The sequence below is a fragment of the Platalea leucorodia genome, assembly GCF_965183815.1.
Source record: "Platalea leucorodia genome assembly, chromosome: 5".
Classification (NCBI taxonomy): domain Eukaryota; kingdom Metazoa; phylum Chordata; class Aves; order Pelecaniformes; family Threskiornithidae; genus Platalea; species Platalea leucorodia.
The window spans coordinates 335426-396373 of record NC_138827.1 but is presented as its reverse complement, the minus strand read 5'-3'; the positions used below and the strand labels follow the sequence as shown (position 1 = coordinate 396373).

General features: G+C 47.5%; 3 protein-coding genes across 13 annotated transcripts; 2 read left to right on the top strand and 1 right to left on the bottom strand.

The window, feature by feature from the left end:
* Positions 1-1285: 1285 nt before the first annotated feature.
* Positions 1286-3380, bottom strand: MRPS34 (mitochondrial ribosomal protein S34). 3 transcript variants are annotated; one of them, XM_082314229.1, is made up of 3 exons: positions 2968-3380; positions 2849-2891; positions 1286-2008 (listed from the first exon to the last, which is right to left on the bottom strand). In XM_082314229.1, exons 1-3 carry the CDS (start codon positions 3283-3285, stop codon positions 1731-1733), a joined length of 639 nt encoding a protein of 212 aa, XP_082170355.1. In that variant the 5' UTR covers positions 3286-3380; the 3' UTR covers positions 1286-1730. The 3 variants fall into 3 exon arrangements, 2 of the variants coding, with proteins under 2 accessions (XP_082170355.1, XP_082170356.1); XM_082314230.1 differs by having other exon boundaries at positions 1929-2008; positions 2603-2891; XR_014228394.1 differs by having other exon boundaries at positions 1938-2008; positions 2536-2891.
* Positions 3381-5463: 2083 nt separating this feature from the next.
* On the top strand, positions 5464-34145 carry GLYR1 (glyoxylate reductase 1 homolog). Of its 8 annotated transcripts, none has more exons than XM_082314221.1 (17): positions 5490-5577; positions 6493-6585; positions 7735-7771; positions 8981-9060; positions 17614-17752; positions 18347-18589; positions 21623-21709; positions 22772-22828; positions 23925-23975; positions 24098-24171; positions 26031-26130; positions 27338-27448; positions 27756-27857; positions 28952-29114; positions 29566-29745; positions 30246-30370; positions 30740-34144. In XM_082314221.1, exons 5-17 carry the CDS (start codon positions 17666-17668, stop codon positions 30812-30814), a joined length of 1455 nt encoding a protein of 484 aa, XP_082170347.1. In that variant the 5' UTR covers positions 5490-5577; positions 6493-6585; positions 7735-7771; positions 8981-9060; positions 17614-17665; the 3' UTR covers positions 30815-34144. The 8 variants fall into 8 exon arrangements, with proteins under 8 accessions (XP_082170346.1, XP_082170345.1, XP_082170352.1 ...); XM_082314222.1 differs by having other exon boundaries at positions 8981-9106; XM_082314220.1 differs by lacking the exon at positions 6493-6585 and having other exon boundaries at positions 5464-5577; positions 27356-27448.
* A 773-nt stretch (positions 34146-34918) lies between these two features.
* ROGDI (rogdi atypical leucine zipper) lies at positions 34919-48515 on the top strand (the record flags this gene model as incomplete). 2 transcript variants are annotated; one of them, XM_082314228.1, is made up of 11 exons in its annotated part: positions 34919-34953; positions 37629-37700; positions 39068-39150; positions 40541-40595; positions 41139-41219; positions 43601-43696; positions 44988-45086; positions 45571-45684; positions 46455-46504; positions 47023-47149; positions 47713-48515. In XM_082314228.1, 11 exons carry the CDS (start codon positions 34948-34950, stop codon positions 47752-47754), a joined length of 825 nt encoding a protein of 274 aa, XP_082170354.1. In that variant the 3' UTR covers positions 47755-48515. The 2 variants fall into 2 exon arrangements, with proteins under 2 accessions (XP_082170354.1, XP_082170353.1); XM_082314227.1 differs by lacking the exon at positions 34919-34953 and adding an exon at positions 35309-35350.
* Between the last annotated feature and the right edge of the window lie 12433 nt (positions 48516-60948).

The following is a 60948-nucleotide window of genomic DNA, read 5'->3' as shown; positions in this document are numbered from 1 at the left end:
GCACTGTGGTCAGCCTCTGTGGGCCTGCGCCCCGTCGGGGAGGGCACTGCCTGTGCTGGGGTTGTCTTCAGCTCTGGGCTGTGCAGGACAGAGGACTGGACTGTTCTGCTTGTCCCATCTAAGTCAAAGCTACACCTCCTTTCCCACCTCGCTCGTCCTCGGTCTGCATGCTGCTTCCGTAGCACCTCAGTCACAGTAAGGATAATAAGGCACCAGCTCAGCCCAGCACCTGGCAGCAGAGGCTATGGAAACCAGAGCTGTTTCCTATCCGCTGCAGTGGGAAGTCTCACAGCCTCAAACTGTTTGTGCCTTTAGCAACACTCCAGATTTTCCCTCCCCTGGTCTCCCCCATCGCTTCTGAAGCCGGAGAACCAGCCCTGGCACGTGCCCGGCGGCGCTCCTGCCACAACGGAGGGACAAGAGCCCCGCTCTTCCCAGCCTTCGCGCCTTGTCACAGGACCAGCTTTCAACTCGTGAGAAAAACCTTCCCTCTTATCCCATAGGAGCCTCCAGTGAGGAACCCCATGGAAGTCCCGGCAGCTGATGTCGATCCATTTGCTCCTGCTTGGTGATAGCCTTTTTCCTGGTGGCCAGGGCCACGTGTTCCCCTGTCCCATCCAGGCCTGCCATGCACACTGGGCAGGGCAGAGATTGCAGTTTTTTGCTTTCCCTCAGTAAATCCCTTCAGGCTACTTGTGATTTCAGGATGCTGCAGTAAACGGAACACCACCTCTTGACTACCTACTACAGCAGACGAAAGAACTAATGAGCTGTTTCTGCAGGGAGCTGACCTGTAGGGTTACAGACCAGAACAGCTCCTGTGCCCCCTCCTCCCAGACTAGACCCTCCGACAGTTCCTGACACAGCAGCAGAACCTGCAGCCACCGCAAGAGAAAATGAAATGCTAAGAACTGCGCTAAGGAGTTGCATTTTTGTAATGTTCACCACACGCTGCACTGGGAACAGGTGGTAATTTGCGATTGGCTTCAAACAGTAAAAGCCAATCCTGTATGCTTTGCATCACCAGAATGAAAATGATTTCTCCTATCTCCTGACAGCCATCTCTGGGAATGAGAGATGGATAGCTCTGGGAAAGCTTAGGATCCACAGTCAAGTCGTGTTCCTCCCATGGTGTTCGTTGCCATCATATGTAAGTAACCCAGATGACTCTGCAGTGGTTAAGAGGAACCCAATGCTGTGCCTGTACTGGGTAAGCTAAGGACTCTGCGTTTGGACCTCATGATGATCTTCATGCACTGAACAAAATACCAAATTTTCTTAGAACTCTGCTGCAGAAATAAGAAAACATTTATTTTCGTTAGTAGATACATTTGTACACAGCTCTGTGAAATAGCGTGATATTCTCAGTCATTTTTTCTGTGATTTATGTAGGACCCAAATTATCTGAAAAAATGTTCTCAACAACCTAATTTTCAGGCTGCAGAGGAAATCGTGCTCCAAAGAATTGCAGCTGGATGACAGGAGCTATGCATTCAGAGACTATACAGGGAACCAAGAAGGTTCCTCTGCTGACTGAGACCAAAGTTATGGAAAAAAAATCTGAATGTATCTATCTGCCTCTTTCCTTTCAGACGAGGTGACTATACAGGGCTGGGGAGAAAGCTAGGAAACCTGGATACACCACAGTGGACAAAGGGGTCTTCTGTAAAATGGTGTGCTTCTAACACACAGTGAGGGCACATGGGAAGCTCAGGACACCGAACAGGTCTTTACACTGGTGTCCCTCTAGCTTTTTTCTTTGCACCCTGAGCGGAAGAGGCCATGACCTTCTGCAGATCGATCATTGGCTCCTCTGTGATTGGTTTTCCCTCTTTCTGCCACTGTGCAAGGATCATGGCTCGGAGGAGAGGTGGGTACGGAAGGTACCGAATGGACTCCTCTGGCACTGGGGTGAATTTCTTGAAGGCTTCCTCCTCATGCTTGGGCACCATACGCCAGTCATGGTACATGGCCTTGTCGATCTCTCGCACTTCTTCCTCAGTTTTGCCTGAGAAAAGAAAGATGATGAACACCAGTGGACAACGCTACCGACAACAACCTCCCTCCGGGAAATGCAGCAAGCGTTGACTCTCCTGTATCAAAGATGGTACAACAGGCAATAGTAAAGGAAGTTTTCAAAGGATCAGACAGTGTCTTCCCTGCTATGCTATAGGATCCCACTTCTGTTCTTGGAAATCAAAACAGAAACAGGCTGAAAGGACTACAGGCAAGTTGTTCCAATTCTCCTGACTTAAAATGTCACTTCATCTCTCTCTGATTCAGTTTCCATGGCTAAGGAACGAGAGTAATTTCTCTCTACACCGATGAAAGTTCCCTGGGAAATTCAACGTTAAAAATACCTAACACTCTTTGAATGAGAAATGTTTCAGAAACTCTAGTAAGTGACAATCATATACCTAACATAAAGCAGCTTTAAAAAGGGAAATTCACTCACTCAACTCCAAGCGTTAATTTAAAGATCCCAGTAATGTAAGTTTACCTGCCGTCACTCCTGTTTTTTACTGGTGATTTTACCTGGCCTCCCCTCACGCGTTCATTCTGTGTCTTGCTTTCCAAGTCTCAGAACTGTCTGCCACCTCACCTCGTCCCCGTCAGCGCGCTGTCCTTCCCCACCGGCAGCCGACACTGGCTCTCCCACAGCGTGCCTTAGAAACGCGTTCTGTGAGGGCCAGGTCCCGGCATTTGAAACTAAACCACGGGGAACTTCTTTTCTCATTAGCAGCAAGCCCGATTTCCCAGGGGGGAAGGCTGCGGTTCTGCAGCTCTCCCGCCCTGCCCACGGGTGCTCCCCCCAGACCTCGGGCGCCGGGACGCGAGCCGCTGTTACCTCTGAAGGTCAGGCAGCCCCAGGCTCTGCCGTGATCCATGTTCTGCAAGGAAAACAAGAACCTGCTGAGGGCGGCAAGCGGGGGGCGGCGGCGGGGAGCGGGGCGGGCGCGGCGTTACCTCGGCCGTGTGGTCCGCCTTCACCTTGGTGATGACCCAGTAGCAGGGCTCGTCGTGCGCCCACAGCCAGGACTTGCGGGTGACGGTGCGGCCCACGCCGAAGCGCGGCAGGCGGCAGAGCAGCGCGAAGAGCCGGTTCTCGCTCCGCGCGTCCTCCCAGGCCCGCACCGGCAGCCGCTTCTGCGTCAGGGGCCGCCGCATGGTCTCGTAGTCCAGGGCGAAGCGCTGCGACTCCCGCGGCCGGTTCTTCAGCGCCCGGTACTCGCGGATCTTCTTGGCCATGGCGGCGATGGGCCGGTGCAGCTTCTTGCGGGCCATGGCGCCGGCCGACGGCGCCGAGCCGAGCGCCCGCCGGGACCGCGCCGCCGCTTCCCCTGCCGCCGCCCGCCGCTTCCCCTGCCGCCGCCCGCCGCTTCCCCTGCCGCCCGGAAGCCGCCCCGCCCGGCGCCGGTGCCGCGGCGGAACGCTGGTGCCGCGGCGGAACGCTGGTGCCGCGGCCCCGCCGCCCGGGGGGCCCCCGCCGCGGGCGGCCGAGGCGGCTCCTCCCCCCGCCGCCCTCCGGCCGGGCCGCGCCGCCGCCCACCGTCAGCAGCGGCTCGGTCGCTGCCACAACAGCTCCGACAGGGAACGGCCCGAGGCGCGGCCCGGCGCGGAGCCGGCCGGGAAAACCCCTCCGGGGGTGCGGGCGGCCGCTCGCTGCCCGCGGCGGGCCCGACTCGGGGCGCAAAGGCCCGGGTGCCGGCGGGCCCGGCCCGGCAGCGGCCTGGCGCTGCGCAGCCCCTCGGGACCAGCCCGCGGCGGTTGCTGAGATGGCCCGTAACACCTGAAAGCCTGGGGCAGCGAGATCTGTTCGGACAGATTCCCCCATCTTAGGCCCCGGGGAAGGGAGCGTTCCGCGCCAGAGAGCAAATCGCTCGGGTGGGTTTTAGGAAGATGAAGGCAATGTCGGAGGCCTGCCCGCGGTTAGAGTCGGAAGCTGAGCCGGGAGCAGAAGCTGGGTCTCGTAACTCCGTTCCCCGGGACGAGACGAACTCCCCCTTGCACGAACTGCCACAGCCGCGGAGCGCCAACACAACACGGCCGCGCGGGCCAGAGCCGCTGCCTGCAGCAGAGGTGCAAGGGGTAGGAAACTGTGTAGATCTGGCTATGTTAGCCCCTGGATTTTGGCTACAGACTGGTAAATTAAACCTGTCAGAGAAAGTTTGTTTTTCTTTTTAAACCCATATCTTATATTGAAGGAAACACACCCATTCTAGTGTTGCTGTAGAGTCCTTTACTGAAGGCATTCAGGCACGCGGAGACTGGTTTTTGTCAGCAGCGAAGATCAATGCGTGGAGGAAAAGCGGGGGGCAGGAGGCGTGTGCTACACAACAAAACAAGTAAAACACCCATTTTAAAGGCTGTTAATGCTCTTAAAATAGGACATTTTCTCCTAATATGGTGCATCTCTCTTCAAAAAGGACAGGAGAGTTATAACAGGGAGGGCATACCTGATTAAGTTGACAAACACCAATTTAGAATAAGATACTCGACCTCAATCCACCCAAATTTGGGAGAAAAAGCAGAGCAATTAAACAACTTATTACAGGGTGCAGAGTGGGTATCTCCTACCTAGGGCTATGCAGCACAGGTATTGAGCTCCTGCCCTTCCCAGCACCTACATTCAGGTTTCTGAGAGCGCACAGAGCGGAAGAGGACACAAGAACGCTTGAAAATTTGTGAAACTGGCTTAGTCAGACACAGAGAGGAAGGGCAACACAAGACACAGCAAGTCGTCAGGAAAAACTGTTGCAACTCTACAACAGTTGGCTAGAGACAGCATCTCCTGGCTACTACAGCAGGAGAGCGAGTGCAAACCGTGCTCTAAAACCTACCACCTCCTAACCTGGCCGAACGGGGGTCACTCGGAGATACGAGTGCAGGTCGCAAATGTCTCCCGGTATCCAGACGCCCCGAGGAGCCGGCAGCCTGGCAGCGAGGCGTCTTGGGCAGCAACAGGATCCTTCGTTTGTTTTTCCTTCAGGCGAAATCTCACATTAAAGCAAACCCCCTTACTGCGGGGGTGCCCTAGAGACCTTTGCCGCCGCGGCTCAAGGCACGGCGCCCTCGGCTGCAGAGGAAGCCCCGGCACAAACACAGGCACCGCAGGCGGCAGGGGCGGCGGCCCCCACCGGAGCGGCCTGGCAGAGCAGCGGCGACCCCCTGACCGCCACGACCGCTTACCCCGATGTGCTCAGCACAAAGTTCTCCTGCTTGACGGCTCCTCCCGAGCCGCTGCGGGCAGGGCGAACCGGTGACAGGCGCCCGGCTTGGGGCCGGGGCGGGCCCCGCCGCCGCCGCCGCCCCCGCCCCCGGCCGGCCCCCGCCCCGCGCCGGCCCGGCGTCATCACGGCACGGCGCGTCCAATCGGCGCCGCAGCCGCAGTCACGCCTCGGGGGAGCGGCCGGTGACAGCCCGCCCGCCCACGTGACGGGGGCTGCCCAATCCCCGCTGCCGCTGCCCTCCCCCCGCGGCGGGTGCCGTCCTGTCCCGGCAGACCTTGCGCGGTGCGGCTGGTGGCTCTGTCGGTAAGATGGCGGCCGTGAGTCTGAGGCTCGGAGACCTGGTGTGGTGAGTGGCGGTGCAGGCCGGGCGGTGGCGGGGCGGAGTGTGGCGGCGGCGGCCGCGGGCGCCGGGCGGGCGGCGGTGGACGGCGGGGCAGACGCCTCTTGCGGAACGAGGCTGAGGCTCCGCCTGTGGCGGCGCAGGCGGGGCGGCGGCGGGGCTGCGCCCGGCCCAGGGGAACGCGGCGCGGCGGGAGCCGAGGCGGGCCGGGCCGAGCACTGTTACCCCGTAGCCGCGGGGGACTCCAAGGTGCGGCTGCGGGGAGGGAGGGGCTTGGCAGGGTAGGCGGCGGCGGGGCCGCGGCCCGGGCGGCGGGTCTCGCCGCCGCCGTCCCCCGGGGGCGGTGTGAGGAGGGGCGGGGGGCGGCGGCGGGAGGCAATCCGGGGCCACTGGAGCGGGCCGAGGGGAGGCGGGCTCGGCTCTCGGCCGGGCCGGCACCGGCGGCTAACGGGAGGCGGCGCATAAAAGAACCTGTGTAAGATGGAGGGGGCTGAAGGGAGCGGGACAGAGGGACGATCGTTGCGGGGCTCGGTTGGAAACACGGTCTCCTCCCAGGGCGGGTGAGAAGGGGCATAAATAAGTTAGGTGTTGAGGGAAAGCAACGATACCATTTCTTGGCAGTGCTTTAATGAAGCAACACACCAATCCGGGAAAACAGCAGTTTTTTGCAGGTTGGGATGTCCCTGTTGAAGCTTACAGAAGCCGTTTCCCCCTGTCACTCCAGTTTTACCCTCAAACAGTCAGCTGTGGTTTTGCATTTCCTGATCAGGAGAACTGAGGGGATTCCATCGAGCCCTGTAAGCGCTGATTTTTAAGTGCATAGGCTCTCCTGTACTTGATAGGCTAGGGTGTCCTGCTAGGGCTTGCAAGAAATAGCTAATCCCCAACACGCAAGTGCATGCATTTATATTTATATCCCAGATAAAAAGAAGCGCGTGCTCCAGGCTGTGACAACTGCAGTTTCTCATCCGAAAAATTGACAGTGCTGTGAAGTTGTCTAATTTATATAGCAAAGTAAGTAAAGATTGGTTCCTTTTAGCAAATTTCCTTCAAACAAGGATTTGGGGAGTGCACTCCTCTCAGTGTTGGAATGCAGATTATCCTGCTTTAGTTTTGTGCATGACAACCTAGACAGGTACTATCCCTAGAGCCATCGCAGAAGAACTGTAACAATAAGACAGTAACATATGAAAGGCTTTGATGAATGTGTTGTTCAGTACAAGAATGGAAGCATCGAATATGAGACACGGTCATGGTTACAGCTCTTGGCAGTGTTCCTGCCTGACCATCGCTACTGAATTGTCTGTGTAACATTGCCACCTCGGGAGGGGCTGCAGTGCCACTTGCTGACAATTTTTGCTTCAGGAGCTGTCAGGCTCCACAGGTTCTTTGCCAGTCTCTTGCAAGACAATGACTGATAAGGTTTTGTGAGAGTACTGCAGTCCGCGTAAGTGATGAGGGTAAGATTATAATAAAGCCACCATGCTGAGGGCTAAGATTAATGTCTCTCTTCCTCCTCTGTGAAGAAATAGTTTTGTGTAGTTTTCGTAATGGAAACATTTGCAAACATAGGAAATAAACTTTTCTGCCTTTCTTATGGCTCTTTTATATCTTTAGCACTTCTTACTGTGGTGGTGAGCACCTGAAGAAAGTGATAATGCAACACCTGTTCAGGGGGTCCTGCCATTAATGCGTTCCTGTGAGAACTTCTAAGAATCTCAGCTCTCTGAGCTGGAAATTGGTGGCTGCTCTGCTCACTAGACTGTTCTGTCTGGATGGACATAAATTACCAACCTGAACTTTGGTTGGATTGCGTTCATCAACACTTTTTTCAGTTCCTTGTGAGGGAATATCCAGTCTTACAAGAGCAATAAGCGCTATAGCACTGTATCTTCCAGGCAGTAGCTATGCTGCTGCTGTTCTGTTCACTTAAATTCTGGTAGTCCGGTGAGTTCATGCAGACTGTTCAGAGGCTTAGTTTAGGTGCAGGTATCTAACAATATAATGCTTGTGTGTCAGCTGGGCGTCTTGCCTTTCACGGTAGGTTTTGACTGTAAGTTGTAACTCTCTTAATATGAAAAATATGATGTAATGCAAAAAGGTAGACATGGGATAGTTGTTTTTTCTCTCGTTCTAGTGCCTAATACTTTCTTTTTTCTCTAGGGGGAAGCTGGGCCGGTATCCTCCATGGCCAGGAAAGGTGAGGTTTGGTTTGTTTTTATTTTTATTATTGCTTTCTTGGGTTTTGGTTTTTTTTGTTTTTGCTTTTTCCCTCTGCACAGAGAAAGCTTTGCTTGAAAGCATTTCAGTTAAAGATTAATATTGGGGGTTTTGTTTGAGTTTGGTTTTTTTGTTTTGTTGTTGGTTTTTTTTTTTTTTTTTAAATACATACCTCACAAATCTGAACTGTGAACCGGTTTAGGGCTTTATTTGATCTAGAAGTTCAACCTGTCACTAACAGCTGTTAGTTCAGATGAAATGAAAAGCAACAGAGAGCAGTTCATCCAGCTCTGGAACTGATTGTGTTTCCCAGATTTAGTTATTTAATCCCTATCACTTTCTGCAAGACAGGTTTCTTTCCTCCCATAGTAAATTGGTTAAATGCGCTGTGTTAAATAATAGAAATAAAGAGTCTGGCTTCTCAAGATACTGTTTTGGATCTATGTTTTTTGAATAATAATTCTGGGGGTAGGGAGTAGTTAAACTTTCTCTTCTGTTTTGGTTGGGTTTTTTTCTGATGAAAGGCCAAAAAGATTAAAAAACAAATAATTACATGTGCCGTTTTTATTATTTCTGCTTCTCTGAAAGAACTTTGGTTTTATTTTTGGTGTAGGTATGAGGACTAAGCATGCTGAGATAACAGCATGTGGCAGGGAAAAGTGTTGTCAATGTGACTGACAAATCGTAAATGTTTGGTTTCACTCTGGTTATTGGATCAAGTCCAGGCTCCCCTGCAGTCTTTCAGGTGTCACCTGTGTAACTGAATGACAGCTTTTCTCTTTACTAATATTTTAAACTTTATAAACAATCTATTCTGGGAGTAAAGACAAAGCTTTAAATGTAAATTTTAAAAGTTGCCGAAGTGGAACAAACTTTTATTAATGCCATTTGGCTTTCTAAATTTTAAAAAAGATCGCTAGTTTATCTATTGGAGAGGGAGAAGAAAACCTCACTAAGAATGTAGTGATGTTATCAGTGGAGTTTGGGTACTTTTTCACTTGCTGCAGCATACCCCTATCTAAGGAAATACATATTTACTTGAAAGACTTATACCAGATTCAAGTTCTCTTCCTAGTCAGATTAAAAAAAAAAAAAAAAAATCTACAATAGCTGTAACACATGACAGTAAAACCACAGAGTATAAATTTTCATTACATGCTTTTTAACTTTCACTTCTAATCACCTTCAGATTGTTAATCCACCTAAAGATTTGAAGAAACCTCGTGGAAAAAAGTGCTTCTTTGTGAAGTTTTTTGGAACAGAAGATCAGTATGTACCTGCTTGTTTCCATCTGGTGAAAAGACTGTGCCATATTGTATGGATCTTTCATGGAAGAAATGTTTACTAACACAGTGCAGTGTAGCTTTGCAAAGGATTGTCTTTGATCTACATGCAAAAAAAATTCAACTAATATCGCATGCTATAGCCGCTCATGTGGGTGTATGGAGACTGTAAAGACTTAGATACTCAATCATGTTAGAATTTTAGTTGCCTCTGTGAAGGAAAGTTCTTGGTAGCTTGCCATTTTTAGGGGAGTTGGTGTGACATGACTGGGTTAGATCTTAGCACGTAACCATGTATGAGAAAGGTACAGCCAAGAGTATTCATTTGTTTTTCTGCCAGAAAAATAAAACAGCTATATACTTGCCATTTGTAGAAGAATATATGGTCATACCTGGTGACTGAAAACATTCTTGCAGTGCTTTGGGAAGACTTTACAGTACAGGAAAGCCAAAACTGTTGCAGACTCCCTTTTTGCAAGGCAGAATTTATTGATTCAAAATATGCATACAAAAATCATAGTTATCTTAGACATAGATACTTACAAACTGGAAAAAAAAAACCACAAAAACCTGGGTATTTCATTAAACTGAAAATTATTTTGCTAATTTTTCATTTTTTCCCTTTATTTTCTGATATTTTGCATTAAGTCATGCAATAAGGGAGAAAATTACAGATATCTGCGGAAGACTAGAAAACCCTTTACTTTTTGGAAAAAAGATAACAAGAACTGAGACCATTTAATTGATGTTTTTTAAAGAAATTATTTTCGCGTGCTAAATTATTTTTGCTCAATATTTAAAAATCATTTTCCATTAAGAACCAAGGTCTAAACTTGATGGAGTAGAATTGAGTGCTGCATACTAATAGGAACATTTGTTGGATCTCTAGTAATGTAAGACAGGTGGAGGTTGGTTTGAGGGCAGAGAGTGTTTTTTGGTGGTGGAGTTGTTGTTAAACATGGTTATTTGAGCTAATCAAGTTCTAAAAGTTGAGGAGATTGACTGTTTCTATCTTGATTGTTTGTTCTCAATTCTTGTATTTCACGTTATTGAATCAAATACAGAGATGTTTTTTTATTAAGACAAGTTTGGGAAAAGTGGTCATATGTCTGGGGTACTGTAGCTGAGATTAGCAGCATGATTGCAAATGAAGAGTTCAGAGCTGCAAAACAATTGGGATTTATTACATGATTCTAGAGCTCTGGCTAGGGAAAATCCAGTCGTCTGGCACAGGGAGGTAGTGTGGTCGTTGTCTTGTCTCCCCCTCCCCCCACCCCACCTCCAGCTTGTGAAATTTAATCATTTCCTCCTAGGTAATCATGATTTAGAAATTTGCTCTCTTTGACTGGCATACCCTACCTGAAAATCAAATAGAAATAAATACCGTCCCCTTTGTTCTTCTTTTAAAATAATATTGATAGACAGAAGAGAGAGAAGCTTGTGTGCCTGTTCTACCCTGACTTGGAACTTTAAAAGAGTGTGCTGATAAGAACTGTGCTGTTCTAACCAGTGTGCTGCTTGAGAAAATTCTTGCCTTTGAGCATAATCAACAAACCAAATCAGGAAAAAATTAAATTATTTCACCTCAAATGTGAGCATGAAGAAAAAAATCCTTTTACTTACTTTGTGCAAGTAAACTAACGTGTTTCACAAATACCTTTTTTCTGGTGTGTATAAACAGTAAGTGGAAATACATAACTGACAAAATGTCACCACTCTACATTATGAACAGCATGACGAATAGGAGGATGCAGAGCTCCATCACTGACTGTAGTCCGTGGTGTGATGAGTGCACTGACTCATACTGGTATTCTAGTGCACGTTGCTTCTCTTTTCTAGCACTTTGCTCTTTCTGCCACTTTGAAGTTTGTAAGGTGACATTACTGTACCACTGATCCATTTTTACAGCTCTTCCGTTATTGCCTTACTCTGTCAAGGTTTAACAGGTGAGGATCTGGATATAAACTGTTTGCCTATTGTCCACTGTGTGTAAGGTGAAGGTGATGCTAGGTGCTGGGTAGAATCCCTCTCATAAACTTCTGAGGGTCATTGCCAGCCAGTTTGTCGATGGGTAGGCAGTCTCAGACTCGATAGTCTTCTCTTCTTCTGAGGATTCCCAGGTGACTGCTGTGGCCAGAAATGCCACCATTTCAGGCTAGTTAAAAATTGTTTCCTCCTGACTTAAGTGGCTCCAGTCTGCCATACCAAAAATTAAGGAGAAAGGTGCTTGGAAGTAAGAACTGGTGTGCATACATCTGAGCAGAGTGGATGGGAGAATAAAAACATACCGATGAGTTTGGAAGTGGGATTGCTGTAGTATATTGATAGGTTTTGGTTATTTGTGAAGTCCTGAATAGCTTAGGATACAGCACAGAAGAAAATGCATTTTTCTTTACCTGTGAATGGAATACTAATACTTACTGACCCAGTGCAATGCTGCAGTGACTAAGGAAATACATTAACTGGAAGGCTGTAAGTAGTTTTGGCCAAAGACATAAAAGTGAGAGCATGAGTGCATTCAGACTGTACTCTAAGACCTGGCTTTTGATAAAGTTTCTACTGAGCTCTATGCTCCTTATGTTTATTGTATCGGTGGAGTTAGTTGCTTCTGTCACTTTCAAACTAATAGGTTTTCTGGAAGATATGGATTTTCTGCCCATGGAAGAAGAATTTGCCTATTTATTTAAACTGTGAAGTATGCCTATGCTTTACCATGGTGAAAGCCACTTTGATATTCATAGTAGTAATATAATATCCATGTTCTATTCTAAGCGATTGCCTTAATTGTGATGCACGTACTCATGTAATGTCTCTTATTAACTTGTTCTCCAAATTGATAAGGAGATTTTTCTAGTCTGCCTAGGAGTTCTTTTTCTGAGTGTCTCTTCTCAGAGTAAGTCACATTAAAAGGGTTCTTCATCTAAAATCAAGAAGAGTTGATGGTTCCTGCCCATAGACCTGGCAAGCATGTGACAACATCCAATTATGGGAGTATAAACAGCAATTTTAATTTAGTCTTTCTAGATAGCAGTGGAACTTTGACCTCTTACCTGTGTTTCTACCTGTGCTTTTCAGATAGTTTTTAAGATCCCCTTTTGTTTCCCAAACTACAGTCTTGTCATAGGAAGTCTTTGTAGATCATTCCAGTAGTCAAGTACTGGAGTAAGTATATATAAGTAAGAACTTATACATTGCTGTATATGTGCATTTATTGCTTTTAGTAGTTAGAACTAATATAATGGCAGGCCCATAGTCTATAAGTCTTTCTTGGTGTTCTTCATCCAGTTCAAAATATTCTTACGTTTCATGGCCTGCTTGGGAATTCATTATGACATTTCATTGATGATCTGGATGAGGGGATCGAGGGCACCCTCAGTCAGTTTGCAGATGACACCAAGTTGGGTGGAAGTGTCGACCTGCTGGAGGGTAGGAAGGCCCTGCAGAGGGCCCTGGCCAGGCTGGATCGATGGGCCAGGGCCAACTGCATGAGATTCAACAAGGCTCAAGGCTGGGTCCTGCCCTGGGGGCACAGCAACCCCAGGCACCGCTGCAGGCGTGGGGAGGAGCGGCTGGGAGCTGCCCAGTGGGAAAGGGCCTGGGGGTGCTGGTTGACAGCTGCTGAACATGAGCCAGCAGTGTGCCCAGGTGGCCAAGAGGGCCAGTGGCATCCTGGCTTGTGTCAGGAATGGTGTGGCCAGCAGGAGCAGGGAGGTGATGGTGCCCCTGCGCTGGGCACTGGTGAGGCCGCCCCTCGAATGCTGTGCTCAGCGCTGGGCCCCGCACCCCAAGGCGGCCATGGAGGGGCTGGAGCGTGGCCAGAGCAGGGCAGCGAGGCTGGGGCAGGGGCTGGAGCACAAGGCTGGGGAGGAGCGGCTGGGGGAGCTGGGGGGGCTCAGCCTGGAGAAGAGGAGGCTGAGGGGAGCCCTCATCACTCTCTGCAACGGCCTGAGAGGAGGCTGGAGCCGGGGGGGGTCGGTCTCTGCTCCCCAGGAACAAGCGATGGGACGAGAGGGAACGGCCTCAAGCTGCGCCAGGGCAGGTTTGGGTTGGGTATTGGGAAAAACTTCTTCCCCCAAAGTGCTGTCAGGGCCTGGCCCAGGCTGCCCAGGGCAGGGGCTGAGTCCCCGTCCCTGGGGGGATTTAAAAGACGGGTAGACGTGGTGCTTGAGGACATGGTTTAGTGGTGGACTTGGCAGTGATAGGTTAATGGTTGGACTCGATGACCTTAAGGGTCTTTTCCAACCTTAACGATTCTATGCCATTGTCAAAACAAAAAAAATCATTGATTTGAAGGTATCATTCTACTACGTTTCATAGGAGGGTCCTGCAGTCATCAGAGATGTGTGTACAAACACACATATTCACCTCCCGTTCCACCATCTTTCCCCCCCCCCCTTAGATATTCTGTAATAGCCAAATGGTCTTGCAAGTCATGTATATCGAAGTCTTAACAGGAAGCTGGAGCAGTCCATTCTTACTCATAGCACCTCTTTGAAGCATCAGTACAAAACTAAATAGTCTCACTAAACGTGGTGGGGTCAAGGGGCACTTCCTGACTTAATGTATTAGGGAAAAATTGGAGGAAGCTTGCAATCCAAGATAAGTATAATAATCTGCAGCCTATTTCCATCATGCACAGTGATTTTAGCACAGCACTCGTTGCCTTCCCATCCTCCATATCCTGTTGGGATGCAAACCACCTACCCTCCTCTTCTGCCACTGTTCTCCCTGGTTTTCAAGGAGAGAGAAATTTCTGGATGTAGTCTTACTAAAACGTTCTTTCAGGTCCTGACATTAAAAAACACTTGCTTTAAGTTTGCCAGGTGTTGAACATGGTACTTGGCAATCTGAGGAGCCAGAGGGTATAGCCTAAGCTGACAGAGAGGGTTAGTTTACATCGCTGGTGTTTCTCAGTTAGGCAAATTATCCCATGCAGAGCTCTGTGTTGCTCTAGCCAGACTGCTGTATAGCAGAGCCAGCTGGAATGTCGTTAGACATCTCTGCAGGCAGAGTGCTATAGCTGAAAATTACTATAGTCAAAACTTTTCTACCTCTTACTGATACCTTTGGATGTGTAAGTACTCTGCAAATTTTTTTTATTGCACAAATTTGAAAAACCTAATACTTAGAATTTCTTTCAGTATTGCATGGCTGCTTGTTTTCTTTTGCTAAGTATCCACTCCTTTTAGCTGCATGGACGTTTATTCTAATTTAGTGTGGTCATTTTTCTATGTTTTTTCCATTAAGAAGTTTACATATCAAATTCCGGAGTGCAGCCATTTGAGTTGTTTTACTGATGAATATTGGAGCATTCCCTTTTAACAGCAGGAAACCCATCTTGATTTCTCTGTTGTGTGCTTGCACACACTGGGCTTATAAATAACCAAGCAGTTTTCTTTTGACTTTCAAAATTGGTTGTGTTAGCATTTAGTGTGGGCATCCAAACTGCTACAGTGTAAAACTTTATGAAATTTTTCCCAGACTGTAGTAAGTAATAGAAATTTGGAGACACAGTGCCGCTGTTTTCCATCCCTAACTGTAAGACTTGCAAAAAGTGAGTATTTCTGGATATTCCTCCGCCTCTGTTTCTCCAATTTATCATTAAGAATTGATGTCTTTAGACTGGAAGAGAGTGGCTAGAAAGTTGGGGGGTTTAAGGTCTCCTTGCCTGTGCTAAGCTTGTATAATGGATTTGAATCTGGTATCTCTGGTTGCATCTGCTCTGTGCCACTGTTTTCCAGGCAGCTCCAGGTCACATTCGTACTTGCCTCTGCTTTACAAGCATTCTAAGTTTTGATTATTGTTCATGAATATAACATGGATTTTACATGAGTAGTGGTTTTATAAGAATGATATTTTCAAGGGGATGAGGAAGGGTATGGAGAAATGAGCAGAGAAACCTGTTACTAACATGTATCTTTTTTACATCTTTTCACTTTCCATTTAGTCCATTCTTTAGAGATACCAGATGACTCTCTGCAGCAGTATGAATACAAGTTAATCTTAAATATGACATCTTCAGTAATGTAATGTCACTAATGCTTTTCTAGGGCATTAATTCATTGCTGAGTCAGGAGAGAAATAGTAGTTCCTTTTATACATTGCATCCTAGGGACCTCTTACCTAAATATTGGCCTCCATTGGCTTTGAGGTTATCGCTTAACAGAGAGAGATCTTGTGTATAAACGTGAATGATTTTGTTTGGTGGAAAGTTCTTTCATTTTTAAGTGTTTGAAACATTGTACGCAAATGCTTTATGGACATCTGGTGTCAAAAGACATGTTCGTATCTTAAAGAAGGTTGTCCAGGTAGGTGACACACAAAGGATAAACTGGAAAGGAAAAGACTGATTTTTTTTTTTTTTTAATTTATTTATTTTTAACCCTGAGACAGTATTTAAGACTGTTTTTCACTTAAGCTAGTTTGTCTGATATCTCCAGCTCTTTGTCCTGGGGGATCACAAGTGCCAAGATGGACCTCTGAAGCCAGGAGCCAGAAAGCTTTGTGCTTCAGACTTCCTCCATGCCAAAGGAAAAGTAATGAGAAAGGAAGCTAATGAACACGTGCAGTGAGGAGGGATAGGTTGTGCAGAAACCCAAGAGAATGCCTTGATAGAAAAATAATTATTTTATTTAGAAGTTCAAATCCGGCAACAACATTTAACATGCTTTATTATAATGTACTCCAAAATTGTGTTTCCTTTGTATACATAATGGAAAGCCTTCTCATGAGCTGATGTTGTCTAGTGCCTAGGGATGCTTTGTCACTGAGTGCCACACAGAAGAGCTTTACAGTATAAGTGAATTTTAAGATATGTTTCACTATGTAGTCTGGGCAGCTAGGAGGGATTCTCTGAATAGCTGCTGGATGGCAGGCTCTAGTCTGAAAGTAATGATTTGACTCATTATAATATGTTAAGTCAGTTATTATGAAGGAGGTGTAAACTAAGCAAAAGGATTCAGCTTTGCGTGCAAAAGAGTACTGGGTTCTGCTTCCAGGCTAAGGTGGAATCATGGTGTAGGCTATACTGGCAGTGTGGAAAGGATGCTAGCATTTTCTGTGGTCAGTTCTAGCAGGAGGCCTCATCTCTCCAAATGTGACCCAAAAAGTTGCAGTCTACCTTAAGCAAGTTGATTCCTGACTACAAACAATGGCTAACGCCAGTGAAGAGAAAGATCTCCATGAAGTTTTAAAGAGTTTACTGGGCTTTACTACTTCGTGAAGAGAGGACAAGCAAGATCCAGCAAAGCATTATTGTTGTTGTTGTTGTTGTTATTATTTTCACCTTTATGTTCAGTTTAGCTGTATGACATGATGCTTACAGTGTCTGAAAAGGCAGCTATTAAACCACTTTACCTGCTTGCAGGAGCTAGACCGTGCTGGAGAATATTTAAAACCTATAATCATGGCTAGTTGGCGTTTGTAACAGAGAGATGTTTTGCAACCAGGGAAAATCAGTTTGACTGGTTTTTACTGTGTGCTGGGCTGCTGTATGCTAAGAAGCACGTGCTAGCTCAGGAAAAGCTTTTCTAAAACTTACACAAGTCTGTGTTTCAGTAGGATGGAAATAGCTTTGTAACAGTGTGGCTGATAAGCCTGGGCTTGAATCTGGGGAGAGAATAAGGTAGTCTAATCTGCGAGCACCACAAGGAATGCTGAAAGCAAAGGCATTCCCCAAAGCCTCACTGAAGGACTGGTAGCAGAGCTTGTCAACCTGAAGGAAAGTGGTGTTGTCCCCCTGTGCTTGACCACTTAACCATTTGGTAAATGTCAAGAAGTCCTATTTAGCAGCAGTGGAAACAGGGAAGTCATTTGAGTTTCCTCATAGGACTGCAGTCAGGTTAATACTCTGCTACTGTACCAGTTTCTCTTAAAATATCAACAGTGAAGAAAAATTTTTTTTTTCCTCAAAAGTGAAAATGTTGTTTCGTACAGAATATTAAGATACATCAGAACTATGTTCAGCAATGAGCTGTGGTGTATGCACTCACTTTATTTGTGGTCAGCTCTATTGTGAGATACGTAATTTGGGGTTTTTTCTCCATTTTTTGCAGACACTTGTGTGTGCACAGTATGTTTGAACAAGGGATTGATGGCTTAGAATTTTTATATGGTCTCCACTTTCAACAACCTCTTGAGCAGATTGATATTATTGGCTACCTTATGTGGAGGCATGTGATTGTGGGTATTCCTCCTGGTGATACAAGAGCAGTCACTAGACTGCCTTTGTTCTAAACAAGTACCTATGATCACATCAAAAAGCTGTCTCGCTGATAGAGAATATGAATAATGCTTAGAGCAGAGCACTGCTAACATGAAAGGATATAAAACTTGAGAGACAAACCAAGTAAAAGTGCCAGAAGAAAGTTCTCAGTGAATGCAGAAACGACACCCCTTCAGGTTGTAGAAAGGAAGTGAGTTTGGTCTGCTATCATCAGTTGCTCTGGAGAAAAAAGTGTGTCTGTCTGTTTCTAAAAGTGGGATGGTTGAGAAAGTTCCTGTTTGGAGAATATAACTAACTTGGTTTCTTGGTTTCTAGTGCTTGGATCAAAGTGGAGCAGCTGAAGCCTTATCACCCTCACAAAGAGGAAATGATAAAGATTAACAAGGGTAAGCGCTTCCAGCAAGCTGTGGATGCTGTAGAGGAGTTTCTTAGAAAAACCAAAGGCAAGGACCAGGTGAGTGGGTTCCTTTTTACTGTGTGCATCAAAACAAGTCTTGGCATGAATGATGGTCAGATGCATTTTTATGTGAAAGGAGTTTGTTGCCTCTGGCAATTTGAGGAGGGGTTAGTTTTCATTCCTTTGTTGGTTTTGTTTTGTTTTGTTTTTTCCCCCAATCCTCTCTTCTTCCTCTTTCAGTCTTGTTTGGTGGGGAAAAAGATGTTGTTAAACTGATGGAGAAACTGAAGAGGCTAATTGATCTGCTTATGATGACTTGATAAATCAGTCTTAAGTCTTGGGCTAGAATTTGATATCTACTAATCTTGTCTTTAGTATATTGGAAGTGCACATTGCACGCACTCCCAGCAAGTCTTCAAGTGGCCTGTTCTGTTACCACTTACTTAAACTGATGTATTTTTGCAGGAGAACTAACCAGGAACTTCACTCACCGACTTCAAAGGGCTAACAAGTATCTAGTTTTCAAGTTAATGTGTCGTTGTTTTGCTTGATAGTAATCAGCACAGGGTCCTTCACATCCTTGGTTTTGCATGAAAATCATTCCAGCTCTCCTCTTCTTTCCTTACCATCTTCTATTCTGTAATCTCTCAGGCGTCTTCCCATAACTCCAATGAAGAGAAGAATCGGCGTAATTCCAGTGAAGAAAGAGGCAAGCAATCTGCCGGTGAAGAGAAACGCAAAGCCAGTTTGTCTGAAGGGAAGTTGAAGAAGGGCACAGGGGAAGGAAAAAAGAGGGTCTCTTCTGTATCGTCAGAGAGAGGATCAAAATCACCTTTGAAAAGAGCCCAGGATCAGAGCCCCCGAAAGCGGGGGCGTCCACCCAAGGATGAGAAGGTTTGTGTTGTGCATGTCCGCCAGTGCCCTGTGGACTTTGCAGATGCACTCTAGGGTTGACTGGCACCTTGACTAACAGGCCAGCAGGAAGAATCAGTTCAGTATCAGGTTTTTTTAAGCTGTTCCGTGTTACTACTTCTAGACCATTTGGCTGCCTGATACCTTTGGCAAGCATATTGTTGATTCTTCCTGTAATTTTTACCAGTTAGTTATTTTGAGTGGCTCTATTCATGTCTTTGAGAGGGCTTTGAGAACTGTATCATGAGACTCCACGTTTCATCTTGCCATCCCTCAAATTCAGTTTGTGTGGGAAGGATTAGTGAAGAGATGTGGGTCTTCATCTGATTCCTGACTTCTCCCATCTCATCTACTTTGTATGATTAAGTGATTAGTAGTCACTCAACTTCGCCCTCAGTACTTAGAGAGGGTGGGGTATTCTTAAGGGCTAGGGCTTAAAGAAGAAACTCTCGTAGCCTGGGGAATCCGCCAGAAGAACTAATTGTATTCATTTCCGCTTCTGTACTATAGGATATATTTCTGTCCTCCATTACAGAGGTTCCGACCTTGGAGCATTATTATTTTATCCCCATTACTTCTCTGTTATTTCTGGATGTTGTGGCAGCAACTATAGCCACCAATACTTTGTCTACCCTCATCTAGAGTTCCAGCCTTCTTATTTATTGTGGAACTCACTGTTGTGGTCCAGATCTTCCTTTTCCAAATGGATAATTATTTCAGTGGATGATTACAATGCACATACTCCATCAGAGACTACACGTGAAGACCATTGGGAGACTTCAGCTGATAAACCATGCGGCAGCCTGCTTGCTCACCTGTGCTTCAAAGGGATCACGTTACGCTGTGCTTCACAATCTTTGCTTTCAGTGCACTTCAGGATGCAAGTCAAGATGGTAGTCTTTCATCTCCAAAATTGTGAATGGATTGGCCTTCACTGGTTGAACAGCGAACTCTTTCTTGATGTAATAAAATGAAGCTGATCATCTCGGATGTTAGCTATGAAGGAAATAATGGCGCTTTTTTTTGAGTCAGCTTCTGTTAAATCAGGCTGTACAGCAGAGCCCATCAGTTTCTCCTTTTGGGGGGAGTTGGAGGAGGGGAGGAATGGATGCGTATTTGTGGATTCTTACTAATAATTACAGAACTTGTGACTTGACTGATGCAGGAGAACACTTTACCAGCAACATACTTTCGCCCTTCAAAGCGTCTTGCTGTGAGCATGTTGTATCTTCACATATTCCTGTTACAATAAGCCACGGGGCCTTTTTTCCTCCTTGCAAAATGTTTTTGTGTCTTTGAGCTAGATTCATTCCAAAATTAATCAAAACTAATGGCTGGGAGAATTCTGATCGTGCTGACACATTGCATGCTTAGGTTTTACTGTATTAGCTACCTCAGGGCATCAGAGTGCTTTGAGTGAGTTAATTGTGGTAGCAGAAATTATTTTACTGGATTGCAAGCGGAATGGTTTTAAACAGCTTATCACAAAGAGATGGCCAGCTATGTGATAAATGTCTGGCCACAGACCATGAAAACAAGCAGGCTGATGTAGGAAAGTAGCCTTATAGCTTCTGGAAAGTGATGTACTGACAATTAAAGAAATTGCCATGAAAGTATAACAGTACTGCCTTAATACTATTTTTCAGCCTGTGAAATAATTTTAAAATCTTGTTGTCTTCTTGCCCGATTCTCATAATTTCCCCAAATTCTTAGCCCTAGGGTAGAAAACATTTATGTTGCTGTTCTGAATTGCTGCAGTGTTGGGATTTGGGGGTTTTGGCCCCATCACAGTCCACATTCTGGCTTTCCAAGTAATAAGGATGCAGAAAATTCAAGGATCTAGTTGTTGCAGAGGTGTGCTCTATCTAGAAATGCTCTGTAGGCATACATGATCATTCAAATACTCTCATTTTTAAGCTTATGAATATTTTCAAAGGACCAGCATGACTTCGTAGGTATCGGAGCAGGCTTCATCCATGCTTTGCCAGTTGAAAAAGCAGCATAGTCTCTAAGGAGAGAATTTTAGTGTGCAAGACTCTCCCTAGACTGAAATGACACTTTAAGGTTGGAGACTGATGTCTAAGTTGTCCCTGCTAAGAGATGAAACAGTTGCATCAGTCTGGGTTACCTCCAGGAGTCTTGCTCTTGCCTTTTTTTGCAAAGAGTGCTCTTCTCTTGTGGTTCTGCATGGACACTAAGGTATATTGTGCATTTTCAGGAAGTAATATTGCAGGGGAGATAATGTGATTCCATTTCTGGACCCTCATTTCAGGAAGATAACGCATACTATGCAGAAGTCCGGTACATTCTCTTCCTAGAGCATAAAGACCTATATATCTATAGCATATGTCTATGACCTATAGCATAAAGACCTATTTTAATGTATATATCTTGGGGAAATAAGAAAGAGAAATTTTAATCTACTCAACAGTAAAAAATCTGATGCGTTAAGTATTATCATGACATTACAAATCGGGGCCCTTTGAGTGAATGGGGCAGTCCACATATCGGTTTGTCTCATGGATTCTGCGAACTTGAGCAGATGTGACTATCAGCCTCATGCTTTGAAGGTTCTCCTGTTAACAGGTAGGCTACTTCTTTATGATAGTGGAGGATTAGAAGACTTCAGACATCTGACTGGTGATGCTCTTCACCCATTTGTTTAGCTTTTTGCATCCACCAGAGAAAAATGCTGGATCAAGTGTGTTCGTTTGCTTGTCTGTTCTTTGCATGATTACACAAGTGCAATGATTCCTCTTACATGTGAAGAATGGATTCTCCAGAAGCCGTAACTGTGACTGAATTCCTTCATTGGCAGTTCATGTTTTCTTCAGCTCACCTGTGTTGATAATAGACTGTGTGTTCAAATATGAACTCTTCATGCAAGGCATATGAAATGGAAGGCATTTGTAGTGCTTTTCAAAACTCTGTATGTGTGCTCATATGACCAACATGCTGTGGCCAGCCACTGAGCCAGGTTGTAAGCTCTTTCTGATCTTCCTTCTGTCTCCTCAGGACCTCACAATTCCAGAGTCAAGTACAGTGAAGAGAGTGATGACTGGGACAGTGGCTGGATTTAAATGGCCGCCAAGCGTCAGTGAGGTGAGAAACTTTACAACATATGCGATCTAGGAACCGAGTTTGTGGAAGCAAATCTGGAACCTTTTGTCTGGACTGTAAGATAGCGAGAACTTCTCTCCCCCCTGTAGGAACAAAATAAGATGCTCTCGTTCTGTCATTCTGTAGTGTAACAAAGCTAGACAATATCCTGGGCAATTAAGAAGTATTCTGGGAAGTGAGATTTCAGTCTTTGTGGAACCATTTGCAGAGTCACACTTAACTTGCAGCACTCATTTTTGCACATCTCCTTCTTTGGAGATGTTCAGAACCCGCTTGGACGCAATCCTGTGCAACCTGCTCTAGGTGAACCTGCTTTAGCAGGGGGGTTGGATTAGATGATCTCCAGAGGTCCCTTCCAACCCCAACCATTCTGTGATTCTGTGAAAAGTATTTCTGGGACTGGCTTCCCAAAACTGAAGGAGATGATGTGGATAGTCTCTCCCTGTCTGGATACTATCATATGGGGTGGTTTCATTTGGTTTCCCTCGTAAGCAGCTTTTGGAAACCTTTCATTTTTGTGCATAAATAAGTGGTCAGTAAAGCAGAGTAAGAGCAGCATGGCTCTAGGCTAGCGCACATGATGCTCATCGGGGAAGTGAGATACCTGGGCCTACAGTCCTTGTTGCTGTTAATGTGGGTTTGCCTAGCATGTAACAGTGCTAGGTGTAATCTCTAGCCAATTCCCAGAATGTTGTTTTAAGGAGTTCCTTGGAAGCTGGAAAATAAGTGTTTTCATTCCCTTGGGAAGAGGAAGAAGTGGGATATGAGATCTCTTCTTCCCATGTCAATCTTGCTCATAATTTTCTTCGGTTTTCCTACAGATGTCCAAAAATGAGGAATTTGGCTTGAATGGCTTTGGTTTTGAGAATGAAACATAATATAAACTGCTTAATTGAAGCAGGCTGCTTGATAGAGCTGATACATTATATATTTTCCACCTTAAGCTATTGTTCTCATGCAGCTTGGGAGAACAAGGAAATTGTGCTGTCGTTGCTCAGTGACTCTCTGGGAATGTTTCTGAGCATGTACTTTCTCTCGTTGTAGCCTGTGAAGGACAGTGATCCACACTTTCATCACTTCCTGCTGAGCCAGACAGAGAAGGTGAGAATTTGGCAGACAGGATCATTCTGCTGGTCTGTCTAGCTTGGCATCCTGCCCTTTGCAGGGACTAAGTACAAGGAGTATGCATAAAGAGCTCTGGAATTCTGTTCTTTGGGAGCTAGCGGCAATTAGATTCTCACGTGCAATCTTGTAGTTCAATTTTCTCCTAACCTTAAGGTTTAGAATGATTTAGCATTGAGTACAGTGAATAGTTTAAGTAATTAAAGATGATCTAGCACCAGGATTTGACAGATCTGTTGTAGTAAATTCCGTAGCTTGAACATTGAGGGGTAGGAAAAGCTGTTTTTCTGTTTAAAAACCTTGTTGTTTGATTGTCTTTGGTTGTCCTACCAGTTCCTTCAGCTGGATGAACTTGCCAATTAACTGAATATGGCAGGAGAATTTCCAGGACCAGAAAAGCTCCATGTAAAATATAGCCACTTTATCTCCTGAGAGTCAGAAGCCTTGCAGGATTTTATCTCCAGCAGCGAACATCAGGAGGAAAAGGAAAGATCAAATTAAATGAAAAAGGATTTGTATCTAGCTGAGGATCTGGGCAGAGCCAGAAGGATTAAGAGCAGCTAATGGTTTTAATCTAGACAAGCTCACAATAAGCAGCAGGGGAAGAAGCAGCCTTCACCTTAACGTTTGTTGAAAGCCATGTGCCTTCTCACGTTAACAAGAAGGTTTTGCTTCTGCAGCTGCATTGACAGACTGAGCATAGATATGAGGCAAGGTGCTCTGTGGCAGGCTTTAGAGATCTCTGTTTTCTTTGGGCCAAATGTGAAAGTAGGGATGCCCTGGATCCTTGCCTCTAGAGGAGCCTGACAGAGGAGCTACAGAAAGGAGTTTGCAGTACCTGTATCAGAAGACAGGCTGAATTGCTGGGGCAGGGTGGGAAAGGAAGAGCTTAGTATGTTGCAATAGGCTTTTGTTTTATTTTCTCCCATTGAGGGAAGCCTGAGAGTTTTCCTGCTCTGCAGATGGTGGTGGGTGGGTGAGCTGCCTGTTTCTATGTAACAAGGATATGGTCTGTTTGCTCAGCAGAGCAAATCAGCACTGTCCTTCCCCTGAATGCTTTGTCTTCTCCATACAGCCAGCTGTCTGCTATCAAGCCATCACAAAGAAGCTGAAGGTTTGTGAAGAGGTAAGGCAAATCTTGGCTTTGATGGATTGTCCTTTCTGTCATGTGGACTTGCAGTTCCTCCAGAGCTGTGCACTCTATTTTTTCTTTTTTCCCCCCCTCTTCCCCCTGCCCCCTCTCCCCAGGAAACAGGATCCACCTCCATCCAGGCAGCAGACAGCACAGCAGTCAATGGCAGTATCACGCCTACAGACAAAAAGTAAGATCTCCAACGCACTTCAGCCATTTCCCTTCCTTTTTCTCCTTCCCAGCTCATACGTGCAGCCATTATCCAGCTTGTCACTGAGAATAAATAAACCTAACATTTCCCTCTAACTACAGATCTCCTCTGTCCTTGTGTGAAACTGATTTGAGGGGCTGGGGGGGAGGGAGGCAGCTAAAAACAAATGGGCTGTACAGTAGAAAAATTCAGAATAAGGTCTGGCCTGGATACATTTGCAATTCAGGGCTTTTTTGCAGTCACCCTTTTCCTGTAGGGCATACTGCAGAACATTAAGCAGCAGTATTTCTGAATGCTGTATGGGGCAGAAAGATAAAAAGGTATCTTCCTCCAGTACTGCCTGGCAGTTGGCTGGGGTTGTTTAATCGCTCCGCTGAGCATGTAGAAGACAAGAGGAAGAGGGAGGCGTGTTCTCCCAGCACAAGAGCTTTGCTGTGTAGCACGTGAGCTTTCTGGTTTCTTCTAACATCCCCCTTCTCCTTTCTAGAGTGAGAGAAGCCTAACTTGAGCTTCCTGTTTCACTCTGTAACTTCCGCTCTGTTCAAATTGAGTTCAGGCCACAGCTTGCTGTTTGCCGTTGGGGTCGTTCTCATGGGATGTCAGTTCTCAACTGTACTCCAGGGGAACCAAAATAACAATGAAGCTGTTCAGGTAAAACAGTCTCTTAGGAAAGCGTGGCTCAGAGGTGGGTTGGGAGAGAAAGAATATTTTCTCTGTTTTAGAGACTTGAAAATAGGTGGACCTTGTTTGGGCTGTTTAAGGAGCCTATAGTGACTTGCTCTGACCTGTCTAAATTAGTTTGCTCTAACAAAAGGCAGCATGGCTAGCTGGGAGAGTGCAGGTGGCTTGCAAAAGCCACAGCACATCTGTAGTGTGGCTAATTCTGAAGAATTAACTGGGGAATTGCCAGGCAGATTTCATTGTGAAGTTAAATCAGATGTGTAACTGAACACTTCAGAATCTCCTACTACAACTGTGGTTTTGGTATGAAGCTAGCTGCATGATGTACAAAAGGATCCTGGCAGCAATGACTGCAAAGGAATTCCTGTTGCAGGTAACTGTAGGGATGGAACTTGTTAGTGCGTTGTCTTTTTCTTGAAGGGGGGGAGCAAAACTCTTGCCAGCGGCGGGGCGGGGGGGTGGGCATGGGGGAAGGCAGCTGGTATCTGGGACTGTTGTATTGTCGCTCATGGTGACCTGTACTGGCCTATTACTTCCTTTCTTTCTGTATCTGTCCAAAATCGCAGCTGTAGAGCAGCGACTAGGTCTTTGGTCTGTGTGTGATGCTTAGCCCAGTAGTCCTTGCTGGGCTTTATTAAAATAAAGATTGTAATGTATCATTCAATAGTGTAAGCAAGTCATTGTACATGTGACTTAGTTTAAAAATCAGAAGATTTAATTAAAGAAGCACCTGCTGATCTCTGAATGTTCCCTTTATCTTCAATAAGGCAGTGGCTGGCAACAGAAAGCACAAGAGCAGCAATTTTAATAAAACAAAACAAACAAACAAAAAACCCCCAAGCAAACAAACAAACAAAAAAAAAACCCAGGCCACCAAACCTTTAATATTTAGGTAGTCTTCTGAAGCAGACTAAAGACTTTCTTCAGGAAGTTTAGGGATGCTTGGTAAGCAAAATAAATACCAGCTTGCTTTTAAAGCTCAGTATCTGCCCATTCTGGCTGTGGCTACAGTGGAACATGTTTGGTTTTGTTGTGGTTTTGGGTTTGGTTTTTTTTTTCTGGTGATGCTACAGGAGTTGCTCTTCATCGTTTCCAAGACCACAAGAGGCTGACACCAATTGCTTTCTGTTGCATTAATGTTTATCTCTTCCCCTCAGGATAGGATTTCTGGGACTTGGCCTGATGGGAAGTGGCATTGTCTCCAACTTACTGAAGATGGGTCACACTGTCACTGTCTGGAACCGGACTGCTGAGAAGGTAGGCATGTGCTTAAGGCACAGGTGATACTTAACCTTTTCTAAACATATGGTTAGCTCTAGCTCAAGAAGGCCTGGAGTCACCAATCGGTGGTGCCTGGGAGATGGTGCCAAAGAAATACAAGTATATGCTTGCCACCTTGTTCTGTTATTATTATTTCCTAGATGCTTGTTGGTGGCCACTTTTGACTAGATGAAGGTGTAGTCTTTCCTAGTATGGTCACTCTTATGTGAATAGTTCCCACCCCGTTGCCATTTTGTATGAAACGAGAGAGTTGCCAGAAAAATTACAACCTTGTATATGTGTTGAGGAACACAATGTAAAGTGCCTCTGGAAATACTGCTGATGTAGATAGCCAAGTCATTGTGTCATGGAGCTGGACAAAAAGACCACGTACTGGGGAGCTGATCGTAGGAGTGGTGTGGTAAGATGCACTGCTTGACCACGGTTTCATCTATACATCCATTGTGCTGTTCATGTTGCGGTAACAAAGGTTCTGTTGAAAACCTGCTGTGTCATAAGACCGGAATGGGGAGGTTTTTATAGGTGTATTCAAAGTGAAATTGAGCTTATATGACACTTACATTCTAGCTAGTGTTATTTTTTGTAGTGGAAGAGGAAAAGTGGGTAACTGGGGGAGATGTGTACTCAGATACTGTGGAATATCAAAGGCAAGAAGGGCACCATGGTTACTTTGTTAAAAGGGATTAAAAGTTTTTTTTTTTTTTTTTAACTGCAAAACATGGATGGTATGAGAGGATAGGGTAAGAAGGAGCTAAGATTTTTGAAGCAGCAGCCCACTAAAACACGTCAGTCTCAGCTGTGCGTATTCCTGTTTACCATCCAGTAACACCTTTTGCTATGTCTTTTTACCACGTTTTTTCCCCTCTTATCTCCTGAAAAAACCACAACATTCAATCTCTTATTTCACCTAAGCATTCTCTTTTCCTGTGTCTTTCTTTTGAAGTTCTTCACTTGGGGTTTCAGAAAAGCTGCAAAAGAGCCCCCCCCCTTTTTTTTGTGTGTGTCTGTCTGTCTGTGTGTCTGTTTACACAAACCAACAGAAGACAACCCAGTTGCTATGTAATTAATACGCCTGACTCCTTTTGAGTTGGGTTCAGCAGCAGAGTTTGTTTCAGCAAAATGCTAGAGAACCCATTTACTCTGTACTTAATTTTTCTTACATTTGGATTTGTGACTTTTGCAGTGTGATTTGTTCATCCAGGAGGGGGCACGGCTGGGAAGAACCCCTGCTGAAGTTGTCTCCACCTGTGACATCACCTTTGCCTGTGTATCAGATCCAAAAGCAGCAAAGGATGTAAGAATTAGCTCTTATTTTTCCTCCACCAGCTAGACTACAAGATACATTCACTGAATACCAGTTCTGATTCCTACTAACTGTGGTAGCTTGGGTCATTGTAGGTGCTGGGCAGTGCAGCTATGTAAAAATAAATGTCCCAACAAAAATCATACTTTTTAAAAAATAATCCCTGGGGGGGGGTAGGTTTTGATATAGCTCTAAGAGTCTACTGCTGCAGTGCCAGACTTGCTTGAACTGCTGTCCTGCAGGATTGGAGTTTCTTTGCAGACACCCTATTGCTTTACCGCTCTTCTGTTCCCCACAGCTGGTACTTGGTCCGAGTGGAGTGTTGCAGGGGATTCGCCCAGGGAAGTGTTATGTGGATATGTCCACCGTGGATGCAGATACAGTCACAGAGTTGGCCCAGGTAATCATATTGAACTGAACTTCTAACATCTGTGATTCAGCAGCAGTACTGCAGTTCTTCTTGCTTCAGGTGGTAAGCTGTTGATAATAAAGATGCTTCTGGAGATTTTTGGGCTTCTTTTAGGAGACACTCAAGTCGCAGGCAAGTAAGACAAAATAAACTGTCAAATCTTGACCAGCAAACGAAGTTGGATGAGATGTTTCCTGGTGATAACAGCAAAGCCTGTAGATTTGGCAGGGCTGTTAGCTGGCACCAATGCAAACAGCCAGCCAATTTCAATCCCTTAAGAAGTATTTATAGCCAGATTGGTATTCTGTAGCAAACTGGAGGAGAAATTACTGTCTGGATTAATAACTGTCCTTAAATTGTAACATGCATAATCTACTTATTTTAAATGTTCTGGTTGGGGAAAAAGAATGCCTTCACGTTTCATTCTGTAAAAATATTATTATAGAGAGGATTTCTGTAGAAATGTTCTGATTATTTCTGATGTGGTATCTTTGATTTCCTCTTTGGCATCTTGATTGTTATCCTCTGCCCTAAAGGCAGTGCGTGTGGTTGCACAAGGAAGGGGAGTTAGTTTTGGTGAAGTTTTAGGGAGATGTATTGGTGATGCAGTAGTGTGTAACATGAATTTGGAGAATGAAGAGTCATACATATTAGTAAACCTCTGGTTGAAGAGATTTGTCAAAGGCCTTTCCTCTTTGGGGAAAAGAGGGGAAAATATCATAACAGTCAATCTTCTGAGATTCCTAGGCCACATGTACAACTTCAGCACTGATTCCTTAGCCATTACAGGGTGCCATGGCAAAAGCACGTAAGTTCAGGTGCTTAAAACATGCACAGTAGTGATGGGTGCAGGAAGGTGTTGCTGGAGTGTGAGGGCAACTTTTGGTCTCGAGTACCCTTTGCAGGATGCAGCGCATCACATGCTAGTGCTTTCTTCTCCTGTTTACATGTCTCAGCTATTTGTTCTGCTTTAAAATTCTGTCCTCAGGGCCAGGAATGCCCTAAACAATGTTCTTGCTGTGCTGCCTACTCAGCATCAATGCGTGCTGTTCATGCACAGCTAACCAGAGATGCTCTTTTTGCAGGTGATAGTGTCCCGGGGTGGTCGCTTTTTGGAAGCACCGGTCTCAGGAAATCAGCAGCTATCTAATGATGGGATGCTTGTGATCCTGGCAGCTGGCGACAGGGGTTTATATGAGGACTGCAGTAGCTGTTTCCAAGCGATGGGGAAAACCTCTTTTTTTCTAGGTAATTGAAACACGAAGGGCCTGATAGCAGTTTCTTAGTCAGTGCAAGAACTGGGAATTCCAGCAAGGGATCTGAGGCATATGTGTCATCTGTTTCTTGTCTCCTTGGGCAGTACTCTTCTGGAGCTTGGCCAATTTCAGAGCCTCCAGCCTAAGTTTTGTTTTTTGTTTTTTGGTTTGGTTTGTTTGTTTTTTGTTTGTTTGGGTTTTTTTTAATACTGGCTCATTATGGAGGATCTGTGATGCTTTTTATTTAAAATCATACTTTGTTATGGTTTCTCCTTTCCTTTGAGCACTTGGAAAATGGGTAAGTTTTCTGAAGCCTTTCAGGGGAAGGGAGAGCTGCCAAGTGCTTGATATGAAGAGTATAATAGTTAATGCTGCGTGGGATGGGGGAGCAAGGCTGCTGTATCTCTTCTGGAGGAATGCCCAATGGTATGTCTCGCTCCCAGGTGAAGTAGGCAATGCTGCCAAGATGATGCTGATTGTGAACATGGTCCAAGGCAGCTTCATGGCAACGATAGCAGAAGGACTGACTTTGGCTCAAGTGACTGGTCAGTCCCAACAGACCCTTCTGGATATCCTCAATCAGGGACAACTTGCCAGCATCTTCCTGGACCAGAAGTGCCAAAGTAAAGTTCTCTTACATTGTTTTATTATAGGACATTTGCCACAGCCTAGCAGCATTTCAGATAATGGCGGAAGGGAGAAAATAACCGTCCCATCTTCATCAGCCTGGGATTCTGGGTATTTTAAGCATTCTGGAAATGAAGAGCTGAGTTCCATTCCTTCCCCTTCATAGCCAGGGCTTCTGAGAATCCACCCCAAGCTCTGCATTGTCTACAGCCTGCTTAGGACTTGAGTTCACAGTGAGGATTACACTGGGGCAGGGTAATAAGTGAAATGGAGGGCAAGCTGCTTAGAAATCTTAGCTCACTTTGTCAGTGGGCAATAGTGACATTATCTGCTGTGGCCAGATGAAGATAGAGAACAGAGAAACAGAAGAGCTAAAAGCAGTGTTCCTGGTGATCAGCATGGGAAAGGGAAGTTTGATGTTGAGTTGCATGCCCTTGCAGTGTGGGCTTGATTTACTTTTGTCATGCTTATTTTTTGCACGCATTCCTCTCGACAGATATCTTGCAAGGAAACTTTAAACCTGATTTCTACCTGAAATACATACAGAAGGATCTTAGATTAGCTATTGCACTGGGCGATTCTGTCAACCACCCAACTCCCATGGCAGCTGCTGCCAACGAGGTAAGAGCTGTTCAGTGTTCAGATACGTGTTACTCAATATTTCTTCAATAGAGCCATTTGTCAACAAGAGACAAAAAAAAATAAAAATCTAAGAATTACATCATCTCTAAGACAAGGGAACAGCGATTGAAATATATTTTGACTAGGATAGAATTGGATTTGTTTTGATTGTAGAAGCCCTTAGAATGTCACATCAGTAAACACAGATGGCCTCAACAAGACCTGGTGTGTTCTGATCTGTGCTGCTCTAATTACTTGACATACTATGGCAGTTCTCTGCTTTGCAGTGGTCAGCAAAGTAATTTTTCTGCTGGGGAAAGGGTTCACACAAGAGCAGGCACTGATCCTTTTCTAATTTCTTTTCTCTAGGTCTATAAACGAGCAAAAGCATTGGACCAATCAGACAACGACATGTCTGCAGTGTACAGGGCCTACATCCACTAGGCTGCACCGTTCTTACTGTTAATACTATGATTATTGATTAATATTATGATACTGGGTTTTAACTCTGGACCAGTCCATCTCTGTCTCTCCATTTCCTTTTATACACAGACTTTGAGATCTGCCACGGAGGCAGCTGCTGTGGTGAGCCTTCCCCTGGTGGCAGAAGGGGGGGAGGAGGGGGCTCGGATTGTTGCAGTCTAATTAGGAAAATCCATGCCATGCACTGACAGTCATGGAACAGAACAGTGGCGGCTTGTTCAGAAGCTCTGAGGCAACTCTGCCAGAAATCTGCTGCTTGGCTACTTTTATTTTCCTCTTTGTATGCTTGTCCAAGATGCTGTTTCTAACGATCCCTTTTCTCCTTTGCTGTGAAATAATGCGTGTGTTGGACTCTCTGCATCAAGGGGACAGGTGACATACATCCCATCTGGCTGTGAATATCACTAAAGTCCTTGGTCCCAAGTAAGGTGAGGAGCATTCCTGTTAATCGGCCACTGTTAGAGAACAAAGCACCTCCCATGGAGGAGAATGACAGTTCCAGAAGGTAATGGGGTTGCATGCAACACTGTCTAGATTCTGTTTCTTTTTAAACTTCCACCTCCCCAGCACATTGATGGAGGAATTCCTTGTACTGTTAAGAAGAACAGATTGCATCCATGTCTTCCCCTGTACAGACAACTATAGCTTAGGGAACACAAACCTGACTGAAAATGAGAGAATGCCAGTGTAAATGAGCCTCCTAAAAGGCTAATCACAGCTGCCCATCCCGCAAACAGCATTGGAGATCAACGCGTTCACATAGAAAACTGTAAGAGAAACATATAGCGTAAAACTGGGCCAGAGATATTTTATTTGGGGAAGGAACAAACCTTGGGGTTGCTCCTGGCCTTAGCTTATGTTGCTTTACTTCTTGCCTTTTTTTTTTTATTTTTTTTTAACCCTTGTAGTCAATACTTACAAAGGTGTCTTGGATTGTAGCAGTGTCACAAGCAGAGTGATGAGTCTGAAAGGGGCGAGAAGAATGATCGTAGAGCCAAGAGACTGAGAATCCTGAGCTCCTTTCCACGCTCTCTCTCTGGCCTTTGCATGGTCATTATATCTCTTAGCCTGTTTGCCCATCTTCAAAGGTGGGTGATGATTACCTACCTCACAGGGATATTTTTGTGTACTGATTAGTGATCTTTATACATGTCAGATTTTTCCATACATGTTCTTCGTGTTACTACTCTGGGTACAACACTAGCACAGCATGAGACTTCCCTGTATCTGTGACTCTGCTTGTGGCCAGATACCAACTTCTAGAAAGACTAAATAAAATGGGAGGCTAAGACCACTGCTGAGCTTTAGTCTAGAAACGTGGGACTTGAACTGTAGATGCCAAGGCTGGAGAGCAGAGATGCTCTCAGTGTTGGTAGCAGAGCAACCCAGAGTCCAAAGGATGCCTGTCTCTCTAAAAATGCACAGAGCGTGGTTTGTTTTGTTTTTTTTTTTTTTTTAATTGTTCTCAGTATTAGCCTTTTAGGAGGGTTTTTGCATTTTAGATTTGGGAGTTAGTAAAATGTCAGTAAGAAACTTTACTGGCCAAAATCACTTCTCAGTGGCCCAATCTCCTCCCTTGGGTTGGGATTCTGAAAGGAAAGAAAGCAAATTCAAATTAGACCATGTTCCTTTAAATCAGTGAGGTCTGCCCCTCCCACCATCTTATTTTTCTAGGAACTTAATGGCTATGTAGGGAAATTTTCCTGTGGGTTAGGATTTCTTACCAATCCTGCTTTGTGCAGCACATGCCCGTGGTTCAGGGACACCTTATTTAGAAACAGAGAAAGTATCAGATACTCATTACAAATCATGACATCTAACGCCTAATGCTGTCAATGTTACTTTGTTGAATATTTCACCTCCTGTGATCACTATTATTTGTGGGCTAATATTGTCTTATGCATTATGTCCTGTGGTCAACATCTAGTAATAGATCTGTTAGACATCACTTTGCCCGTTTGTCAGTGGTATATATGAACAATACTAGTTAAACATACATGTTTCTTTGGCAGTGCAGCTGTCATCCTGCATGTAGATATTCATATTAGAGGCACATATTACTACCCAGGATAACCAGCCATTAGCCTGCTTTTGACACACTTGTGCTTCCCCCATCCAGAAGAACTCAGCTATGAGCATCAGAAGTCCTTCGTTAAACATGCCGCAGTTAAGAAATCAGTTACATAAACTGTGTATTGAGGGCATCTGGAGGAAATTGTGTTTTAGGGGCCGGGAGATAAGACCACAGGTTTTACAGTGTAAGAAATCTTTTGGAAGAGGGAAGTACTGTCTCAGGCCCAGTTGAGAGTGAAACTGTGCTGAGCCAGTGCAGCAGCATCCCTGACCTGTCCCAGCGGAGGTCTCTGGGGCCAGAGTGAAGGTGAATGGGTCTGAGCAAAGGTAATGGAGGATCTCCCTCTTTTTTTTTACTTTGTAGTGCCTCTGGATAGAGTGAGAATGCAAAAGGAGCTCTCAAGTCCTGTGATGTGTATTTCATAGTGAATTCAAAGAACCATATTTGTGAGAGGGAGAACCACTCCCGAGGCAACTCAATGCTGCAGGTTTTGTTTTCCAGAAATACTATAGTTTTCAAAATGGAGATAGTTATTTATGCGGGAGTGGCAGGTGCAGACTAGTTAAACACTGTAATTTATCCTGGGAAAGTCTGACTGCAGCTTTTTGGCGAGGTAGGTGGATGTAGAGTGGCTGGAGGATCCGCTGCATATCACAGATACGCCAGGGAGGAGCAGGAGGAGACCGAGAGCTCTGAAGTGGATGTGAAGCGAGGGGGAGGGATAGAAATGGTCAAAACCAGACTGTTTCAGATGCCATTTGAGATTGACTCGTGTCAGTCTCACTTGGATTCTTGTATTTATGTCTGTAGCCTCTGAACACGGATCTTAATCTGTTCCTAGGCCTGAGATTTGGGGGAGGGAAGGGGGGGAATCTGTGGATTGAGAGATGCTCTAATAAAACTGGCTAGTCAGTGTTGTCTTAATATTGTTGACAATTCTGTAAAGTTCCTTTTTATGAGGATTTCTGTTTTAGCAATTTGCTTTTTTTTGACTCCCTCCTTTTTAAAGAGAAAATGTGACACTTGTGAAAAGCTTGTAAGAAAAGCAGTTTCTTTTTTCCTCAATGATAGATCCTATAGTTAATTAAGGTTGTGAATTTTTATTTTTTTGCCTTGTTTTTAATTAACGTTTGTCATTCAGAATAGGATGTGTGAAAATGTTTAAATGGCAAAACAAAAAGATTTTTTTGTGCAATTAACAAAGCTACTGGCAAAAAGAATAAAACCTTTCTTGGTAACACAATGTTCTTGTGGCAGTTTCTAAAGCCTATCAAACCTGTGTTGTGTGGCATTAAAGAAATACGTGTGTTCCTCGATCAGAGTTGCTGAAAAACAGCAGTATGCCCGAGAGCCTTTTGGTCCGATCTTGTCAGTGAGGCACTGCAAAGGATGAATTTGGGTAAATTCCAGCCTCCACATGCAGAGGGCTGCATGCATCTGGACTGGGAGGAGGATGAAGGCTTAGTTTTAAAGCAACGAATGCTGAGATGGAGGTCCAGGAACTTTCTGGCGTTGACGACTTCTTGTGTTGTCTCAGTGTTGGGAGCCTGGTGGCCCAATTGCTCTGCCTGGAGTATCCTTCCTTCTAGCGTCTGGGTTTTTTTGAGCACTAACTCAGCAGTGAGTGGGGTTTTCCAAGATCCCTTAACTGAAGCGTTTGCAAGCTCCAGAATATTGCTTTTTGATGATCCAGGCAGTGTTTGCTGTCGAATAGCAGTAGACGTTCGTGTACTGAGGCATAAGGGGCTAGCACTGGTTAGTTAAAATGAATTACAGGTGCTGAAGTAAGGAGAAGCTCAGTTTTAGCGCCGTGATTCGAAGCCATGCAGGAAGTGATGGAGCAAGGCCACTGAGGCAGCGTCGTGCTCGCAGCAGAAACGGGCGCTCTCGGAAGCGTTACCTGCTCCCTTCCAGGACCACCGTGCTGCTGTGACGAAGATGATGCTGTTCGCTTGGCCGCCTCTTACCGCAGTACAGCCGCTGTGAAAGGAAAGCCACCAGCTTCAGTGCGAAGACGTCAATGCCGGTATCGATTTATTTCCGTTTCAAAATTTTGAGGAGAAACTGATGACTCTTCTCAGCCTTTCCCCGCTCGTGAGACAGCGGAGAGCAGCGAGGCGTGGGGCAGGGGAGGGGCGGCCTCGCTCTTCCCGCGCCGCCGCCACCGTCCCGCCGCCTTCCCGCCCGCCTGACGTCATACGGCCGGGACCGCCACGCCACGCCTGGAGGGCGCAGGGAGGGCGGTGCTGCCCAATCAGACGCCGCCTCGGCCGCGGGGCCGGGCGCAGCGGGGCCGGCGGGGGCGGGCCGAGGGTGTGCCGGTAGCCAATGGGGGCGGCCGAGGGCGCCGCGAAGGGGCGGGGCCGGCGGCGGGTGGCGGGATGGCGGCGGCGATGGCGAGCGCAGCGGAGCGGGCGGTGCTGGTGAGCCGGGAGGGGCGAGGCGGGGCGGGCGGAGGGCTCGCCGTTGCCGCGGCGAGCGGCGGCGGCCCGCGACCGCCGCAGGCCCGTTCCGGCTGGCCGGCCCGGGCGGCGGCGAGGCCGTTCCCCGCCCCCGGCCCCCCGCGCCTGGGCTGAGGCTCTCTGTGAGCGCCGCCAGGCCGGCGCTGCGCGGGCCGCGGGGCAGCTGCTCCGGAGGCGGCGGCGGGGCGGTGCCTGGGGGGCTGCCCCGGCCGCACGCCGGCCCAGCAGGCCGCGGTCTCCCCCAGACCCCCCTTGGCTGCCTTGGCCTGCGCTCGGGTTCTCCCCCCGAGCGCTACGAGGGTGGGTTGCGATTGACGCCCCTCCTTGCGCTGGCCTCGGGGAGCCCGGGGGCCGGTCCGTGCCGGCGGCGGCCCTGCCTACGGTAAACAACGAGATGTGTTACGTGACCTTGATTTTTTCATAGTCAGTCCGACACGCTGCTTGATAGAAGGCCAGACCTAGTAAATGGCAGGCAGGCGCGTCAAAGCCGCCTTCTTGACTTGATACGGGTAGGAAGGACGCAGACCGGCTGACAGTGCAGACGTCTCCGGGGATGTGAGCCGCAAGAAGTAGCGAAAGCTTCCTGTCTAGGGAGGGAATTTGAGAGATGCATCTGGGCAAGGCGGAAAGCCGCATGTGAAAACCAGATTTTTCTAAAATTGATGTGATTTGGTATGATATGATGAGCATTCCTCAAAAATACAGATGTGTAGTGCACAGACATGGTGAATGAACTTGACTTAGTCTGAAGTTAATACCGGGGGGGGGGAAGATGAAGATCTTTTGCTGTCACTGGGGGGATGAAAGATAGCAATGATGATTTGAAGTAGAAGCATCTGCGAGGCAGCAGTGGGGTGGTGGAGTCACTAAAGGTGCCTGCTTTACATACGTGATTTCTGTTCCTTTGGGAACCTGGAGGAGAGCGAGTGTTACAGAGAACGAAAGAGCAAGGAATCCAATATGTCAGTATGATGTCCAGAAACCCAAAACAGGATTAAATGGTGAAGGTCGGTGGCCCTGCAGCCACACTGGTTTGAAGGATAACAGAGAATCTTACCTAGGTTTATTGCGCATACCTGCTTTGGGTGAATGTTTGTTGAAACAAAACCGTCCTTGTCCTACCCTTTGTTCAGATGACTCTTGCCTAAGGTGACAACACATCGGCGAGTCGTTATATTGTGATTCTTATGGTGAACAGGAACTGTCTAGTGAAGAAACCACAGGCTTAACTTTCTGAGTTGACCACACCTTTCCAGTTTTTCTGTGGGCAACTCACTCAGTTCGTTCCCTTCCAGTATTTTCCACATGGAAAATTTCTCCTCCCTTACAAGGCAGCAAGCATCAATCTCTTCTCTGCTCCTTGCTTGCTTCTGTCCCCACTTCTCTGATGATCTTCTGTGTGGGGTCTTGTGGTTTAACAGGAATGCCTAGCTGTGGTTTGTGGATCTGCTTTATACAGGCTTCTCTGTAGCAGACAACTGATGGAGGCCTGAGGCGGTGTCGTGAGATCTGAACTTGTTTGTTACTGAATTTGCCCAAATGATTGGGAGTCTTCAGCCTTTCTCTCTGCCCACCCACTTTTCAGTTTAGCTTTATTTTTAGGCTGCTGTTGCTTGGTAAAATGCCACTGGGGGGAGGAGGAGCAGCATTTTAGTTTTTGTCTGTGTTTCTCAACATCTAATTGGCAACAAACTTGTCCATGAGTTGAGTTTCTTTTGCCCCTGATGGTAATTGGTAAGGGATTTCCCTGTCTTTATCTTGACCCACGAGCCTTTCATCTTATTTCCTCCCCCTGTCCTGTTGAGGAGGGGGAGTGGGAGAGGCTGGGAGGGCGTCTGGCAGCTGGCCAGCCAAGGTCAGCCCACCCCAGCAGCAGCTTAAAAAGATGCCCCAGGTTTTGAAGCAGCAGGATCTGTACTTTGCTCTGAAATTCACATCCCGTGCTGCCTGTTCTTTCCCAATTCTGTGATTGTTGGTACAGTGATTTGTATGAATGCTGCTCTGTTAAACAAAGTCAAAACAAGAATGAGGACAAGTCGTTTGGCTGGGGTGGAGAAGTGGAGAGTAAGGCCTTTCAAGAAATCGGGAAGAAATCTCTTTCTTCTCCTACTAGCATGTAATATAAACAGCATGGATATAGAAGTATACTTAGAACTTAAATAATTTTTGTATGTGTCTGAGAGATTTATTTCCAGTGTTTGACTTCTAATGATTCTACTGCTATCTTTCCACAACGTAGGAAGAAGAATTTAAATGGCTTTTACAAGAAGAGGTCCATGCTGTTTTGAAACAGCTGCAGGATATTTTGAAGGTAAAGTTAATTTGCTTCATCTGTTTTTTGTGTTGTGGGTTTGCTCTCCTGTGTGAGGACTGGTGGTAGATTTCCCCTGGAGGAAAAAATTCTTGGTAGAGGGTGCACAGAAATGTCCATCACACATGTCCAGTGCTGTCCCAAGTGTTTGCCCTCTGGTCTCGAGGACCCACAGTACAGCTGGTTTCCCCTAGTTTGCTCTCTTCTTGACCCTCTTTCCTGAGGGAGAGCTGCTTTGAAAAGGCACACGGAGGCACCCAGACCTGTCTGCCCGGCATTTGCCTGAGATGTGAATATTTTCTGGAACAGAGAATCTGGACCTTCCTTTAACTCTGTCATGTGATGGTGGAAACAACCATGATAGCCTTTAGCTGACAAGCTGCTGCTCGTGCAGTAATTAGCAGCATGCACTCTCCTCATTCAAAACCATCTTCCCCGTGATATACCCACTTCTCTGCGGGTACCTGCCCCTTTCAGAGGTGTGAAGTGTTCAGCTGAACCAGGCCTGCGGCACCTTTCGCCAGCCTGAGCGTGAGTTGCCGGGTTCAGCTCTCTCCAGGCAGTCACATGGTGAACCGGCCAAAGGGGATTGTGTGCATGAGAGGTCACCGCTCTCCTGCTAGGTTAGTTTTCAACAGGCCCAGCCCCTTCATGCTCTGAGCTTTCGGTGGAGGTTAGTGGGTGATGCAAGAGCAGGGGCAAAAATGTGGAGGTGAGGGGCGGGTGCCAGAGGAGGTACGAGTGCCGTAGTGCTGACCTAGGACGTGACTCAGTAGCAGGTGATGATAACCTGCAGTATCTGTATACATAGTCTCCGTTTTGAAGAATTTGTAATAGTTTTAAGGGTGAAGCATTATTAAAGGACAGTCACCAGCCAGCATAACCAGTCAGGAGTGCTGGTTTTCGCTCCAGACTTCCCACGTGGGTAAGGGACCGGTGATGCTTGTGCTGTGCAGCCCGGGGGAGCGAGTGTGCTGAGAAAGGGGCAGTGCCATGGTGCCCAAGAGCATGTAGGGCCGGGCTCTGCGGGGTGCCGCTCCTGCTGTGGACAGCTTGGCAACCCCTCTGGGCACTGGCTGCCTTGCTTGGCTGCGGGGTGCGGAGCTGGAGGACAAGGTTTCTGATGCCTTTCACCGTGAGTCACACGCACTGAGCCTTCCCCTGGGTCGCGCCTGTCCTGCAGGAGGACGAGGGAACATCCCTGTGCTCTGCTAGGTGGGTTGCAGGAGGCTTGCAAAGGTGACCACACTGTGTTTGGCCACTTGCCAGCGTCTGTGTTTCTGTTCTTGCCTTGTCTTTGTTCCTGGCTTGTGGCATGCTGGGCCCAGGCGGACGCTCCAGCACGCACTATGTCCTCTCTTGGGCAGGAGGCCTCTCACCGGTTCGCCCTGCCCACCAGCAGCTCGGGAGGAGCCGTCAAGCAGGAGAACTTTGTGCTGAGCACATCGGGGTAAGCGGTCGTGGCGGTCAGGGGGTCGCCGCTGCTCTGCCAGGCCGCTCCGGTGGGGCCGCCGCCCCTGCTGCCTGCGGTGCCTGTGTTTGTGCCGGGGCTTCCTCTGCAGCCGAGGGCGCCGTGCCTTGAGCCGCGGCGGCAAAGGTCTCTAGGGCACCCCCGCAGTAAGGGGGTTTGCTTTAATGTGAGATTTCGCCTGAAGGAAAACAAGTGAACAAGCTCTCATGGCAGGTTCATGTAACAGTCTGTAGCCATGTTCCAGGGTCTGCCTTAGCCAGGCTTGTGCCATTTCCTACTGACACCTATAATGTAGTCGTTGGTTCCTGACCGCACGCTGGTGTGTTGCATCAGTGTGCTGCTGTCAGCAGTTTTGCCAAGGGGCATTTTTCTGATTCTGGGCACAGGGAGTCACAGTTAGAAGACCTGAATTCCACTCTTGGCTCAGTTTCTGACTCTGACTGTGGACAAATCTTAATCTTTGCCCTTATCTCCCTAAAATAGCAGTAATAAATCTACTTCGCACAGAGCAAACTAAGACCTGTGCAGAAGGTGCTATAGAAATGCAGTTCTTCTGAAATAGCTGTCCATTTTTTGATCTTCAGCATAGGCCTTGGGTCTGAATAGCTGCACTCTGGCAGAGGTCGCAAGCTTGTTGCAAAGTAGACCTTAGTCCTTAGAAGCAGCATGGTGAGCATTTTATAGAATGATGCAATGATTCTGTATTGGGTTTGAAGGTTGCATTCTTCATATCTTAAAGTTTTAAAGTTGATTCTAGTTTTCATTCATTGTTGTTGCAAGGTGGATCTTAAAAAATGTTGATATAAAGAGTCTCTGTCTTGTGTATTAAAATGTAAGATATGGCTAAACTGAGTTCTTGAAGGCCCAGGTGCTTCAATCTTCCCCCACTGTTCATTGTAGATGTGAGCCATCTTGCATGACCTTTTAAAGGGTTTGGGGTGTGGTTTTTTGTTTATTTAGGTTTTTTTTCTCATTGTGGGGCGTGAGGCAGGGTTTGTAGCTTTCAGCTCCCATATGAACCATGTGGCACTCCGGTGTCAGCAAGTCATGTAATATCTTGTGTTTGTGCCTGCTAGAGCTGTTTGTAGCAGCAACCAAATCATTGATAGGTAAGACATGAAATAAGTATGAGATCAGAAATGAACGTAATGTTTTAGGCAGGGCAATTAGGGTGAGGTGGCTCATAAAGAATACGACAGCAGCTGGCCGCAGTTCATCTGCATTCCCCAGCTGACCCCTGGGTAAGGAGGGGAACTTGGCTAGCTACGTGGGACAGAGCAGGGCGGTAGTAGTAGACGGGTTGGTAGTTTCAGTAGGTGTCTCTTGCCTCCTGTGACTTCTGTTGCCCAGATCTTTCTTCTCATTCCAGCGCAGACCAGGTGAAAGGTGTGTTGACACTGCAGGGAGATGCCCTGTGTCAAGCCGTGAGTACTTGCCATGGTTCTTGCTTTGTACTACCATGAAGGGGTGGGAGTCATCCTTATTACGCTTTGATGATCTCAAAGGAGAGGTCATTCTTATTATGCTTTACCAGTGATCAATAAGTATTCTTTGTCAGTCTTCCCTAATACACCTTAAATCCTTAATGTTTCAGCAGCTGTTGAAATTTGTCAAGATCCGGCACCTAACCCACCCCCCCCACATACACACACTCTGTGGTGAGTGGTGGAGTCAACTGTCATGGGGATTCCTTGCCTTTACCGCCTGTGTTGTGTAATACCCAATTTGCTTGGGGGCCTTCTGAGATGAGGTCGTGCGTCCTGCCTGGATCCCAATTCACTAAATGCTTTTCAACTTATCCTTTGTATTAACACCTTCCTGTAGGAGGACTGAGGTTCTGGCCGTGCCAGGACTGCTGAAAGCAGCTTGCCAAGATGGTCTGGGAGACAGAATGGAGTGGGACGGGCAGTCTTCATGTTCTGCATATGGGGATTGCTTGCTCTCATATGTTTGTTTCTTTCTTCAAGGACATTAATCTGAAAATGCCCAGAAATAATCAGCTCCTGCACTTTGCATTTCGGGAAGACAAGCAGTGGAAATTGCAGCAGGTACTGTTAACTTTATATGCCTACCCCTCTGTAGCATCTGCGCCCTCCAAGCAGTAGCTGTAGCCCCTCGCTTTCTGAGAGAGAAGGTTATGTCCATCCCACATTAGCTCCAGTAGTAAAAGCTAAGGGAGGAAACAGATGCAATTAAATCCAGTTATGGTGCTAGGAGAGAGAGGTGGGTTCTGCAGTCATAATCTTTTAAAAGGAATGCCTAGGGTGCCTGTGCAGTACTGGCCTTGTGTCTGCTTGTAAAACCCAGGCTAGCAGGGCAAAGAGCAATTTCAGAGGCTTTGAGTAGCTTGCTCTCATTCTCTTATGGAAGCATTTCTTTATGCTGAGAACAAATCTCACTGCATTGTCCTCTTGTAGCATAGATGAGTTCCCTCAGTTAAGGAGTTAAAGGAATGTGGCTATCCAGAACATTGAATCCCTTTCCCACCATTTTGCTGGGAGATACCTGACTTCAGGACCTGATCTAGTGCCTGATCTTGAAGACATGGTTCCTACAGTTACTTTTTCATAGCTGAGTAGGTTGGAGAAAGATGTATTCCATGTGCTTCACTACCTCATGGCTCAGATTTTTTTAGGTGATCAGTGCATTTGGTCTTGAGTGCAGTTTCCAACGGCTGCTTTGGTGGCGGAGTGAAAGCTCTACCCGGTAACTTTGTAGAAATCTAGAAAATTGTGTACTTGAGATGTTAATGCCAAACTTGACTGAGTTTATGCCTTGCAAGAAGGCAAGGAAGTTTTTGTGGTAACACTCAGCAGTGCATCCTGTTTTGTGGGTGTTTTGTACTGCTGCCTGGTTGATAGGCTTCTACCAGCTTTTATGGAAAACACCTTCCTTTATTTACTTGGAAGAGTTTTGTGTTCTAATGTTGTTCAGATGTGGAACGTGAGTCCCTAAAGGACTCTGTGCAGAAGCATTTACAGTGATTATGTGGAGGTCTTTGTCCTGTCTGAATTTAAAATGAGCATCTCGAAGTATTGTGAGTGTTGCCAGTTGGAGTTTTGTTTCTCTTTGCAAAGTAAAATCATTGGTAAGAAATGGTAGTATAGGCACATTTTTGAGGAACACAAGTGCAGGCACACAAGTTTTGAGGAACTTGATGAGAAAACAGAGCAAAATCAAGAGGGAATAGGAATGAAGCAAGTCCTTATAATAGCAGGATTGGCATTGCAGGGTTGGGTGGCACTGCCAGGAACCACTTAGCTTGTTCAAAAGCATCTGGGAGATGTAAAGGCTGGAGGTGGTGATGTTTGGAGATGCCATAGCCCAAGTACCTGCAGAGTCTCTCTGCAGTCTGACAGTGGGCTTTATCATCTCTCTCTTCTCTCTGTAGCCTTCAGTGCCTTGTGCTTTCTAAGAGCAGAGCTATTCTGTGGTCCCTGAGCTCCAGATGAGAAGGAACCAGTGCCCAGATCTATGCCAAGGAGGCCTCTACAAGGCTGAGATGGGATCTGGGGTTGCTGGGAAGCAGTGTAGATGTATCAAACTACAAATATCCCAAGCTGCGTTATCCGTCTCCAAGCAGCCACCTCTCATACAGGCTTCCCTGCTTACCTCTTCCATTTATTGCACCCTCTGATTTACTGCTTTGCTTTTTTTCAGTTTTCCTGCTGCTGCCTGGAACTGAACACAAGTCACTTTCTCCCAGGGCCATTTTCTTCTTCCTCTGATTTGGCCTTGCTCCCAGGAAAGCACTGGGATACATCTAACAACCTTGCTTTGATAATTGTCTCCTGGCTGCAAGAGGTCTTGCTTGAGAGGAGCTTGAGCTAGTTGTGTCCTGAGTCTGGTCAAGTTCCACACAAGCGGCGTGATGGCAGCTTCTTGATGCTGGAGATAACTCTCAACCCCAACAATTATAGTTTAGAAGGACTCTGGCATACTGCCAGAGACGCTACGTTAGAAATCAATGTTTGCTGCTCATTGCTGCTCTTGATGTAATTTGTGTCATTGGTTTTAGCTCTAATAGTTCCTAAGGAAGAAATCATTATTCATGTTGCTAGACCTGACTGCTGTATGCCATCAACAGTGAGAATTCCTACCCAAACGGTCTCAATCAGAGTCCTCCCAGCATGAGAGTGCCCGATGTCACTGTTCCTTCAGGGCAGCAGCAATATTTTTATCGACAATCCAGGTTGTAGCTATCAGACTGTTTTGCGTCTCTGGTCCTTGAGTGAAGAACCCAATAATGCATCTCGACAGCAGTGGTAGATTTGTGTTAGCAAGTGTCTGGTACTCAGAGAGAAATGGCCTTAACATTTGAGAAGCCTCCATTTTCTTAGGGCCAACAAGATAATCAGGGAAACCCCTACTTCCTATTGCATATTGTAGAGAGTGTTTCTTTAATAGCCCTGCATTTGTACCTTTGCAGATCCAAGATGCTAGAAACCATGTTAACCAAGCCATTTACCTGCTTATGAACAGAGATGTAAACTACCAGTTCAGAACAGGCTTGGAGGTTCTCAAGGTGAGGAGAAAGCCCTCTCTGCTTGGGTAGGAATGTGCATTTTTCTTCCCTCCATTTATTGTTTTAGACACAGCTAATGCACATTGCTGTCTTGAATCTCTTACTGGAAATGGATTCCTCAGTTGTACCCATAGGTACCTGTGTCAAAGAGTATCCATGTGACCTCGTATTCGGTATGAATGTATACCAGTTTAGCATCAGTAACAGGGTTGTACGTCATGGTGAATGGTAATCTGAGCAGTCGGTGCCCTGTTGCACGGCAATGATATTCTGGGAGTATCTCCCTTGATCTTTTTTGGATGATGTGGTTACACAGCTCATGCTCTGCCCTGTCAGTCAGTGCTTTTGGCGAGAAGAAATGAGGCAGTCATCAGCAAACAAAAGATTGCAGTTAGTAGTTGTGATTTACTGATGATTTGAAAGTGAGTTCTCACTTACTAGTAGTAGTTGATGTGGTCTGATACAGACCAGCTGCTGCATGGCAATAAAGCCCAGCCCTCTGCTTGGAAACGCTCTGAAGCTGCCAGAGTTTTGACTTACTCGTTAGAATCCATCACAATATCGAACATGAGAAAGCTAAACCTTTTTAGTCTTCACATGGGCAAGGGCTGCTAATAGGAAGAAGCTAGGTGATAAAAATATTTTCTTTTTACTTTTGGGTGGAATAGGGGGAGAAATTAGTCATAATATAAAATGCCTTCATCTTAGCAGTCATGAGCTTTATAACAGACATATGTTGCTTCCCGCTTTTTTCTGGAAAAGGAAGTCTGCCTGAATAGAGCCTTTGAACTGTGGTTTCTGGCAGGATTGGACTCACAATGAGCTGGTTCTTTTCTCTAGTGCCCTAGCTCATAGATGGTTATGAATGGGGGGGGGGCGCATTCAGCAGTTGTTCTACCTGTGATGTGGGAATGGGGAGAACTAGAACACAGCTTGTTTTTCCTTAATGCCTGCTCTTCCGAAGAGCTGATGAGTTTGTCGATGCTTCTGTGGCATCAGTAATTGATCTCATGTTCTCTTCTCGTTCTTCTAATGAATAGCTGTTCTCTCTTCAGTCCCTGGAATTAAATACTCCTGGCCTGTCTCACAAGTGTCTGTGATGGTGGTAACAGTTAAACTGCATTTATGTGGGAGCCACCCCTTCCCAATAAGTCCCTGAATTCCTGGAAGGGCGAGGGTGTGGTGGTGGTGGTGGTTGTAACACTTGTAAAAGGCTGTAGGGTTCTGCAGCACACTATCCAGAGCTGTCCAGGGATCGCCACTCAGCAGCGTACTGTATGTTATCTTGTAGCTTATGGATGCTGTGATGTTACAGCTCTCAAGAGCCCGAAATCGGCTTACCACTCCCGCCACTCTGACTCTACCAGAGATTGCCTCCAGTGGTCTCACAGTAAGTATGTGGTGGTCTAGATCTCCATACAGTCTGGCAGCATGCAGCAGTTAGGATATTGTGCTGCATCCTGGTGGAAGTGGATTTCTGAAGTGTTTCCTGAGGCAGAGAGAGCTGAAGTAGGTGCAAACCCTGAGCATTTTTGGCTGCTCTGTATCTTCCTGTGGGAAAGGAGATGACTTGGGCATGAGGACTCTGGTTCTCAGAGACTAAGTTCCGTTCTCTGCCCAGGAATTTTGTCCAGGGATGATTTGCCCTTGTGAACGCTGCTCCATCCTCTTTTGTCACCATTGTGCACACACTATTTGATCAAATGCAGCAAGAGGAACCACCATTGCCTGCAAGCTGCTCAGCCTTTGTTTCTTTTCTAATGTCCCTCTCACTATGGTGTAACTGTAGTATAGCTTAGAAAAAGGTAGTGATTTCCCAGCATTAGAAATAATGGTCCTTTCACTGACAAAGAAACTACTTATTTTCTCACCAGAAAATGTTCACCCCTGCTCTGCCTCCAGACATCCTTGTGAATTTCTATATTAACCTGAATAAGCTGTGCCTGACTGTCTACCAACTCCATGTGTTGCAGCCCAGCACAACCAAGGTGATGCCTACTGTCTCTTGAGCCTTGTTTATTTACCTCTCCCTACGTCCCACTGTGAGGAGGAGATTGCCCTGTTGCATGGTGCAATATTATGTGCACAAGATAACGCAGAAATTACTCTAGCTGGTGCTAAGTGTCTGTGTTTAGATCTGCTGCAGGCAGAACACTGGCTCTAAGTCTGGTTTGGGGCAGGGCCACTTAGTTCAGAAGAAAATACCAGTGCTCTGGAGAAAGCCAGTACCTTTTTTTTTTTTTTTGCCAAGTGATGCTTTATCTTTATAATATATTTTGATAGTTTTGCATAATTCTGGAAGGGCATGATTGTATTAATCCAGTTTACATTGAAGTAGCATCTTGGGTTTTCTGAATGGAGTTTTGATAGATGCTTTTCTGCTTCACCAGTTGCGCTTGGGTCAGCTTGATGTCCTGTAAAAACAGAATTAAACTCTTAAGCTTTATGAAAGGCAGTCCTTCCATAAGGATATTTTCCCTAAAATCTATCTTTTGTTTTTCTTCTGGATCTTCTTATCTTATTTTCATGGTGCTAAAATTTGGAGCTAAGTTGGACTCAGCCACTGTGTAGAATTTTTTTCATGAAGGAGCAGGAAGGGATCAAATGACATGAATTCCATATGAATGGAGTATTCAGGCAGACACAGTATAGGCATTTCTTGATGTTAGGCTACTGAAAGTGCAAACGTTAAACGTCCTCCTTCTAAGTAGTTTATTTACTGTGTCAAAATCCTAATGACCTTTTCCTTTTCCTCTAGAACTTCAAGCCTGCTGGCGGGTCCATTTTACACAACCCTGGAGCCATGTTGTAAGTACAGTCACTACAACGGCTGTGTAACAGGTGTAGGAGTATGCTGAGGATGAGATCCAAATGGCTGTACACAGTTTTGACTGTAGCATCTGTTAAGTGGAGAAGCTGGACTGAGTCCCTTGCTGTGGCTGTGCTTGTGAATGCACAGGTGCCCATAATAGTGCTTCTTTAATGACTTGGTGATAAAGGCCCGAAGATGTGACTTTTCAGGATACAGCCCACGGTACAGTGCCATGAGTTTGGTTAGAGATGAGTTGTCAACCAAAATAAACATTAGGTTATTGGCATTGCCAATTTCCATGCCACATTTCCTGCCTTTGTGCCTCTCTGGAAAGTGGTAAAGTTTCTACCTTAACCCTATTAGATTTAGCTTAGCTCTAAATCTGATCAGAGGTAGACTGTTTTAAATGTGGTAGAAATCATAGTGATCTCTTCTGTGAGAATGGAGGACAGTTGAGTTTTGCGTTCTGTGCTGTTGTGTGTGAAGCTGTGCTCGTTTTTTTCCCCCACTCCAGTGAGTTTGGCAACCAGCGGTATGAAGTCAGCCATGTCCATAAAGTGGAATGTGTTGTACCATGGTTAAATGATGCCCTTGTCTTCTTCACAGTTTCACTGCAGCTTTGCCAGCAACTGAAGGACAAGGTAATGGCCTTAGAGAATGGGCTTTGTTTTTAACTCTGGATTTTGAGAGGACCTCAGACCTCCTAAAAATCTGATGTGATGTTTTCAGTTTATATGTAAATTGTACAGAATAACAAGTGATGAGTCAATGCTCTGGAGCCAGGGAGCTGGCTGGCACTGCTTAGCAGACAGCCATCTGGGATAAGTGTAGTAGTGTGGCAGATGTGTTTGCTGATCTAGTGACTAGATGGAGAGGAGCAGGTAGATACTTTTGTGTTCTCAGTCATGAGCTGGATGTGAGGAAATGCCAGGGTGCTGGAGAGGAGGCATGGGGACCTCGGCAAACTAGATTCCGCTAGACCAGTGTTCAGTTCCAGCTCTGCAGCTGACTTGGCTGCCACCTTGAGCAAGTGACTTTGTGCTCCCAGCCTCTTCAGTGACAATAGCAGCAAATCTGCCCTTTGGCAGTGCAGTGCTGGAGTGTGTAATGCTGTAAAGCTCAATCTTGACACACACATTATGTGCTCTTTCTTCTGTGGCCCAAGGGATAGAGGAACTTACCTGCTTTTCTTCTTGCTTTCCAGATCTCTGTTTTCTCCAGTTACTGGAACTACAGGCCATATTAATTCTCTGTGGAGTGTTCAAGCCCTTACAGTACTTCCAGTGTCTCCCTGTTTGTTTTCAACATGCCAGCTGTGTCCAGGTCAGCCTGAGGAGTGCTGTGGTTCACTACCGTGTGGCCCTTCATAGGGTAGGGTCAGTGGATCCAAACACAACTTCAGTAGCCTTGTCTGGGACTGCTGCATAAGCAGGGCACCAAGCAATGCTGTGTGGTTGGTGAGGGCTTCCACCTGTTTTTGTTCTCATGTGGGTTGTGTGGTTTATACTTTCCAAGCCTCTGATGAATTACACTAGTCCATTACAAGGGATGGGGAGCTGTGGACCACTCTCACTAACTGTATTTGTGTTCAATGCTGTAACTAACTGCTGGATTGTGAGCTGGCTGGGAAGGGATGGAGACAGACTAATTATACACGCCACAAAAAAATGTAGGGCATGCTGCTCCATGTAGTGAAATATGTTGCTCTGATCTGGTCCGGCTGTGGTTATGACCAGCCTTGAGCTTCTCCCTCTCCTATCTGTTCTGTCCATGCCCATCTTATTGATTCCCCTTGGGGGATATTCTTACTTGCTGCTGTTCGAACTCTTTTTTTTTTTTTTTTTTTTTTTTTCTTCTTCCCTGGCATCAATGTGATAATATTTTTTTTTTCCTAAGCTCTAGTTGGGCCAATTGGTTTTTTCCAGGTTTAGTATCTTGTTTTCACTGCCAGCCTTTGGAGCTGCCTCGGTACCTTGAGCACAGCTGTGCAGTTCCACATCCTGTCATTAAACCCAAAGTGAGTACCACATTGTTACTATGATTTGCTGCCTACCTATGGATGCTACAGTATGTAACTCATCCGCTAGCCATTGATAACTGTGAAATAAAGATCCTCAGACCTGCCATGCTCCTGTGGGCTGTCAATGCTGAGAATGAAAGAGTATCAGAGATTATGTGCTCTCTTACAAGTGAGTGTTATGCATGCTGGATTACTGTTTGCCTTACTGGGAAGACAGTAGTGGTCTCTGAGGGCAGAGCTGGGCAGCTCTTCGAAGGCTGGGCCTGGTTTGTGTAGCCTCAGCCCAGTGCTGTCTGACACCCGAGTACCACCTGAAGTACTTTTCCAGACTTCTCTTGATGGTCATGTTTGGAAGAGACTGTAGGTACTGAGACTGGGTTGGGCTGGCTCACGGAGCTGGCTGTCAAGTGATGAGGAAGCATCACCTGTCTCCTGCTTGGCTCCAGCTAGCTCTGTCCAGCCTGTGTTTCTGGTGGCTTTCCTCACCGGAGTACCTTACCCAGGAGCCTACATGGGTGCTGAGGTGAAGACTGCAGGCTCACCGAGGTCCCTACAAAATGTCAGGGCCATCAGAGCCTATCTTGACAGCATGGTTGTCAAGTGCTATCCAGAGCGCTGTGCTCAAGAGGAAGAGACCACAGAATCACAGAACAGTTGAGGCTGGAAGGGGACCTCTGGGGTCAATCTGGTCCAGTTCCCCTGCTCATGCAGGGCCACCCAAAGCCAGTCTCCCGGGGCCATGTTGAGATGGCTTTTGAATAGCTCCAAGGATGGCGACTAGAGATAGATATGTTGCTTTGATTCCCCCACCCCCACTGCATAGACCTCTGCTCTGGGCATGTGTAGCCTACCTTGTCTGCGACCTCCGTTTCTGTCCCTTTGTGAGATCCCTGGGATCCTGAGTGACACTTGGTGCTGTGCTTGGTCTAATGCACACTAATATTACAGGCTGCAGGCAGTAGCAGAGCCTACGAATGAGTATCAGGCTGTGAGTGATGAACGTGTGTGTTAGTAAGTAATGAAAAGCAGAAGGTAGAGAGGCCTGGATGGGCTGATGCAATAGCAGGCTTATTACTGAGTCCAGTCAATTAGCCTTATGACTAGCTGTGGTCATGACCCTGGGTATGCATTTACCAGCCCTTGCTCTGTTCCAGACCATTCTCTGCTTAGAAAGTGATTCCGCATGTGTGGAACTGCTCGCCATTAACAGCTTCTCGGATGAGAGTATTTTTATAGTTAATAACCTCTCTGGAGCTGCCTGCACTCTTCTTTAACCCTCCCTGTGTGTGGAGGAGGCTTCTTTTTTAATTCACACTAGTGTGTGCAGTCCAATTAGTGTTGCCACGTCCTCTCCAACTCAGGTTCCTGCTGATAGGAATATAACATGCAACCCAACGTGTGTCGTTTTCTTCTGATGAAAACAGTCGTCTTTAGTTCTGGAGAGCAGGAGTGTGGAAAATGGAATACCTGTCCTGATTCCAGCTCTGATGCACAGTGGCTGTGTCGTGAGGGCTGCTAGGTGGCAGTGGAGGCTGCTACAGGACACTGCCTAGGTTACTGCTGCAGAACAGGGTAACAGCAAGGTAGGTGGGATTCAACAGGAGAGGCTGGTCCAGAGCCCTGGCCTGGTACCCCGTGATTTGAAAGATAAAACAAGGGTCCGCCAATTAAAAGACTTAACAGTCTATCTCTTTTCCCCACTAAACCCTCTGAGCGCAGAAGAAAATTTACAAGGCCCTAAGTGCTCTGCTTTTGCAGCCCAGTGAGGTTGGTACTGGGATAGCTACTGGCAGCCCACCCCTCCCTTTGCAAATGCAACTCGCAGGTGCTGTGGGCCACAATCTTTGGCAAGTGCTTGGCAGCACAAGGTGTGTGTGAGGTTTGGGCTGCTCTGCAGTACTGCAAGGGCTTTTGATGGGTACGTGCACTGATGAATACTGCTGTGCGACTGGAGCAGAATGAAATAATCAGACTGCCTGCCTTTTCCTGGGCTGGGTTTTTATTCTCTCTTTTTTTTAGCTTCCTTTGGGGAAGCTATAGTTCTCATGAGCAAAACCTTTCCTGGTGGCACCTTTCTTTTTCCCTTTTGCCCAGGGAATCTCTACTTAGTCTTCAGGGGCTAGAGGTCTGCTCCCTAGATCCACTGGATGCCTGCTTTTGATGGGTCTAGCAGTTGAGTTGCTGCTGCCTGGATGCTGCTGGTTCTGGAACCACAGAAGACACTGATCCGTGGGCCTCTGCTGCTGAGCTTCTACATGCCCTTCGAAAAGGAATTAGAGTTGCCTGAACTAAGATGGAGAAGACACTTGTTGGGCAGCTTTCAACAACAGCACTGCAGCAGGCTAATGACAGAGCAGAACCACAGAGTAAGAGAGCAATGAAGAAAGTTTATTTTATGGCTGCCTCTAGTATATCTCAGTCCGAGCAGCTATTTCTGCATTGTCCACAGAGTAGTGACAGACGGCGAGCAGAATCCAATGCTACTTTTCCCAGCATCTCAGCACTGAGCAGACAAGAGTGCGTCCTTGCTGAGCTCAGCTAAGGCTAAATGTTTGTAAAGATATAATAATTTTTTCCTGGCGTTGGAGTTGAAACTAAAGGTATTTGTGTGTGCTGATGCAGGTGTGCTCAAGTATTGCCACTGCCAGGACTTGCTTGGAATTGCACCTAACATCCCTGGCTTCATCCTGCCTTCCAGCTATGGTGGAAACATTGGAAGGGCATGTACTACCACTCCCATTCATTCACAAGTAGGTGTTTGGCTGCCTTGCAGGGTGCTGCCTTCTGGAGTCGGTGTTCTCAGGACAGAATTGGACCTTTCTTGTTCTCTATGTGCCCCAGCAAAAACGGTCACCCTGTGCCCCATCATGGGATCACCTGTGGGGACACAGAGTATCACCCTAAAGCAGAGGGACTATACCAGTTGAAAATCTGGCTTCACCTGGGACTGTAAGGATGCTAGGTAAGGGGGTGATGCTTTTCAAATTGGAGGCATTGCTAATCTTCAGGATGAAGAACAAGCTTTCTCTTTGGTGCCCCAAGCATCCTTTGCAAAGGCCGTAGGGAGGAGGGAGCCACTACTCCCTTGCACAGAGCGGTTTCGTCTTCACGTGCTTTTGTGTCCCCTGGGAAGAGTGAGGCAAACTGTTTCTAAAGTTGATGCAGCGCATAAAGGAAGCTGGCTCACTGATGACACGCTCCAGATGTCTCTGCAGGGACTAAAAGGGTTCCCAGAAGCTATGGATGTGCTTTGAAGCATCTTGAGAGCCTTGTGCTGCCTCTTTTAATGGATGTTCACAGTCAGGGACAGTGCTATGCTTCACTTTCAGTCCTGTTGGAAATTAAGCCTGTAATGGAAGGGCTGGAGCCCAAAACCCTGAAAAGAGACATAGCTGGGCCTCCCATTCAGTCATCCCAGAAGGGATCTTAGTGTGAGGGTGCTCCACAGCATGTTTTGGTGATGAGCAAGTGTGAGCTTGGAAAAGGATCCCAGCCTTTAGCTGAAGGGAAACAATAGTTTCTCCTACTTTCTCTTGCCCTCACTCCCTGGCAGTTCCCGTGGCTGCTGACTCTGCATGGGGGAGCACCTGTTCTCCACTTGGACTGCAGTAGCTGAGGATGATCTGTGGCTTGTAGCTGGAAAGTCTACATTAAGGGACTGTATCTTATGGGGATTGTGGGGTGGACTGACTCAAGTGGGTGCATTGCCCTAGGATGGCATTACAGGTACTGTGCAAGGGGTTCGCATTCATCTGCATGCAGAGAGTAGGAAGAGCAGTTGCTGAGGTTGTAGAGGAGGATGGAAGTGGCTGGGCAGCTCTTGGCACTCAAGGTGAAGATAGAGTCTGATTTGTAGGTGCAGCAGAGGGAAGAAGCAGGAAGAGTCGTTCTGTCCAGCCGTGAGGTGGAGGGGGGTTTAGGGCTCCATTGCCAGATTGTCTATGCCCACTTTCCTTCTGGGAATCTAGTTGTTTTGGAAAAGGATGTGTCATTGTAAAGATGAGGGGAAGGAGTTTGCACATGCATAAACACACAAATTAAAATAGTTTCTGTGCTTTGTCCATGCTCAAGCCCAGGTACCACTTCCCTCCCCCAGAACAGTGCAAAGGTCCTGGGCACATCTGTGCCTGCTTAAGCACATCCAGCCTGTTCTCTCTTCCCCATCACCTTCCCTGTGTGAACATCCCCCCTTGGTGGCTGGGCTGTGTTTCTCCTAAGACACGAGTGTGTCTCTGCAGGGTTGAGCAGGGTCTGTCCAGTGCTCTGCCTGCTTTCCTCCCCTGCCCCCCCATTTCAACAAACAACACAGATACTGCAGGGCAAGCCTCAGCCTTGGGAGCTCCCATGTGTCCTAGGTGATTCTTGGGTGAGCAGGCTGGGTTTTATCACCTTGCGTTGTTTTGGGGAGTCACAGTCGCAGCAGCAGCAGCGGATAAGCGCCAGGAGCAGCAGCAGCAGCACAGTCCCTGGTGAAAAGTGAGCACTTACATCAGCATCAGCCTCTGTGTCTCCCTGCTAGTACCCTGTGTTTCAGCAAGTACCCTCTTGGCTGTGTGCTCCCCTTTTTCCCTGTTAGCATAGCAGCATTTTGCGTGAAGTGCTGTACATCACACAGGGCATGGCAACCCCACAAACACCATCTGAGCCTAGGGTGGTCAGAACTGTGCTAGCGTTAGGCAAGGTGATGGCATGGTTATGAAAGTGGTCTTGCAACCAGGGAAGGTTACACAGGGAACGTTTCCTTCAGGCCCCTGTATCTTTGCTGGTGTTGCTGCCCTTGCCTGCTGAATGTAAATGGAGCGGCAGCACTCTGGCATTCTTCCTCCAGGGCTGTGCTGCTGGGGGGCTGCATGAGTTTCTGGGATTAGGACAGCTGCCTGCCGAGCCCAGCACTGAGAGAAGCTGTCTGGCACATGCCTCGTGCTGAGCTATGCACTCACCCACAAAGATGAAGATGATGGTAAAGGCAGCAATGTTCCACTCCGTCTCAAAGAACCTTTTTCTTGCCAGCCGGCTCAGGAAGTCATGGCTCTCATTTTCCAGGTCTGGGCTTTGGCTCGTCATCTCAATTTCTGCTCAGAGCTTATCCAGGTGGCTGATTTATGGACCTGCTGGGCAGCAAGACAGCCCCTGCTGGGAGGGGGGATGGGAGAAGAAACGCAGCCATGCACTGCTGGTTGTGCAGCAGAGGACGCGGGCCATCGCCTGGGGACAGGGTGATCCTTCTAACTCTGATGGCGAGCCTTGACTTAGGGCTGGCCTTGCAGCATGGGGAACACTGTGCTCAGGCTAGAGCAGGAGCTTCGCAAGACAACTTCTGTCAGGAAAAAGCTGCCCTCATTTCATGCAACTGCTGTAGATGCAGGCTGTCGAGTCAGCATGGCACCCTGCTCTCTTCCACAGGCCTGGCTGGCAGGAGGGAGAAGTGGGACCCAGCCTGCAGAGCTGGGCGGGAGCATGGCAACAGGAAGGGCTTCCAGCTTTCTGGAAGCCTGGGCTGCCTCTGCTGCAGGAGGAATGGGTGGAGAAGGCAGCAAGGAGGTACCGACCCTTGCCCCCATGGCCGCCAGGGCACTGGGGCCCTGCCAGCAGGGAAGAGAGGGCAGGAGAGCGGGGCCCTGGCCCGGAGTTCCCTGGCCCGATGCCTCAGAGCGAGGGGTGGGCCATGCCTGGGGCACCCCCGAGGAGAAGGGAACGGCCCAAGGCGGCGGCCAGGCCCTGGCCTTGCTCTGTTCTTCCCAGTCACGTTTCCCTGTTAGCCAGGTCTGGCCTTACCCTGCTGCCTGTGCACTAGCTCTGCCCCACGTCCCCTTCCTGGGCGCCCAGGGCAGAGCTGGCTGCCACGGCCTGGCCCCCACCTCGCCCCAGACAGCACCTACCGCCGGGCAGGGAAGCGCAGGGGCCGGCAGGGGAGCAGCAGGAGAAAACCTCCTCTGGCAGCCGTGTGGTGCTCAGGACAAGGGCGGCTCCGGGGCCCAGCTTCCCGGCTGTGCGGATGTGGGTGCCAGCCCCGTGGGAAGGTGGATCCCCAGCCCTCCCGCAGGGGGTCAAAGTCTGCAGGGCCTGGTGGCCCGGCTCAGCTTGCCTCCTGGCTCAGCCGGAGGAGAGGGGAGCCTGATGCCAGGCCTGTCTTGGCCCCACGGCGGTACCCTGGAAGTCAAGGTGTCCGTGCCCAGCCTCTCAGCCACAGGCATGCTCAGGAGTGACAGGGTGAGCTGGGGGCCCGGGAGAGGATGATGGGGATGCCCAGCTCTGCTGCACCGTGGCCGTGCTCTCCTGCGGTGCATCCCAGCGTGGTGCAGCGCGCGGGGAACGGGAAGGCTTGCAGCCATGCTGGGGGGCTGTGGGGTTGTGGCCTTGGAGAGCCGGTCACAGGCGGCATGTGGGGTTCCCCATTGCCAACCATTGTGCTGCCCGTCCCTGAGCACACAGGGGCAGTCCCCGTGGGTTCCGGAGGAGCTGCTCCTGATACAAAAATTCACAGGTGCTTCTCCTCACAGTCTGAATCCTCCCAAGGGAGAAACGGAGTGTTCAGAGAGTCCATGAAATGAAACTCAATAGCAACGAAGCTACTATTAAGCAGGTATTCTTTATTGCAGCGCTGGGCAGCACTGGGGATTCTCCACCATAAGTGCTCCACCGATCTGGTAGACTTTCAGAGATTATATACTATAAAATCCTACATATTCACAGGATTTCTGAGAAATCATTTACATAAACATGAGATGTCTTGGAACTTATTAACATATGCAAATGTCCGATCTGCATGTGCAGTCGTCTTCCGTGGTGGTCTTCAGGTGATCTTTGGGGGTCTTCAGATGAAGGCTTGTAGTCTTCTTCACTGTGTTCGCTGACTGACCTTTGCTTCTGCGCAAACTCAGTCCTAGGATCAGGTAAACGGTGTCCTTCAAGGCTGTTGTCATTCTTTTGTGACCTCCTATCTTCCATGTATTTGTTCTCCCAAGGCCCGGTTGTCTGAGATGGGACTATCCTGGAGCCCCCTTATCTTACAACCATTCTAGCTACTGCCTAAATCACAAAGGCCTTTCTTTTGTTTAGTTAAGTGACTAAGATATTTAAATATACTCCTTGCCCCTAGGCTTTCAGGAGGCACTTTGATGCAGTGGCTTTGTCTATCTTGGCTTTAACCCTTTCACTCCGGAGGGAAACCTCTCCAGCCCAGTGCTCCGCTTCCTCCCCTGGTGGTGCCTGGGCTCCCTGTTCACGTGGCTTCAGGCCCCTCTGCTCCACCTGGCCTCCACACGCTCCTGCCTTGTTTTCCTCTGCCCAGACTGTGGGATTGGAAGGGCTGAGACGTGACAGATCCACAACATCCATGCAGAGAAGCAAAAGGTATCACGTTAGTGAAAGGGAATCAGAAAGTGGAAAGTGACTGAACCATAACGCGCACTACTTCCATTGTCTCATGTGAGCGAAATGAAAGAGCAACATGACTGAAAGAAATGGAATACTGAAAACTTATTTTCCACGAATTGTTAATAACAACAGTTAAAAATGAACAGTAATATCAGCTTGAGGCAAATCATTTAAGTACCATATTGTAGAATGAGCCTATTTTTTTCTGAATTATGATCATTTTTTAAACTGGTAGTCCTGCGAGGAGCCTGGAGCCTGCGAGGTCTGCGAGTTAGACCTGATGATCCTTATTGGGTCCCTTCCAGCTTTTGAGATATTCTATAATTCTGGGTAGTTCAGGGGTGCATGGTGTGATCATGCCTACTCTTTGTCTCGCAGGCTGCGAAACAGCCTAGCCCTCCTGTGTAGGTCCTGTGAGGATGTTTCACCACTAGCCTGACTCAGTTTCCCTTTCTGCAGTAGCATCCTATTTGCTTTCCCTTATTCTTGCTGAATTCAATTCTGCATAAAGGGATTGTAGCTGCACTCACACTCCCTATGTAAGGATGTCTGTGCGTATACACCAAAGGGCAGCAAATCCCTGATGACCTAAAAATTATCTTTCAAGTCCTTGTGATTATTGACCAGGTACATGGTCTTAAAGAAGAGTCTGTCAGAGGATGCTGCAGTGGTGGATAACCCCTCTACCCGGGTCGGTGGGTGCGTGCCTGCCAGGGTGGGTCCCCGGGACCCAGCTGAGGAAGGGGGCACCAACTGCAGAGCTCCCCTTATCCCTGGCCCATCAGCAAACCAGCCTCTCCAGCTGTCCTCTGCCAGCACTGGCAAAGATTTCATGGGGTGGGTCAGGGCGAGAGGGACAGGGCCTCTAGGACCCACCTGTTGTGGAGTGGAAGTCCTGGCCCCACTCCTGGCCTGGCTGTGTGTAGCCCTTTCTAGGCATCTGGGCACCAGCTGCCTGCTGGCCCCAGGGCACAGGGAGCTCTGAGCCAGGCAGGGCTCATGTCTCCTGAATTACAGTGGGCAACAAGGAGGATGAGGAGCCGGGAGGCGACATCCTGCAAGGGATTAGCCCAGTGTGGAGGCTCAGGAGCCCTTGCAGACGCTGTTCCTTTTGCTGTTGCCCATCTGTCGCACCAGCAGTGACCCGCAGCCCTCACTGGGAGCTGCTTGCACCTGCCTGGCTCAAAACATTGGCCCCACCTTGCTCTGTGGGTGCAGAAATGCCCTTCCAGAGTCTAAGTGTCTTTATTAGAGCAGTTGCTGGGAGGGCTGCACAGGGGGAGTTGGGCACAGGCCCAAAACCAGCCAGTGGGACAGGACCTGCTTTTGGCAGCCTATGGCCTTAGAGTGAGTGGCTGATGCCATGCTTCACCAGTGTAGTCCTCCAGCCTGGAGCAGCAGGGACCAGGCTGATGTGTCAAGCAACGTGAGGACGGATTGCAATTAGCAGTGTCCCAAGAGGAAATAAAGAAGCCTGGGTGCATGGTGGGGGGAGAGCTCTGCATAGACTGTGCCACCTTTTCTTCGTACCTCTGGAAGAAAGCAAATCAAGCCCCAGCAAACTCTGCTGTTGGCTCTTTTCTGCCACAGCCCTGCACTGCTGGAGCGGGGGCTACAGACCCTGGTTTCAGAGATAAGCCCAGTGTGGGGGGTCCTTGCCCTTCAGCAGCAGCTCTGGGCCCCATGGTCCCACCACGCTTGCTGGGACGGGCCTGGCCTGGGGACCAGCCAGGGCTAGCAGGCTGGGGAGGCTGGCGGGGACCAGCCAGGCAGTGGCAACTGGTTAAAGAAATGGCCCTTTTCCCCCTGGGTTGGTGTTATCATGGGCCTGGCTGGAGGTACCGCCATCAGTGGGAGCAGCCCAGCCACCCCAAAGGCTTGTGGAGGCCAGGGGCACCTCTCTGCAGCGTTCCCCATCTGCCTCCACCAAACACAGTCACTTTTGCTTCCCACTGTGCTGCTGACATGATTTCCATTTATGTGGTCCCCACTGTACTGGGGGTGAGTTACCTGGGCAGAGATCTTCTCCAGTCCCTGGCTCTCTGCTTTTGAAGCTGTCCTAAAGCAGCTCCCAAGGAGGGGCTTTTTCTAGTTCAGGTTGGGATTATCAGCAGCATAACGCCGCTGGCCAGGCTGGAGGGACCAGGCTGGAGGGACCAGGCTGGAGGCCCTGCTCTGGCTGGTCAGCCCCTGTACGCCCATGTCCCATCTCTTGCAGGGTCAGAGAGCAGTACCCACAGGACCCGTTGCAATTTATTTTCCCCTTTCTTGACAATGTTTTCTGCCTTTACTGCTGTTCCATGTTGTTTCTCATTAAAAGGTGCAAAACTAATTTGGAAATTCAGACCACAGGGCTCTTCACTGAGACTATAAAAATCTGTTCCTTATAAGAACCTTGTGCATATTACTGAGCAGTACAGTAGTCCTGAGGGAATGCTGCTCACAGACAGGAATGTCTAATACCGAGAGTTGCTTTTCATTTTTACACAACAACAGCAAAAAAAATCTGATAGCAAAAGTAGTTTGCTAGAATGAGCCATCCTGGCAGAGCAAGGATAGGGCAGGATGAGTTGTGTGAAGCGAAGATGCGGGTTTAGAGCCAAGTTGAGCAGTCCTGGGATCTTGAGAGTTTAGCTGAAGCTTTGATTCCAGTTTACAAGGGCTGGGTGTTTATCTGGTGGTAACCATCATAGCCTTAGTTAACAGTGTTGAAAATGTTTTTGGCGTGATTTTTCTGAACGTGCGTCTCAGGCAGCTGGAAATGGATGGCGCACTCCTCAGGAAGGCAGCGTGGGGTCAGAAGAGCTGTGGTGCTGTGGAAGTGCAAGCGGGATGGTACTTCCCCGCAGTGTGTGCTGGTCCGGTGCCGATGAGGAGAGGCACCCAGGGGCTCTGCCTGCCTGCCTGCCACAGAGCCAAGTGCTGGCAGCCGTGCTGCCTGGGCACAGTGACCCATGACGCCTGGGATGGGGTCCGTGCCTCCTCATAGAAAGCCTGGGGGCTGAGACAAGGATTTTGCTCGCACACACACCAGGCTTGACAGTGCTTGTGTTATCTGAAATGGCAGCAGACAAGCTGATTTGACAGTCGGGTTTTTGCTCCATAGAGTCACAGTGAAGCGTAGTTTCATGCCTGTCTGGTCCCATCTCCCTGATCCTCAGCAGGAGGGAGGAGGTGGTGCAGAGGTTGACGCATGGCCTCGTGCTTCTGAAGGCGACTCGCTTGGTAGAGCTGATGCCCAGGTCTCAAGGTGTTTGCTCTAGCAGAGCTACTATTCCTGCTAGTGTCCCCCATTTTCAGGACCTGACTCTCATTCCTGGGGTGGGGCACTGGGGAGGGAAACCTTGATTTGTTCCTCATTTCCAGGAGACTGTCCCTGCTTGCTTCTTGTCGAGCAGTCCAGTGGATGGAGGCATCATGGCAGAGCTGTGTAATCAGCTTCGGGATAGAGGGGAGGATGCATGTGGGCCCCTGGGAACCGAAGAGTGCAGTATACCCTGCTCCCAGGGAGCATCAATCAGCAACAGGCCTGTGCACGAGGCACCCTGCTGGCATCAGAAGGAGAGAGGTGCGGGGCTGAGATGTGTGTTGGCTTTGTTCCTCTAAACATCCAATCCTGGCAGGATACATGAATCCACAGGTGCTCAGCCTGAATATGGCAGTGCTGGGCCGCATCCTCAATCTATGGCTCAGACAGGAGGGAGCTACTGGCCTTTCAGCAAGCCAGGAAGGCGGTGTTAGAAGAGCTGGGTCAAGAGGGAAGGCCCACTGCAAAGCCTGCCAAGAGTGCTTGGGTGTCTGGAGGTTTTTGGGGTGGCTGGTGAGAGGCGGTGTCTGCTTGGGTGGGGGATGCTCTGACAGAGCATGTACTAGGTAAAGTATTAGGCATTGATTTCTTGCTTCTGTTTTGAAAATCCCCAGGTGCCTTCTATTTTTAATAAAGCACACCTGTTTCCAGACTGAGCTCTGACTCAACAAAAAAATGGTTAGTGTTGAAAAGGACTAGGGAATATTAACAAGACCTTACAAGCCCCCATGCGAAGTGGGTAGGGGACTGTTATGGGTGCTATTTTTTCATTAAGAGAGAAGCTGAGGAACAATGAAGATACTTGGTGCATGCTTGTAGTGGGAGAGGGTCTATTGGAGAGACTCAGGCTTCAGCGTGGTAAGATTTCTTTGCTGTCTAGTGATCTGGAGGGATTGCTGGCTGGTCCTGCTGCTGTCCTCGTGCTAATAGGCAGAGGAGCCATGTGTGGTGGGTGAGGCTGTGTATAGATGTGGTCCTGAGTCCTTGAAAGCTCGGGCAGTCTTCTAGGTCCTACCTGTGTCTGGGGAGGTCTGAAAAAAGAGACAGATGCACCATTCCACAAGGACCCACAGACTAGTATTCCTTTCCATCAGCTAGGGGCTGTGGTGAAGCCACAGGGGATAGGAATGCTTCAAAACCAGGTACCTTTTCATTCAGACTCACTGAACATGCCTCATTTGTTGGTCCTTGCAATTTATACCCAGATGGCTGCTTGTTGTGGCAGCCATAGTCTCCTAACCACCTGCTCTCCACTGCAGGTCCCTCAATTACACCATTCCCAAAACGTGGTGGGCTGTAATCCCCTGGAGACATTCACTTCCTCCCCAGATTTGGGCAACGGGAGGGAAAATCTCATTGGTTGGTCTCAGCTGCACAGTGAGAACTGAATTTGCCCTTCCTCCACCTCCTCCTGTCTGTTCTGGTGACATCTTTCCCCATGGGGAAATCATTGGCAGAAGCAAGAGCACAGTTTTGCCTGTGCTACGCTTCCTGCAGGGAACTTTGCTGTGTGTCCCACAGGGCGGCATCACCCTGGTCCCTGCTGCAGGCTGGCACCAGGCTGCCAAGGACACCATCGCCCTGAAGGAGGGAGCATGGGGGCTGCCGCTGAAATCTGGTGCTTCACAGGGTAAGATCTGGTGGAAAATTTTGTCCCATCTGGGATGAGGAGAACTTGCACAGTATTGATATAACTCTTGCTGCATAGAGCAGAAGTTCTGTGTAGAACTCATGGT

Bases quoted from the DNA above. Each gene is read 5' to 3' on its own strand.
- MRPS34 (XM_082314229.1), bottom strand. From the start codon at position 3,285: ATGGCCCGCAAGAAGCTGCACCGGCCCATCGCCGCCATGGCCAAGAAG. The intron at 2,892-2,967 runs GTAACGCCGCGC...TTTTCCTTGCAG, and splicing joins AGGCGGACCACACGGCCGAG to AACATGGATCACGGCAGAGC. The intron at 2,009-2,848 runs GTAACAGCGGCT...TTCTTTTCTCAG, and splicing joins GGGCTGCCTGACCTTCAGAG to GCAAAACTGAGGAAGAAGTG.
- GLYR1 (XM_082314219.1), top strand. From the start codon at position 5,540: ATGGCGGCCGTGAGTCTGAGGCTCGGAGACCTGGTGTG. The intron at 9,061-17,613 runs GTATGTACCTGC...CTTGGTTTCTAG, and splicing joins TTTTTTGGAACAGAAGATCA to TGCTTGGATCAAAGTGGAGC. The intron at 29,115-29,565 runs GTAATTGAAACA...TCTCGCTCCCAG, and splicing joins GAAAACCTCTTTTTTTCTAG to GTGAAGTAGGCAATGCTGCC.